This window comes from Lolium perenne, chromosome 5 (genome assembly GCF_019359855.2).
Source record: "Lolium perenne isolate Kyuss_39 chromosome 5, Kyuss_2.0, whole genome shotgun sequence".
In the NCBI taxonomy this organism is placed as follows: domain Eukaryota; kingdom Viridiplantae; phylum Streptophyta; class Magnoliopsida; order Poales; family Poaceae; genus Lolium; species Lolium perenne.
In genome coordinates, this window is record NC_067248.2 from 128,286,784 (window position 1) to 128,347,731 (window position 60,948).

A 60,948-nucleotide genomic window follows, 5' to 3' on the forward strand; every position below is an offset into this window, starting at 1 on the left:
CTTTTGCTGTTTTCTTTTCTGTTTCTTTTTCTTTTCTTTTCTGTTTCTTTTTCTTTTCTGTTTCTTTTTCTTTTCTGTTTATTTTTCTTTTCTGTTTCTTTTTATTTTCTATCTCTTATTTTCTATTTCTCCTTTTTTTCTTTTGTTTTCTATTTCTTATTTTCTATTTCTTTTTATATTTCTTATTTTCTATTTCTTTTTCTATTTCTTATTTGCTGTTTCTTTTTCTTTTCTTTTTCTTTTTTCCTTTATGTTCATTTTTTTTCTATTTCTTATTTTTTTGTTTTCTATTTCTTTTTCTTTTTCCGTTTGTTTTCTTTTCTATTTCTTTTCTATAACCTTTTTTATATTTCTTTTCTACTTCTTTTCTATATATTTTCTAATTATTTTTATATTTCTTTTCTATATATTTTCTTTTTATATTCTTTACTCCCGCCACGACGCCGTCCGCGCGGGAAAGTTTCCCGCCACGTACGATGTCGCGCGGGAAACTTTCCCGCCACGACGCCGCGCGTGGGAGGAAAAAGGCGGGAAAGAAAGGGCGGGAATAAAATTTTATTACGATTGAACTCGAATTAAAAGTACATAGCTTAACTGAAAATTAAAGATACATGGCCAAATTCTACTGTTGGAGTCATTCAGTCATACTCGTGCCTAGCCCTGTAGTAGTCGCCACTGTAGTCGTCGTAGTCGCCGTCATCATCGTCGCTGGCATCGGGGTCGCGGTACTCGAACGTCGGCGGGTGAGCACGCGTGGGCTGGGACTGAGGGTAGCGCAGGCGGGGGCCACGGTAGGCCATGACGCCCTGGAGAGTCCGGCCGCGCCACCACAGCCGACGGCCGGCCTCGTTGAAGTTCGAAGGAGGCGGGCCGCCCTCCTCGTGCCTGGAAAGCGCCCTCTCACGCCGATTGATGAAGAAGCTTTCCCAAGTCGGGTTGTAGTCGGGATGCCACTGGGGATTCCTCCGCTGCTCTGGCGTGAGCTCGAAGTAGTAGTGGTTCGTGATGGCCATCTCGCGCGCCACACCTAGAGGGACTGGAGGGACCGGTACGCCTCCGACGCTTAGCAACCAGCCGGTCGGGACGCGGTAGCCCGGCGGGCAGGGGTAGTTCGAGGCGCAAAGCGCCTCCGCCTCCCGGGGGGTTAGAGATGCGATGGAAGCCATGGGAGAGAATGATGAGGTTTGCAGATATGAGTCTAGATGTGATATGTAAATGGTGGCCAAGCCTACATATATATATAGTGAAAAAATGGCGGGAAGACAAAGGCGGGAACCAGTGGATAGCGTGGGAAGAAAATAGGCGGGAAGACAGAGGCAAACCTTTAGTACCGGTTGGTGGGTGCAACCGGTACTAAAGCTGTCGGCAGGATAAGGACGCCCTGCTCGATGAGATAAAGTATGTAGCGCACGACGCCCTGTCGGTGGGATAAGGACGCGTGAGTAACCTTTAGTACCGGTTGGTGGGTGCAACCGGTACTAAAGCTGTCGGCAGGATAAGGACGCCCTGCTCGATGAGATAAAGTATGTAGTGCACGACGCTCTGTCGGTGGGATAAGGACGCGTGGGTAACCTTTAGTACCGGTTCGTGTCTACAACCGGTACTAAAGCTGTCGGCAGGATAAGGACGCTCTGCCTATAAAAGGAGCATCGATACACCATGGGAAGCAGCTCAACAAGCCAACATGGATGGAGAGTTTCATCACCATGGATGGAGGAAAGGGTTGGGAAATCTCCCGTGGCGGAACTTGTCGAAGATGCCCTTGGTGCACACGCCCTATGGCATCTTCGGAAGTTCCGCCTCGGAAAAATTTCCCTGCAAGCCCGTGGAAGACTCCATCTCCTCTAACAATGTTGGGGAAAGGGTTGGGAAATCTCCCGTGGCGGAACTTGTCGAAGATGCCCTTGGTGCACACGCCATATGGCATCTTCGGAAGTTCCGCCTCGGAATTTTTTTCCTGCAAGCCCGTGGAAGACTCCATCTCCTCTAACAATGTTGCGGAAAGGGTTGGGAAATCTCCCGTGGCGGAACTTCTCGAATATGCCCTTGGTGCACATGCCCTATATATGGCATATTCGGAAGTTCCGCCTCGGAAAAATTTCCCTGCAAGCCCGTGACTTAACTAGTAAAACAAGCCAACCATCTCCATTGTTAATATCTTACATACAGTAACATCATTACACAAAAGTGATTTCCATATTGAGATACACAAGTTATGATCCCTATATGTAGCTAGCTAGTCTTCTGAGTTTTCTTCGCCCGTTTCCCTTTCTTCTTACTACGACGCAACCATGGACAATCTTCATTGTTTAAGATGATGCTTGGGTCAATTTTTACCTTGAAGGGTGGAATATCGTCAAACTTATTATAATCTTCTGACATGTCTGTCTTGTCCTCTACTCCCACGATGTTTCTTTTTCCTGAAAGAACTATGTGCCGCTTTGGCTCATCGTATGATGTGTCCTTGATGACCCACAAGTATAGGGGGTGTATCGTAGTATCTTCGATAAGTAAGAATGTCGATCCCAACGAGGAGCAGAAGGTGTTGACAAGCAGTTTCGATGAAGGATTCACTGTAAATGCTCACAGACAAGTATTCAGGGGGGTTTGATGTAACAGTTGAATAAAGTACGAGTATGTAAAGTGCAAGAGTAATAATTGCAGCGAGTGGCCCAATCCTTTTTAGCACAAAGGACAAGCCGGTTTGTTTACTTATAATGACCAAACGTTCTCGAGGACACACGGGATTTTAGTCTAGTGCTTTCGCTACATACGGCTAAATAATCTTCATTGTTGTGATAAGTGTTGTGTGGGTGAACCTATGCTAATGTACCGCCCTTCCTAGGACTAATACATACTTGTGATTATACCCCTTGCAAGCATCCGCAACTACAAGAAAGTAATTAAGAAATAAATCTAACCACAGCCTTAAACTCTGAGATCCTGCGATCCCTCCTGCATCGATATACCAATGGGGGTTTAGGTTTCTGTCACTCCGGCAACCCCGCAATTGGCAAACGAATACAAGATGCATTCCCCTAGGCCCATAAATGGTGAAGTGTCATGTAGTCGACGTTCACATGACACCACTAGAAGAATAACACCACAACTTAAATATCACACCATTGAATATTACTCATCCATAGTTCACTACTAACATTTAGACTTCACCCATGTCCTCAAGAACTAAACGAACTACTCACGAGACATCATACGGAACATGATCAGAGGTGATATGATGATGAATAACAATCTGAACATAAACTTGGTTCAATGGTTTCACTCAATAGCATCAACAACAAGTAGAAATCGATACCGGGAGAGTTTCCCCTATCAAACAATCAAGATCAAACCCAAATTGCTATGGCGGTGACGGTGTCCAGCGGTGATGACGGCGGTGATGATGGTGGAGATGATGATGATGGTGATGGCGATGATGTCCAGCTCGATGACGGTGACGATGGCGTCGATTTCCCCTCCCGGAGGAATTTCCTGGCGGATTCCTGCCCGCCGGAGAGCTCTTTCTCTCTGGTGTTCTCCGCCCCGCAGAGGCGGCTGTAACTCTTCGCGAGGTACCCTACGTGGCTTAGGTCTTCGGACGAAGGGTTTGGCGAAGAAAAAGAGGCGAAAGGGGCCGTGGGCCCTCCACACCACATGGCGGCGCGGCCAGCGCACGCGCCGCGCCGCCCTAGGGTGTGGGCCCACCCTGGCTCCTCCTGGCTCCTCCTTCTGGCTTCCTCCGTCATCTTGAAAAATAGGATTTTTGGTATAATTTCCTTCCAGAGTTGATCTTCCGAAATATTGCGTTCTGACGGTGCTTTTTCCAGCAGAATCCTGGCTCCGGTGTTCGATCCTCCAATAATGATGAAACATGCAAAATAGATGAAATAACATAAGTAATGTGTCCCAATATGAAATATATCAATGAATAACAGCAAATTATGATATAAAATAGTGATGCAAATTGGACGTATCAACTCCCCCCAAGCTTAGACTTCGCTTGTCCCCAAGCGAAACTGAGCTCGATAGACATGACCACATGTTTATGGAGTGAAGAGTCGATAAATAAAATACGGACAAGAAGCATCATATTCATTCACACAGGACATTATAGTAGACAACCTCTTATAACTCATATTGAAACAAGTATAGGGTAATCACAAGTAAAGGTGCATGAGAAATCATGATTGGTGATGGCAAACTTCGTTCTTGGTCAGAGAACAACTAACAGATTATATTTATCTTATTGAGCAGCGCTCTCATGTTAGAGTTTATAAGGCACAACTTGCATACTCAATCATAATGGTCTTCTCATGATCATTGATAACTTGCAAAGCTATATTCATTCAGATAAAACTTGTACTAAACAAGGAAGAATAAAAGACATGATGTAGCAAATCACAATATAATGGTTTGATCACAACTACTCAAATGCTTGCTTGAGATGGAGGGAAATAGGTTTACTGACTCAACATAAAGTAAAAGACAGGCCCTTCGCAGAGGGAAGCAGGGATTAAATCATGTGCTAGAGCTTTTTTCAGTTTTTGCAATCATATAAAGAGAATAAAAGTAACATTTTGAGAGGTGTTTGTTGTTGTCAACGACTGGTAGCGGGTACTCTAACCCCCTTGCCAGACAACCTCCTAAGAGCGGCTCCCATATTATTTTCATTTTGTGTGGCACTCCTTCCAACCTTTCTTTCACAAACCATGGCTAACCGAATCCTCGGGTGCCTCGCCAACAATCTCATACCATGAAGGAGTGCCTTTTTATTTTAGTTTTATTATGATGATGACACTCCCCCCAACCTTTGCTTACACAAGCCATGGCTAACCGAATCCTTCGGGTGCCGTCCATCAATCACATACCATGGAGGAGTGTCTATTTAGTTTAATTAATTTGGGACTGGGAATCCCATTGCCAGCTCTTTTTGCAGAATTATTGGATAAGCGGATGAAGCCACTAGTCCATTGGTGAAAGTTGCCCAACAAGATTGAAAGATAAAACACCACATACTTCCTCATGAGCTATGAAACATTAACACAAATAAGAGATACTAAGTTTTGAATTGTTTAAAGGTAGCACATGAAGTATTTACTTGGAATGGCAGAAAATACCATGTAGTAGGTAGGTATAGTGGACACAAATGACATAGGTTTGGGTTAAGGTTTGGATGCACGAGAAGTATTCCCTCTCAGTACAGGTCTTTGGCTAGCAAGGTTAATTAGCAAGCATAAGAGTCGAGGGAAACAAACAAATATACATGTGATAGAAACAATCATGCATCTTCCTTGTAAGCACAAACAATTTTAACTTCAGAATAATAAGCTATGAGCTAACAAGAAAGACAATGAAACATCTACATGTATTTCTCTTTTCTATTTAAACCTTAAAGTGTTGTTGCTATTGACCAATGCTAAGTTTGCCAAAACCAAATAGATTTATTCAATGCTCCCAAAGTGATACCAATACTAACAACAAGGTGAATCATATAGTAAAGATTGCAAACTAAAATAAGATGTGCAATATGTAAATGATAAGTCTTCTCATTAATATTCCATAACGATAACTCACACCAAGGGATACATAGACAACCAACTAAAGGAGAGATACTTCCAAACGCAACCCATCTTATATGATAACTTCCCTACTCATGATATGACACTACTTGACAATAAAAGTAAAAGGTAGTGATAATGTGATACCGCGGCACTCCCCCAAGCTTGGAACAAAACCAAGGGGATGCCAATACCGATGATGAATTACTCTGCGGAGATGGTGGTGATGAATTCCTCCCGAGCTTCTTAATAAGCTCCTTCGTCTTCAGTTTCTCAGCTTGATAATTCTGCACTAAGATTCGAAGAGATTCATTGTTATCCGAAGTTGGCGATGACGACCTTGTAACGCGAATCGAGTGGTATTCAATCAATCTTCGGAGACGGCAGTTCTCCTCCTGGAGTATCTCCACTTCTCTTTTCAGAGCCCGATATTGATCACAAAACTCATCGGTAACCCGTAGAACTTCTTCCATCATGGGGAAAGAGTCGAGGCTGAGAGCGGGTGGTAGAGGTCCCTGCAAGTTATGAGAAAAAGAACGTCGAGTGTCAACAGATCCCACCAAGATTTGCTTGCTCCCTCCGGCTTGCTGATCTTGTCTTGATGGCACCTCCTTCTCTTCCTCCGAAAGCCCCTTGCCCTTGTTGTTGGAGGCCATGGTGCTTCTAAACCGAAAACAGATCCTGGCAGAAACAGCTCGAAACAAAACACGTCGAAAACACGATATACGGACCTCCAGGGGTCCGGGAGATTATATAGCAAATATTTTCGCGAAATAAGGAAAATACCAGATCGAACCAGAGTCGGAAAGGAGCGACGGGGCGGCCAAACCATAGGCCGGCGCGGGCCCCAGTGTCAGGCCACGCCGCCCTATGGTGGCACCCTCGTGCGTCCTTTCCACTCCGTTTCGAACTCGTAATTTCTCATATTTTCCTAAAACAGCAAAAATATAGTTCGGAAGGTAAATTGCGTACTTTTCATTACCGATCGTTACCTATTCAAAGTCGAGTTCGCGGATCGTCAATTTGCCCTTTGATGAAATCTTCCGGTGTCTCCACTTGAATAATATCAACATCAACATTATAGGAATCACCTGAGATATAATGCTTGAGTCTTTGTCCATTCACCACTTGCGTAGCATTGCCTTGGAGAGAGCTAATTTTGATTGCTCCTGAACGATACACCTCCTCGATAACATATGGTCCTTCCCATTTCGAGAGTAATTTCCCTGCAAAGACTCTGAGACGAGACCGATACAATAGGACTTTATCCCCAATATTAAATTCTCTTTTGATAATCCTCCTATCATGCCATTTTTTAACTTTCTCTTTAAAGAGCTTAGCATTTTCATAAGCTTCACTTCTCCATTCATCTAGAGAACTCAATTGCAACAACCTCTTATCACCGGCAAGTTTAGGATCTTTATTTAATTCTCTAACAGCCCAATAAGCTTTGTGCTCTAGTTCTAAAGGTAAATGATAAGCTTTCCCATAAACCATTTTATAAGGTGACATTCCCATGGGATTTTTATAAGCAGTTCTATAAGCCCAAAGTGCATCCTTCAATTTACTAGCCCAATTCTTTCTAGTTTTATTAACAGTCTTTTGCAAGATAGATTTAATCTCTCTATTTGATAATTCTACTTGACCACTAGTTTGAGGATGATAAGCAGAAGCAATTCTATGATTAATACCATACCTAGCAAGAGTTTTTCTAAAACCTCCATGAATAAAATGAGAACCTCCATCAGTCATAATATATCTAGGTACTCCAAATCTAGGAAAAATAATATCTAAGAGCATTCTTAAAGAGGTCTCACCATCAGCGCTTTTTGTAGGTATAGCTTCCACCCATTTAGTAACATAATCAACGACAACAAGTATATGAGTGTTACCTTCAAGACGGAAAAGGTCCCATGAAGTCAAATCCCCAACAATCAAACGGTTCAATAACAAGAGTATAATTCATAGGCATTTCATTGCGTCTGGAGATATTACCAACCCTTTGGCATTCATCACAAGATAAAATAAACTTTCTCGCATCCTTGAAGAGAGTCGGCCAATAAAAACCTGATTGTAGAACCTTTTGCGCGGTTCTTTCTCCGGCGTGATGTCCTCCATAAGCACTACCATGACATTTACTCAATATCTCCTGTTGTTCATATTCGGGGACACATCTTCGCATAATACCATCCACTCCTTCTTTATATAAGTGTGGGTCATCCCAGAAATAATGCCTCAAATCATAAAAGAATTTCCTCCTTTGCTGAGCTGAAAAGGTTGGAGGCAAGTACTTGGAAACAATAAAGTTAGCATAATCAGCATACCAAGGACTGTCTCGCGAGCTCACCTTTATTACAGCCAATTGTTCATTTGGAAAACTATCATTACTTGAGAACAGGATCATAAGCAATATTTTCCAATCTAGACAAATTATCAACAACAGGATTATCAAGCACCTTTCCTATCTACAATATGTAAATCAAATTCTTGCAAAAGAAGTACCCATCTAATAAGCCTTGGCTTAGCATCTTTCTTTGTCATTAGGTATCTAATTGCAGCATGATCAGTATGAATAGTAACTTTTGAATCAACAATATAAGATCTAAATTTATCACAAGCAAAAACTACAGCTAATAATTCCTTTTCAGCTTGTAGCATAATTTCTTTGAGCAGCATCAAGAGTTTTACTAGCATAATGAATAACATTCAGTTTTTTATCTACTCGCTGTCCAAGAACAGCGCCTACAAAGCAAAATCACTAGCATCACACATAATTTCAAAGGGTAAATTCCAATCGGGGGTTCAACTATAGGAGCAGCTTGTTAAGGCTTTCTTAAGAGTTTCAAACGCTTCCTTACAATCATCATCAAAAACAAATGGTACATCTTTTTGAAGAAGATTAGTAAGAGGCTTTGAAATCTTAGAGAAATCTTTAATAAATCTCCTATAAAACCCAACATGACCAAGAACACTACGAATACCTTTAACATCCCTCGGATAAGGCATCTTCTCGATTGCTTCAACTTTAGCTCTATCAACTTCAATACCTCTCTCAGAAATTTTATGTCCCAATACAATTCCTTCATTAACCATAAAGTGGCATTTCTCCCAATTAAGAACAAGGTTAGTTTCTTCACATCTCTGCAAAACTTTATCAAGGTTTCGCAAGCAGCTATCAAAAGAATTCCCATAGACGGAAAAATCATCCATGAATACCTCTACAATACTTTCACAAAAACCATGAAAAATAGCAGACATGCATCTTTGAAAAGTAGCAGGAGCATTACATAAACCAAAAGGCATGCGTCTATAAGCATAAGTTCCATAGGGACAGGTAAAAGTGGTTTTCTCTTGATCTTTAGCTTTAACAAAGAATTTGTGAAAACCCGTAATAACCATCAAGAAAGCAAAAATGAGTATTTTTAGATAATCTTTCTAGCATTTGATCAATAAAGGGTAAAGGGTAATGATCTTTTTTAGTAACTTTATTAACTTTTTCGAAAATCAATGCACATTCTATACCCTACAACTACTCTTTGAGGAATGAGCTCATCATTATCATTAGGCACAACAGTCATACCTCCTTTCTTGGGAACACAGTGCACAGGACTAACCCATCTACTATCAGCAATAGGATATATAATACCAGCTTCAAGGAGTCGTAGTACCTCATTCCTTACCACTTCCTTCATCTTTGGAATTAGACGACGCTGAGGTTCAACAATAGGCTTTGCATCATCTTCCATATTAATAGCATGTTGGCAAATAGAAGGAGAAATCCCCTTCAAATCATCAAGAGTGTAGCCAATAGCGCCTTGATGCTTCTTCAATATTTCCAATAACCTTTCTTCCTCAATCTCTGAAAGCTTAGAACTAATAATAACAGGATATATTTTCTTATCATCAATATGAGCATATTTAAGATTATCAGGTAAAGGCTTTAAATCAAAAACAGGATCTTCCTTTGGTGGCGGTGTTGTACCCAAATCTTCCACCGGTAAATCATGCTTGAGAATAGGTTGACGAAGAAAAATTTCCTCAAGCTCATCTCTTTCTTTCCTAAAAATTTCGCTCTCGCTATCCTCCAAATGTTGCTGCAAAGGATTATTAGGAACAAGAACAATAGATGCACATTGCTCCATTTTAATATCATTACTAGGCAAATCAGCTTTATAAGGAGTTTTAGTAAATTTAGAGAAGTTAAACTCATAAGATTCACCAGCAAATTTAGTCAAAATTTTCTCTTTCTTGCAATCTATAATAGCTCCACAAGTATTTAGAAAAGGTCTACCAAAGATAATAGGACAATAATCACTAGCAGCAGAACCAAGTACCAAAAAGTCAGCAGGATATTTAATCTTACCGCATAAAACTTCCACATCTCGAACAATACCAATTGGAGAAATAGTTTCTCTATTAGCCAGCTGAATAACCACATCAATATCTTCAAGTTCACAAGAATCAATTTCGTGCATAATCTCCGTGTAAAGCTCATACGGAATAGCACTAACACTTGCACCAATATCACATAATCCATAATAGCAATGATCACCAATTCTAACAGATAGCATAGGAACACTAGCTTGTTTGGGTTTATTAGGATGTGAAACAATATGTGAAGCATCTTCACAGAAAATAATATGACCATCCTCCACATTTTCAGTCACAAGATCTTTAACTATTGCAACAAAGAGGTTCAACTTTTATTTGTTCTTCAGGTTCTACAGGTTTCTTTTCACTTTTATGAACCGCACTATTTATAACAGAGTACTCCTTCATTTTAGCAGGGAAAGGAGTTTTTTCAATATAAGCTTCAGGAATAACATGATGAGCAGTTTCAACTACAACACATTTATTAATAGATGAATCAATTTTATCTTTATACGGTTCATGATACTTATCAAAATTCTTCTTTGGCAATTCATAATGAGAGGCAAAAGCTTTAAAAAGATTTACAGCAACTTGAGAATCAAGACCATATGTAGCACTCATATTACGAAATTTATCAGTATCCATAAAAGCTTCAATGCATTTATAATCATAAATTATACCTGATTCTCGATCTTTGTCGTTCTCCCATCCTTCAGTATTTTCTTGGATTCGATCAAGAAGGTCCCTTTTAAACTCTTCTTTGTTGCGTGTAAATGATCCAGAACAAGAAGTATCCAGCAAGGTCTTGTCTTGAAAAGAAAGTCTTGCATAGAAATTATCAATAATAACATTACCAGGAAGCTCATGAATGGGGCATTTGAGCATTAAAGACTTCAATCTCCCCAAGCTTGGGCAATACTCTCTCCATCATGAGGCCAAAAATTATATATGCGATTCCGATCCTTATGAATTTCACTTGGAGGATAGAACTTAGAATAAAACCGGCACAATATCATTCCATTCAAGAGAATCCCCATTATCCAATAATTTATACCAATGCGCCGCTTTACCAGACAGCGATAAAGAGAATAGTTTCTTCCTCACTTCATCCATAGCAATACCTGCACATTTGAATAACCCGCATAATTCATGCAAAAACAGTAAATGATCACCGGGATGGACAGTTCCATCCCCTTCATAGCGGTTATCCATAACACGTTCAATAATTTTCATAGGTATTTTATATGGTATTACTTCCTCACCTGGCGCTTCATCCACTACCGTTGCAGTAGTAGTAGATTTCCCAAATAGAAATTGAAGAGAAGATCTCTCCATAATGACTTATAGCAGCAGGCAGAAATAAAATCAGCACAACAGTAAAGGTTTTCCTTACCAATTCCACTTACCAATAGCGCTTCACTCCCCGGCAACGGCGCCAGAAAATAGTCTTGATGACCCACAAGTATAGGGGGTGTATCGTAGTATCTTCGATAAGTAAGAATGTCGATCCCAACGAGGAGCAGAAGGTGTTGACAAGCAGTTTCGATGAAGGATTCACTGTAAATGCTCACAGACAAGTAATCAGGGGGGTTTGATGTAACAGTTGAATAAAGTACGAGTATGTAAAGTGCGAGAGTAATAATTGCAGCGAGTGGCCCAATCCTTTTTAGCACAAAGGACAAGCCGGTTTGTTTACTTATAATGACCAAACGTTCTCGAGGACACACGGGATTTTAGTCTAGTGCTTTCGCTACATACGGCTAAATAATCTTCATTGTTGTGATAAGTGTTGTGTGGGTGAACCTATGCTAATGTACCGCCCTTCCTAGGACTAATACATACTTGTGATTATACCCCTTGCAAGCATCCGCAACTACAAGAAAGTAATTAAGAAATAAATCTAACCACAGCCTTAAACTCTGAGATCCTGCGATCCCTCCTGCATCGATATACCAACGGGGGTTTAGGTTTCTGTCACTCCGGCAACCCCGCAATTGGCAAACGAATACAAGATGCATTCCCCTAGGCCCATAAATGGTGAAGTGTCATGTAGTCGACGTTCACATGACACCACTAGAAGAATAACACCACAACTTAAATATCACACCATTGAATATTACTCATCCATAGTTCACTACTAACATTTAGACTTCACCCATGTCCTCAAGAACTAAACGAACTACTCACGAGACATCATACGGAACATGATCAGAGGTGATATGATGATGAATAACAATCTGAACATAAACTTGGTTCAATGGTTTCACTCAATAGCATCAACAACAAGTAGAAATCGATACCGGGAGAGTTTCCCCTATCAAACAATCAAGATCAAACCCAAATTGCTATGGCGGTGACGGTGTCCAGCGGTGATGACGGCGGTGATGATGGTGGAGATGATGATGATGGTGATGGCGATGATGTCCAGCTCGATGACGGTGACGATGGCGTCGATTTCCCCCTCCCGGAGGGAATTTCCCCGGCGGATTCCTGCCCGCCGGAGAGCTCTTTTCTCTCTGGTGTTCTCCGCCCCGCAGAGGCGGCTGTAACTCTTCGCGAGGTACCCTCTGTGGCTTAGGTCTTCGGGACGAAGGGTTTGGCGAAGAAAAAGAGGCGAAAGGGGCCGTGGGCCCTCCACACCACATGGCGGCGCGGCCAGGGCCTGGGCCGCGCCGCCCTAGGGTGTGGGCCCACCCTGGCTCCTCCTGGCTCCTCCTTCTGGCTTCCTCCGTCATCTTGAAAAATAGGATTTTTGGTATAATTTCCTTCCAGAGTTGATCTTCCGAAATATTGCGTTCTGACGGTGCTTTTTCCAGCAGAATCCTGGCTCCGGTGTTCGATCCTCCAATAATGATGAAACATGCAAAATAGATGAAATAACATAAGTAATGTGTCCCAATATGAAATATATCAATGAATAACAGCAAATTATGATATAAAATAGTGATGCAAATTGGACGTATCAGTCCTCTTACCTTTCTTTTCTTTTTTTCGGTTTGCTAGACATATCCTTCACATAAAAAACCTGAGCCACTTCACTGGCTAGGATGAATGGTTCGGTGTCGTACCCAAGATTCTTGAAATCCACTGTAGTCATTCCGCATCTTGGTCTACCTGTACCCCGTCTTTCAGGTTGAACCATTTACACCGGAACAAAGGGACCTTGAAATTAGGTCCATAGTCAAGTTCCCATATCTCCTCTATGTACCCATAATATGTGACCTTGTTCCCATTGCCATCTTCTGCATCAAAGCGGACACCACTGTTTTGGTTGGTGCTCTTTTTGTCTTGGGCGAAAGTGTAAAATGTGTTCCCATTAATCTCGTACCCTTGAAAAGTCGATATAGTAGAAGATGGTTGCTTGGCCAACAAGTACAACTGCTCGTCATCGGTGACATTCATGAGACGTGTTTGCAACCAACCGCCGAAAGTCTTCATGTGTTCTCCATCAATCCAATCTTCACGTTGCTCCGGGTATTTAGAGCGTAAGATCTCCTTGTGTTCCTCTTTGTACGGAGCCACCAAGATGGAATTAAGTAGAACTGTGTAGTGTGCTTGAGTGAAAGAATGTCCGTCCATACACGTTGCTGATTTCTTTCCTAGCGTGCCTTTTCCACGCAGTCTCCCCTCATAGCGCGATTCAGGAACACCGATCGGCTTAAGGTCAGGAATAAAGTCAACACAAAACTCAATGACCTCCTCTGCTCCATAGCCCTTGGAGATGCTTCCTTCGGCCTAGCACGGTTATGAACGTACTTCTTTAAGACTCCCATGAATCTCTCAAAGGGGAACATGTTGTGTAGAAATACAGACCGAGAACGCCAATCTCTTCGACCAGGTGAACTAGGAGATGTGTCATAATATTGAAGAAGGATGGTGGGAACACCAACTCGAAGCTGACTAGACATTGGACCACATCCTTCGTAAATTTTGTAGAGTAAGTGGATTGATCACCTTCGAGAAATTGCATTGAGGAACGCACATAGCTTCACAATGGGTACTCGAACATTTTCCGGCGAAGCCCCTCAATGCAACCGGAAGTAATTGTGTCATAATCACGTGGCAGTCATGAGACTTTAGGTTTTGAAACTTTTTCTCCGACATGTTTATTATTCCCTTTATATTCGACGAGAAGCCGACGGGACCTTGATGCTACTCGGGACTTCAAAAAAGATCTCCTTCTCCTCTTTGGTAAGAGCATAGCTGGCAGGACCTTGATACTTCTCTGGATTCAGGTTGTTTCCTTCGTGGATACTTTGCTGGTCTGCCGTGCATCCGGTGTATCTTTTGTCTTCCCATACACGCCAAGAAGTTTAGCAGGTTCACGCAAAGATTTTTCGTCACGTGCATCACGTCGATTGCAGAGTGAACCTCTAAGAATTTCCGTAGGGTAGCTCCCAAAATATCGACTTCTTCTTCCACATGGGTACGTGTCCGTCAACATCATGCGAACAGATTGTCCGCCGGGACCCTTTCCAAAGATCACTTTTAAATCCTTGACCATATCATATATAACTTCCCCATTAGGGCGGGTAGGCTTCGTTCGGTTATCCGCCTCACCTCCGAAATGCTTTCCTCTCTTTCTTACGTGATGTTGTTTTGGAAGAAATCGACGATGCCCTGTACACATTCTTGTTTCCCAAATAATTACTATCAGTCTCACCTAAACAGTGTGTGCATGCATTGTATCCCTTGTTTGACTGCCCTGAAATGTTACCAAGAGCAGGCCAATCATTGATGGTTACAATAACAACGCTCGTAGGTTAAATTCCTTTTGTTCGTGCTCATCCCACACAGGTACACCTTCGTCACGCCACAACTCTAAAAGTTCTTCAACCAATGGCCTCAGGTACACATCAATGTCGTTGCCGGGTTGCTTCGGGCCCTGGATGAGCACCGGCATCATAATGAACTTCCGCTTCATGCACAACCAAGGAGGAAGGTTATAGATACATAGAGTCACCGGCCAGGTGCTATGGACTGAGCTCTGCTCCCGAAAGGATTAAAGCCATCTGTACTTAGACCAAATCTTAAGTTCCTTGCGTCATCTGAAAATGACTTGAACTCTCTGTCGATTTTTCTCCACCGCGACCCGTCCGGGGTGTCTCAAAGATCACATCTTTCTTACGGTCCTCTTTGTGCCATCGCAACAACTTGGCATGCTCTTTGTTCCGGAACAAACATTTCAACCGTGGTATTATAGGAGCATACCACATCACCTTCGCAGAACCCTCTTCTGGGGGTGGACTCACCCTCAACATCGCTGTGGTCATCTCGCCCGATCTTATACCTCAATGCACTACATACCGGGCATGCATTCAAATTCTCGTACTCCCGCGGTAGAGGATGCAGTCATTGATGCATGCATGTATCTTACGCACCTCTAATCCTAGAGGGCAGACAACCTTCTTTGCTTCGTACGTGCTAGAGGGCAGCACGTTCTCCCCGAAGCATCTTCTTTATTATTTTCAGCAACTTTTCAAATCCCTTGTCGGAAGTACCATTCTCTCGCCTTCCATCGCAGCAATTCCAGCGTGGTACCCAGCTTTTTCTCGACCATTTTCGCAATTTGGGTACAACAGTTTGTTGTGATCCTCTAACATTTTCTCCAACTTCAACCTCTCCTTTTCATTTCCGCAGTTCATCTTCGCATCAAGAATGGCCCGACCCAAATCGTCATCCGGGTCATCAAAAATCGGCTCATCGAAAATGAGCTCTTCTTCAGCTTCGTCTTCCCCCATTCTACCACCGTCTTCAGTGAATAAGGGATAGTTGTCACTATCCTCTTCTTCTTCGTTGTCTTCCAATATAACCCCTCTTTCTCCGTGCTTGGTCCAACAATTATAGCTGGGCATGAAACCATTCTCCACAGGTGGACGTGAAGGGTCTTCGAGGTAGAGTAATCCTTCATATTCTTACAGGAACTACATGGACAATATATGAAACCATTCGACCGCTGTTTGCCTCACCCACGTTGAGAAAATAAAGCAAGCCATTAAAGAACTCGGCATGGCACCGGTCACCGTACATCCATTGTCGACTCATCTGCATTTTATATGTATATCAAAAATCATTAAGTACACAACATCATGGATATATGAGTGACCAACTTAATTAATATTCAAGTTCATCACATAAAACTAATTGTTTTTTATAAAAGAAGAGGGGCTCACCGAGGTGGTACCGTGCCGGCTAGGGGACGACGCTTGGCGATCGACAATGCAGTAAGGACGGGGATGATACTAATTAAAACCTACAAAACATACCATAATTTCAGCTCAAATTGCATATAAAAAAATAAAATCACTAACTTAGGCATTTAATCGAACACCTTGCTTGCACTACAAAAATAGTACGAGTTAAAACTACCAAAGAACTGAGCTAAATTAGGAACGCCGGAAGGAAGGATGATATTGCTAACCCTTGGATAGATGTATGCCGTTAATATTGTTAAAATGGTGGAGAAAAATAAAGATTATTGGAGTGTGAGAGGTGGAGAATATTTGGAAATGTGAGAGGAGAAGTGAGAATGAGATATGCAGGGAGCTGGGCGCTGCCGCGCGATGATATAGGCACAGACCCTTTAGTACCGGTTCCTTACACGAACCGGTACTAAAGGTGCAACCCTGGCCCCACCACCGCCTGGAAATCGGGCCCAAACCCTTTAATACCGGTTCCTGTTACGAACCGGTATTAAAGGTCCATAACGAACCGGTATTGATGTCCCACGCACGGAACCGGTATTAATGCCCCCTTTAGTACCGGTTCGTAAGGGAACCGGTACTAAAGGCTTAGATGGATGAGAGGTTTTCTACTAGTGTGATTAGGTCGTTCTCTATTGATCTGATTGAAAAATTATTGTATTCCCAATGAAGCTTAATAAAGCCAAGGGCCCAGATAATATTCCTATTGAACTTTTTAAACATTGTTGGGATATTGTCGTACATGATATTATTAGAATGTTTGAGCATTTTCATATAGGTATGTTAGGTGTGCACTGTGCAGGGATTAAACTATAGAGTGATAACCTTATAAGCTGATCACCAAAACCATTTGTTTGAGACTTGATCCTTATGCTGAGAAACTTTTCAGTATTCAATAGAATTCTTTAATTAAAAAAATTACTCATGGGATTATTTTCTTGCATGAGTTTATTCATCATATGCACATGTTAGTTGAATTTGGACTTTGAAAAAACTTAAGATAAAGTAAAATGATTTTTTTTTTCAAATATTTTCATAAAGTTGGTTTCTCATATTTTTTTTGCTTTTGGATCCATCAGATTTTGCTCAATTTTACCGTGTCCGTGAAAATAAATAATGAACTGGGTCCTTACTTTCATAGTGTAAAATGGGTAAGAGAGGAGACCCCCTTTCCCGTTTCTTGTCAACATGGCCAGGGAAGTGTTAATTAAAGTGGTTTTGGAAGCTCGGAAAAATGGGTTAGTGCTGGGGCTTGTTCCCAATCTTATTGAAACTATTATAGCGATCCTACAGTAAACCGATGATACGGTCCTTTGTATCACACATGACCTTCAGAGAGGAATTAACCTGAAGCTTCTTTTATACATGTTCGAGTTGATGTATTGACTCAAGATAAGTTTCATGAAAAGTGAGGTTATCTCTATTGGAGGAGACCATGATATAACCACCACGGAGACAATGATATAACCACCACGTGGGAAACTTACCTATGAAATACTTGGTTGTGCTTGTCTCTTTTGCTGCCATACTAATTATCAGTGTATTTCTTTCATCCCTTTGGATTGAAATAACAAAACATGAGATCAAAATAATATGATTCAACCTCAGACCCTTTTTGATGTAGCCGATAACAGTGGAGCTCGAAAATTGATGTGTATTCGAGTCATAGGAGCCGCTGGTAATCAGCGATATGCTCATATTGGTAATGTTATTGCTTTTTTTTAGATAAAGGGAGCCCCGGCCTCTGCATCAAATGATGCACACAGTCATTTTATTGAAATATTCAGCATTCAAAGTACGATCGAAATAAAGATTACAATCATGGGTCAGCCATGGTTGCAACATGAATCAACCAACGGAACAAATGACACGAAACAAGGCTAGCCATACTCTATCCCATTACCGTGTCATCATCCAGTAGCCCGGAAAATGAAGTCCTGAGTGACCTCCAACAGCCGATTGCACCCAGTAACCAAAACCTTGCGCTGGTCCTCCGAAAGAAGGAAAGCCCAAAGTTGAATCCAGTGCACAACTCGAAGAATAACCTGGAAAAAGTTAGTACCCTTTTGATTATTAAACACAATATCATTTCTGGTTCGCCAAATTGTCCAGCATATAGCAGAGATCCCAATCCTAATTTTATTCTTATCCTTCGTTGTAACTCCATTTAACCAGTTCCCAAACATATTATTAATATTCAACGGAGGCGGTATGTTATATGCAAAATAAATCATTCTCCAAACAATTTTAACAAAAGAACATGCAAAGAACAAATGATGAAATGTTTCATTAGCATCACAAAAACAACACTTTTGAGATCCAGTCCACCTACGATTTGCCAAATTATCCTTTGTAAGAAGAACCTTGTTATTGAGAAACCACATGAATATTTTGATTTTTAAGGGGATTTTTAGTTTCCATAAATACTTACGCAAAAATCTTGTATGACCATTCATATAGTCAAGATACATAGATTTAACTGTAAACAACCCGGAATCTGTAAGCCTCCATACAAATTTATCAGGTTCCAAATTAATGTTAATAGCCATGAGCCTCTGGCACAAATGTAACCACTCAATATATTTTGGTTCATTTAGACTCCTCCGAAAGGTAATGTTTAACGGTGTTTGAGCTAACACAGTGGACACCAAAACATTCTTGTGTTGAACTATATTGTAAAGAGAAGGGTATTGTTGCGATAGAGGAACATTCCATAGCCAAACATCCTCCCAGAAACGAACAGAAGTACCATCCAGAACTTTAAAATAACCCCTATTAAAGAAATCAACTTTTACTTTCATAAGTCCTTTCCAAAAAGGCGAATCGGTAGGCTTTGCTTCCACTTGAGCTAAGGTTTTCGATCGCAGATATTTGTTATGCAAAATTTGTTGGAGATATGCCCAAGAGGCAATAATAAAATGGCTATTATAATATATCTTTGTGTTTATGATAATGTTTACATACCATGCTATAATTGTATTAACCGAAACATTGATACATGTGTGTTATGTGAACAACAAGGAGTCCCTAGTAAGCCTCTTGTATAACTAGCTTGTTGATTAATAGATGATCACAGTTTCATGATCATGAACATTGGATGTTATTAATAACAAGGTTATGTCATTATGTGAATGATGTAATGGACACACCCAATTAAGCGTAGCATAAGATCACGTCATTAAGTTATTTGCTATAAGCTTTCGATACATAGTTACCTAGTCCTTTTGACCATGAGATCATGTAAATCACTTATACCGGAAAGGTACTTTGATTACATCAAACGCCACTGCGTAAATGGGTGGTTATAAAGGTGGGATTAAGTATCCGGAAAGTATGAGTTGAGGCATATGGATCAACAGTGGGATTTGTCCATCCCGATGACGGATAGATATACTCTGGGCCCTCTCGGTGGAATGTCGTCTAAATAGCTTGCAAGCATATGAATGGTTCATAAGAGACCACATACCACGGTACGAGTAAAGAGTACTTGTCAGGAGACGAGGTTGAACAAGGTATAGAGATACTGATGATCAAACCTCGGACAAGTAAAATATCATGTGACAAAGGGAATCGGTATCGTATGTGAATGGTTCATTCGATCACTAAGTCATCGTTGAATATGGGGGAGCCATTATGGATCTCCAGATCCCGCTATTGGTTATTGGTCAGAGAGAGGTCTCAACCATGTCTACATAGTTCACGAACCGTAGGGTGACACACTTAAGGTTTGATGTCGTTTAAGTAGATATGGAATAAGGAATGGAGTTCGAAGTTTTGTTCGGAGTCTCAGATGGGATCCAGGACATCACGAGGAGGTCCGGAATGGTCCGGAGAATAAGATTCATATATAGGAAGTCATATTCCAAGTTTGGAAATGATCCGGTGCATTTATGGCAGGTTCTAGAAGGTTCTAGAAAAGTCCGGAAGAAATCACCATGGAAAGTGGAGTCCCGGAGGGACTCCACCTTGTATGGCCAGCCAACCCTAAAGGGGAGGAGTCCAAGGTGGACTCCCCAAGGGTGGCCGGCCAACCCCTCAAGGAAGGGGTGGGAGTCCCACCTTGAGTGGGATTTCCCCCCTTGGGTAGGTTTTGTCCCTATGGTAGGTTTTGGTTTCGGGTCTTATTCGAAGACTTGGATACCAACACTTGGGGATTTCCACCTATATAATGAGGAGGAGAGGGAGGGGGCTGCCCACTCTTGGCCGCACCACCTAGGGCTACCCATGGCCGGCGCCCTAGCCACCCCCTCTCCCAAACCCTAGCCTCTTCTCCTCCACCACTTCTCCCGCATACGCTTAGGCGAAGCCCTGCTGGAGTTCTCCACCACCACCGCCACCACGCCGTCGTGCTGTCGGGATTCCGAGGAGGATCTACTACTTCTGCTGCCCGCTGGAACGGGGAGAAGGACGTCGTCTTCATCAACACCGAACGTGTGACCGAGTACGGAGGTGCTGCCCGATTGTGGCACCGTCAAGATCTTCTACGCGCTTTTGAAAGCGGCAAGTGATCGTCTACCGCAGCAACGAGAGCCTCCTCTTGTAGGCTTTGGAAATCTTCAAGGGTTAGTCTCGTTCATCCCCTCGTTGCTCCCATCTTCTAGATTGCATCTTGGTTTGGATTGCGTTCTCGCGGTAGGAAATTTTTTGTTTTCTATGCTATAAATCCCTACAGTGGTATCAGAGCCGTGTCTATGCATAGATAGTTGCACGAGTAGAACACAATTGTTTGTGGGCGTTGATGCTTTGTTGTCTTTAGTTCGAGTACTTTGCATCTTTGTGGCATGGTGGGATGAAGCGGCTCGGGCTAACTTTACATGACCGCGTTCATGAGACTTGCTGCACGTTTGACATGCAACTTGTATTGCATAAGTGGCTTTGCGGGTGTCTGTCTCTCCCACCATAGTGAAGATTCAATTTACTCTTTCTATTGACAACACTAGTATCACCGTTGTTGTTCATGTTCGTAGGTAGATTAGATCTTACTCGAAAACCCTAAACCACGTAAAATATGCAAACCAATTAGAGGCGTCTAACTTGTTTTTGCAGGGTTTGGTGATGTGATATGGCCATGATGTGATGATGAATATGTATGAGATGATCATTATTGTATTGTGGCAACCGGCAGGAGCCTTATGGTTGTCTTTATATTTCATGTTGAGTATTATTTCAAAGTAGTTGTAATAGTTGCTACATGCGGTGAACAACCATGAAGACGGCGCCATGGACCTTGACGCTATGCCGACGATGATGGAGATCATGCCCATTGATGATGGAGATCATGTCCGTGCTTTGGAGATGAAGATCAAAGGCGCAAAGACTAATAAAGTGTTCTTCCCTCGTATGCACCGTTGATATAGTTCATCGTTTCGAAGTATCTCGTGATGATCGGATGTGATAGACTCAACGTTCACATACAACGGGTGTAAGCCATGTTGCACACGCAGAATATTTGGGTTTGCTTGACGAGCCTAGCATGTACAGACATGGCCTCGGGACAACGAAAACCGAAAGGTTGAACACGAGTCATATGGATGATATGATCAACATGTTGATGTTCACCATTGAAGCTACATCATCTCACGTGATGATCGGTTTTGATGTAGTGGATTTGGATCGTGTACCACTTAACAACTATGAGGGATGTTGTATTAAGTGGGAGTTCATTAGTAATTAGATTAAAACATGAACTAATTATCATAAACATAGTCTGAGTAGTATTTTGAATTAATTTGTAGTATTGGCATCCGTTTTTCTACCAAGCGCTAGTCTTGTAATTGAGATAGAAATACTATTAAAATCTGACAAGAAACTTTACGGACTTGTACCGTATTGTTAAAGAATCAAGAAATGATTAAGTCCTATTGCAAACTTTTAGTAAACCTCACGTTGTTGATTCAAAGAGCTATGATTTCAATTAGTACCTAAAGTTATCTTGTCTCCATGAAACTTGAAGTTCAAATCTGTTTGAAAAAGTAAGGAGCTGAAAATTTAGTTTTCAGAAATAAGCAAGGTATGAGATATATGTGATATCTAAGACCTTATTGCAAGATGATAGAATATAATCTAGTGAGACTACATAAACTCATAAGTTTTATGGGAATGTACGAAGGTTGAAGACGCAAGGCGTCCCAATCCTCCAACTATTGGGGCACTAACGATATTCGCATATCCATGAAGTGATCGTCCTTAGTATGCACCGTTGCTAAAGACTCGTCGTTTCGAATACTAAGGTATAGATTCTACGTGTGCATACAACGGGTGCAAGCCAGATTTGCACATGCGAATACTGAGGTTAAACTTTACGAGCCTAGCATGTACAGACATGGTCTCGGAAAAGTCGTCATGATATGATGGATAAAATTATGAGTGAAATTGTTCATCATATTACAAAGTTACTAATAGTGAAATCTGAAACACTTGTCATATGATGATCAACTTCAAAGTAAGAACCTCAAGGTTATTGGTATTTGACCAACAAACCTAGAAGTTAATGATGTTAAAGTGTTTTTATGAATAATGAGGAAAGCTAAAAGAGAAACTACAAAAGATATTTTGGCAGAAAGAAAAGAAAAGACTAGAAAGTCTAGCTCAGGTGTATATAAATGATATACATGTTATGGATGTATTCCTTGTTTGGTCACACAATGAAATTCTTGGGTATTTGTACCATATTGGTTGGTATGAAGTGTCATACAACGCAATACAAGAATACAATGGCCTAAGTGACTGACAAGAAATATGATAGGAATGCACGTCTGGAACAAAAATAAAGTGTTATTATGTTCGTCGTTGGCATTCTATCTAGCCCTTTAGAATTTATAATAAAGAACTTAATAATTGTTATTATGCTCTGGTCAAATAAAAACAATGAGTTGTTCAAATTATGACATTACTCCATGTACGATGGATAAGTTATTATAAATCTTAATGGTGAAACACACATACATAACACTGACGCTAAAATTCCATAAGGCAAATGATTTGAATTCCACTTATTTGTGGAACCGCCATTTAGGTCATGTTAGAAAGGAACGCATGAAGGAACTCCATGCAAATGGAATTTTGGAGTCATTCGATTTTTGAATCGTTTGGCGCTTGCAAATCTTTTCTAAAGAGAATGACTGAAATACCGTTCATAGGCCAAGAGTTGAACGGGAAACTAACTTAGTGGAAACATACATAATGATATATGTGGTTCACTGGGCATAGTTGTGTGCGGGAGATTCTTCTACTTCATGAAAACTTCCAACAATGAATTGAGGATATATATGTGGATATATACGATAAGGAAGAAGTTTGAAACATTTGAATAGATTCAAATAAATTTCAGCATGAAGTGGAAATCATCGTAATAGAAAAGTCAAATATCTATGATTAGATCATAGTGGAAATATTTGAATTACGAGTTTTAGCGAACATCTAAGAGAGTTATGAAGTTGTTCTACAACTCACATTTCTTGGAGTATCATAGTGATGATGAAGTATCCGAGAGACGTATCCAAACCTTGTTGGATTAATGATGAGATAAAATAAAATGAAGCCATTATATTTTTGTGGATTATGCTTTAGAGACTACCACTTTTACACTGAATAGAGCATCATCATGAACCGTTGAAATGACACCATACGAGTTATGGCATGGGTATGAACCCTAATAGTCCTTTCATAAATTTTGGTATGCATAGCATAAGATAAATAAGTTTACAACCAAAATCGGATGAATGTCTTTGTTGGTTATCCCAAAGAATTGATTGGGAATTCTTTTCACTATAAAGTAAAAGACAAAAGTGTTTGTTAATGTTACTTGCTTATTTCCAAGAAATTGTTTTCTAGCGAAGTATTTGAGTGGGAGGACAATAGAACTTGATAAGGTTTATGAACCTGAGCATAATGATCAGAGTAGCACAACATTGGAATTGGTTCCGGAAGCGGTCACGAAGATCATAGCTCTCATGACTACAAAGTGTTTTAGTCATGGAGATCGAAGTACATATTGAACCTTGTAGGTATGGTTTACTTTGTGATCAAATAAATGATTTGTGAACAAAGGATTGATTTTGAACAATGATAAATCGACTACAAACAAAAAAGTTATGATGGGCCCTGACTCCGTTAAAATGGCTATACGCCATGAAATCCAAGATAGATGAATACTTTTTGAAAGTAAATGGATCTATAAAATTGATGAACTTGGATGGAATATCCTTGAAGAAGCTCGACTTGTCGAAAAGTAGTTTACGACAAAGTTCAAAGAATTGACTACGATAAGATTAGATCTTCCGTAGCGATGCTTATAGTCTATGTGGATTATTCTAGTAATCGCTACATATTTCTATCATGAGATATGATAGTAGGATGGCAAAATACATTACTTATCAGAAGTGTGTATTAAAGGTGTATACAAGATACAACCAAGAGTTTTGCTAGTCCGTAGAATACTAGATATGAATACAAACTTCAATTGGATGAAGTGAGTATTGCGGAGTTGGAATCTTCACCGGATGAAATGATCAAAGAGTTATGATTTCATCAGAGACGACGAAGAGGCTTGCATTTGCAAGAAATTAAGTGGGAGCGCTGAGACATATTTGTAATACTTTATGTAGGTGACATATCGTTGATTATAAATAATGTAATTATATAATTGATTAAAAAGGTTTCATTGAGAATTAAACTTCAATGAAAGGATATGAACTGAAACATATTTAGTGTCAAGATCTATGAAGATGGATTGAAGCACATAAAAGTTTAAGTTAAAAAGTACATAGAATGAATATTGAAGTAGTTCAATATAAAGAAGGTGTTCTTTTCATGTGAAGGTTTTACAAGACTTGAGTGTATTTGACACTCAATGAGTAAAAACACATGAGTGATTTTAGATCACGAATAATATGTACAATATCAGATGTCCTATGCTCTAAATGGTTAGGAGCATATACCAGAATGATTCATGTGATGATCATTGGATAAACAGTAAGAATATCCCTGAGTACTTTAGAAGAACCAAGGATATATAGTTTTGTATTAGTAATGACAAACAAATCGCTGTAAGGTGTTGCACCGATATTAGTTTGGTCACATATAAAAATAAAATTTCAATCTCAAATTAGGCTAAGTGTTGTTTAAAAGGTAGCACAATGAGCTAGAATTTGTCTATGCTAGATTTAGATGAGTTCTAAATGTTGTGACGGATTCTACAAACGAAGGCAGAATATGTCATTGTTTTGACAATGACTGAGGATGTTAAGTCAAGAGGTTCTTTGAGAACTTGGTGTAGTTCCGATAGTGTCAGAACTTTGAAACTATATTGTGTATGATAATATTAGTGACATATTTCAGACCGCGGAATTAAGGTTCCACCAGAAGACCAAACATATTTAATGCCGACTCATTTAGAAAATGAGTGATGCGTTGAGACGCAAATGAATTGCAAAATACATACGTTTCTGAGCATGTCAGATCCGTTGACTAAAACTTCTCCCGTGAGCAAAACATGATAAAGCACCGGAAGGCCAGGGTGTTATATCTTTACATATGTAAACTAGATTATTGACTCTAGTGCAAGTGGGAGACTGTTGGAGATATGCCCAAGAGGCAATAATAAAATGGTTATTATAATATATCTTTGTGTTTATGATAATGTTTACATACCATGCTATAATTGTATTAACCGAAACATTGATACATGTGTGTTATGTGAACAACAAGGAGTCCCTAGTAAGCCTCTTGTATAACTAGCTTGTTGATTAATAGATGACCATAGTTTCATGATCATGAACATTGGATGTTATTAATAACAAGGTTATGTCATTATGTGAATGATGTAATGGACACACCCAATTAAGCGTAGCATAAGATCACGTCATTAAGTTATTTGCTATAAGCTTTCGATACATAGTTACCTAGTCCTTTTGACCATGAGATCATGTAAATCACTTATACCGGAAAGGTACTTTGATTACATCAAACGCCACTGCGTAAATGGGTGGTTATAAAGGTGGGATTAAGTATCCGGAAAGTATGAGTTGAGGCATATGGATCAACAGTGGGATTTGTCCATCCCGATGACGGATAGATATACTCTGGGCCCTCTCGGTGGAATGTCGTCTAAATAGCTTGCAAGCATATGAATGGTTCATAAGAGACCACATACCACGGTACGAGTAAAGAGTACTTGTCAGGAGACGAGGTTGAACAAGGTATAGAGATACTGATGATCAAACCTCGGACAAGTAAAATATCGTGTGACAAAGGGAATCGGTATCGTATGTGAATGGTTCATTCGATCACTAAGTCATCGTTGAATATGTGGGAGCCATTATGAATCTCCAGATCCCGCTATTGGTTATTGGTCGGAGAGAGGTCTCAACCATGTCTACATAGTTCATGAACCGTAGGGTGACACACTTAAGGTTTGATGTCGTTTAAGTAGATATGGAATAAGGAATGGAGTTCGAAGTTTTGTTCGGAGTCTCGGATGGGATCCAGGACATCACGAGGAGGTCCGGAATGGTCCGGAGAATAAGATTCATATATAGGAAGTCATATTCCAAGTTTGGAAATGATCCGGTGCATTTATGGCAGGTTCTAGAAGGTTCTAGAAAAGTCCGGAAGAAATCACCATGGAAAGTGGAGTCCCGGAGGGACTCCACCTTGTATGGCCAGCCAACCCTAAAGGGGAGGAGTCCAAGGTGGACTCCCCAAGGGTGGCCGGCCAACCCCCCAAGGAAGGGGTGGGAGTCCCACCTTGAGTGGGATTTCCCCCCTTGGGTAGGTTTTGTCCCTATGAAAGGTTTTGGTTTCGGGTCTTATTCGAAGACTTGGATACCAACACTTGGGGATTTCCACCTATATAATGAGGAGGAGAGGGAGGGGCTGCCCACTCTTGGCCGCACCACCTAGGGCTGCCCATGGCCGGCGCCCTAGCCACCCCCTCTCCCAAACCCTAGCCTCTTCTCCTCCACCACTTCTCCCGCATACGCTTAGGCGAAGCCCTGCTAGAGTTCTCCACCACCACCGCCACCACGCCGTCGTGCTGTCGGGATTCCGAGGAGGATCTACTACTTCCGCTGCCCGCTGGAACGGGGAGAAGGACGTCGTCTTCATCAACACCGAACGTGTGACCGAGTACGGAGGTGCTGCCCGATTGTGGCACCGTCAAGATCTTCTACGCGCTTTTGAAAGCGGCAAGTGATCGTCTACCGCAGCAACGAGAGCCTCCTCTTGTAGGCTTTGGAAATCTTCAAGGGTTAGTCTCGTTCATCCCCTCGTTGCTCCCATCTTCTAGATTGCATCCTGGCTTGGATTACGTTCTCGCGGTAGGAAATTTTTTGTTTTCTATGCTACGAATCCAAACAAAATTTGCTGCCACATACCCTCCTCAGTAAGAAGTTTGAACAGCCATTTACTAAGCAAACATTTGTTTTTAACCTCTAATACCTCAATACCGAGGCCCCCTTGCTCTTTCGGTTTACAGATTATTTTCCATTTAGAGAGCCTATATTTTCGTTTGTTTTCATCAGACTGCCAGAAAAATAGATCTATAAAAATCTAGTCTCTTCCGAAGTAATTCGACTGCCAGGTAATGTTATTGCTGCTGTAATTAAAGATGCATTGCAGCAAATGCCTCTAGAAAGATCTGAAGTAATTCGAGATGTAATTGTAGGTACATGTAAAGAGTTCAAATGTTTGTTAAGAAATTTTATTCATGAATTTGTGATAATGCATCCTCTTGGTTTAGATTAACTTTATTACACTCCTGCTTATCTGGAATTCTAGCTTCCTACAGGTCGATGTTTATGTTCAACAAGACTTCTATTGAAAGGCTTAAGAAACATCAAAGGAAATTCCTTTAGCAGAATAAGTGTAAGAAAATTAAATATCACATGGTGAAATGAAAAAGGATTTGTAAATCAAAAAATAAAGGAGGCCTTGGGGTTAGAAATTTAAGAAAACAAAACCTGGCTCTCCTAGTTGAGTGGTGGTGGAGATTGGATACTCAAGATGGGTTGTGGCAAAAAAAAGTGAAATCAAAAAATTAAGAAATAAAATGGTTGGCTTGATTAAATCAAGGTTTAGTGATTCTCCTTGTTCGAAAGCAATTATGCACGTAAATATGGAAGGAAGAGGTGTCGTGCTAAAAATGGCAATATTCTTCGGTTCTGAAAAGATGTATGGTCGCTAATGGAGAAGTACCCGGGGTTGTATGATATATGTTAGGAGGTTGATATTACCTTCAAGCATTGTTCCTTGAAGAAGTCTAATGTGCAGCTTAGAAGAAGATTGCATAATATCATACTTGATCAATGGAATAACTACTATATTAAAAGGGAACTGACATCTTTTTTGTAAGAGTTTTGAGAGAGGCCGAAAGTTTACCTGCTGTTGACACGTAAGTGTTGAATGCTCTCTATTGTTTTGGTGTACACAGCTTTGGTGTTCAGTAATTGTTTTTGAAAGCTTTCTTGGTGCATTGTTGGGCTGTTATGGTGCTAAGACCGTGTGACTCTAGCTGGGAGGCCTTGTGGGACACCATTTATTTCCTGTTGTTTATGATGGGCCCGCAACATTGATCTCCGTCGGTGTGTTGACGCGTGGGTTGATGTTCAGCGTCTAGAATTGTCTTTCTTCTCTGTCGCGTGTACCTATCCAGCTCTATCCTGTCCCGTGTCGAAAGGCTTCGTTGCGCATGTTTCTCTCCTCCTTTTCTTCGTCGTCAAATGTACCCCTGGACAACCCACCGCCTCGGCTCCTCCCCCACCGGCAGGACGCCGCCGTGCTTCCCTGCTCCTCTCCACTTGCGCAAGGTTGCAGCGCCGTCCGTGCAGCTCCTCATCGATGTGATACCACCGAGAAGGTTCATGCGCCCCATCTCCTCTTCCATTGGCCCGTCTCGACGGCCTCCCCGGGCTTCCTCTAGTTACATTACTAGGGAGGCAAGAGATTCATATCTAAAGGGATGATTCCTTCATTTGGAAGTTGAATTAGAACATGAAATTCACAACTAAGTACGTATATGAGTTTCTGGAGAGAAATTCTTTCGGTACAAATTATAAGTGGATCAGGAAAGCAAAGCGCCCTCTTAAGATTTAGATTCTCCTATGGCAAAATGCAATTCTAACTAGGGACAATATGAGAAAGAGGATTGGGCCGGGTAACCCAAAATGTTCTTGTTGTGATCAATTGGAAACTAGGGACAATTTTTTTTATCATTGTGCTTCAGTCAAAGTGGTATGGGGAACAATTTGAGCTGTTCTTAAGACTTCTACTCTGCTCATAGAAGCATTGTGCTGGTCTATTTGGACTACAAGAAACAGAGTGACTTTCTAAAAGTACAAGTAGAAATATCTTGTGTTGGTTATCTTTACAATTGTAGCTTTTCTTAAATATTGGGCAGGGTTGTACAAGAAGGATGACAACGAGGCTATCCTTGCTAGAGCTGATTAGCTGTTGCAGGCGACGAGAGATCTGGTGAGAAGTGACGATGTTGGAGCTTCACTCCCTCGATCTGGTGTCCTCATGATCACTGGTTAATGATTCAAGATCGTTTGAAGGTTACCTTTTGCTAGCTTTAGTTGTTATGTTTGTATTGTTGATGTCAGTTCCTGGTGTTGATGAACTTTGAACTAAGTTGGGTTGTCAGGTGGTATCAGGTTTTTGCCCCGTAGGTGTGCTCGAGAGCGAGCACTCTCAACAATTTCCTGCTACCACACCAACTCGCTCTTCCCATTTCCTTCTTCCTAAAATTTCTTGAGAAATTAATGGAACGGGGCGTGAGCCCGGTTGGAAAAAAGGTTCTGGCGTACCGTAAAAACCTGAAGAGAGTGGACAGTCGAATGGAGCTCGTCAAGCCGATGCTCACACTAGCGTTGTCATTTACTTCACCACCGTGCTTGAAGTGTCAATGGAGGTTCTTTTGAAGGACATTTATTTAGATGGCTTGCGAGAAAGGCGTCGACGGAAAATGCTACATAAACAGGAAACACTTTTGCAAGTATAATGATCACGAATGTCTTGGAATCCTCAACCTTACAAAGTTTACCTCGGCCCTATGGTTGAAATAGTTACGGAACAAATGGATGAACGGTTCCAAACCTTGGATCAGGCTTGGGAACTGTTGCACTCCAAATGGCCTCGATCTTTTTGTGGCGGCAACAATGGTCACAGTGAGAAATGGCGAGGCCCTCATTTGGAATGTGTTGGCTAGACGGAATGCCCAAAGGAGATGGCTCCCATATATATTTTTTGATATTGCAAAGAAGAGAAAGTGTTCGGTGCGAAGAGATTTGAAGAATGATTTTTTATTGTCCCAACTAAACATCCAAGTTGGCCCATCGGTTGAGCATATGGTTAAATTCTCCAAGCTTTAGGAGGTGCTTGGAATTCACGTCGAGCATGACACCCTGGATATGATTGTTTGGAAACATGGCAATGATTGGTGACACTTGGCTTCTTCGGCTTACAACATGCAATTCTTGGCCCTCACTTCCTCTCTGATGCCTTCTATGGCATCGAAGTTTTGAGCGCCTCCCTAATGAAAAGTCTTCACATGGTTGATCGTCCAAACCGGGTTTGAACAACATATGGGCTTGATCAAAAAGGATGAAAAAATTGTGCCATTGGTAAGCTTTCTAATCAAGTGCAAGAATGAGCAGCCAATCCCCTCTTCAAATGCCCCTTCACTATACGTGTTTGGTCATCCTTGGAATCATGGCTTGCGTTTATTGACATACAACGCACGATTGCATTACAATGCATTCCTTGTAATATTGGTGGAGTGGGGTCATCCATAAATGGGGACATAGTTAAGAAAAGCTTTGGCTTCACTGCTCGATGCTAGTCTCGTGGAAAATTTGGAAGGAAAGAAATACTCAGATATTTAGAAACAGATCTTCAACCACCAGCATGCTCATTACGAAGATCAAAGACAATGTGACAGTCTCGAGCCATGCTAGGGCAAAGGCATTTAGCAATATTGCATCACGAGAGTAGGAATTTTAAATTTTTCATTGGCCTCGAGCAAAGTCTACCTTGTAAAACTTCAGATACTTCTTCTTAATCAATGAAAATGGTAAATATTTTGTCTTGTACCAATACAGTCGGAGGCAAGAGTAGTGTTTTCTTCCACTTGATCGGCGGCCCAAAATATGGTGAAATCGTGTCCATCCTTGATTGGGTTGTGCAACATTTTTTTAAATAAGGCAATATCTTTGCCTTATCGGTTAATTAGGAGGTGTGTAGTTAATTATAAATAAACCATGTGAAGTGCCAACAATATGTCGGAACCACCAAAGGACACCAACCATATGAACACAAACTGCGTTGACCCGCTCCACCAAACCAGCTGATCTTCCACCACTACCGAAGAGAACAAGACGTGAGCTGCTAAGAGATGAGCAAACCCGCAACATTCCGATAGAGGTGAAGAAGTTCACATCCACAAGACTATGCGCCAGAAGTGGTGCCTAACGTGCTGAAGAACAACACCGATAGCTACTACATAGTCCACCCTACCAAGATCAACACCCTCAAAGTTGTCAAGGACTTTGAAGTTCTACTCTGATTTTCTGTTGTTTGGCCATGCCCTACGCCGTCAAGCAAGACCACCACCTTCTTGGGTCACCGCCTGACATACTGCTGCTCCCTCTCTAGTTGCAATGCCGCACGAACCGCTAATATGTAGCCCAAACTATAGAGGGCAACCGACCACAAACCACGTCTATCACATCAACTCATCTGAATATGTCGGCCCGACATAAAGCCAACGCCTAGGTACACAAGCACAACCTCTCGGGGACGTCGCATGACATCCACCACCTCGTCGACAAGAAAACCAAGCAAGTAACCACATGCATACCCACCACAGACTCCTCACCGGTGAGACCACCGACAACATACTCGAGGCTGCCATCCCGATGTCGTATGTGCTCTTGTGCTCGAGGGAGAGTCGTGCGACAGGCCTAGTTGCGCTTATTTGGCCAATGCGCCCGGATAGTGCGCCACAAATCCCGGTCCCGTTGGTAGCAAGACCTCGCTCGGCCTCCTATTGGAGGCAAGGACACCATCTGCCGAAGTAGATCTTTACTTCTGATCCGAGTCCCATCTGATGCATTTCATCCTCCCGCCGCGCTAGGCCTCCCACGTCGTCACTATCACCACACTAGTTGTATTGCGCGGGCGCCATCCACACGACCGCATCATCGATTGCTTCCACCACTACCAGGGGGCCTCCTCCCCGGCGTCTAGTCTCCGACGCTCGATGCGGCGGATGTTCACCTATCATTGGAAAATGGCTACCCCGCTACCACGACAAGGGCTGGCGGCAGAAGCGACATGGAGAAGCCGATGAGGGCCGACGGTGGGGGGACGGGGTGGGTAGGGTTTCTCAAGTCGCTAGAGGAGGTGTCTCCGCTGGGTCGAATGGGCTGAGCGCTCTTACGGTGCAAATCAATATACACTAATGATCTCCAGAGTATGGTTAACGGGAGCTAAAAACAGTCTCTCGACACTAATCTTAGTTTTTGTTTTTGTTTTCTAGCTAACTGTTTAAATTCAAGTTGATTAATTAGATGAGGCATTTGGATTAGAGTTCAATTATACAACTTGGAATTTCACCTAATAAGCTTACTTGCAGTTCTTGATTCTCCGCCCTTAAATACTTGTCCTGTGTTCAATAAACCTTGACATATTTTAGCCTAGGTATTACTTTAATCTGCTACTCCGTACAAGTATTTGTAGCCGGAGGGGTGCCAACTTTGCACTCTCCGAAAGCCAAAGCCAAGACGCCATATAGAATAACTACTATACTATTTGGGAACAAACATCATTTTTCTCATAATTTTGAATTTTTTTTTGGATTAACAACATGTTGACACGTAGGTTCTATGGTGGTTAATTTCTGCAGCGTTCCTTCTGTGTGTAGTTTAGGTGCTGTCTTAGAATTTTCAAAGTTCGTTCTTACTGCTTCTCTCTTACCTGGGTGATGATCTGAGTGGATGTAGCTGTTTTTGGACCGCTATGAGGCATGCAGTCAAAGCGGTGCTACCATGCCCACGAACTGGTTTTCATGTCCCTCCTGTCGGCATCTGTGCTGCCTTATTTTTTTTGTCTCACTCCACGTACCTTTTTCAGGAATCTTCTTCTCCTATCTCGATCTATGCCCGAGCCCAACCGATCCCCTGTCTTCTCCACCGGCCTCCCCGTGCCCTCAACCTTCCGGGGGCGCGCTCAACTTTGCCTGGCCGAGAAGTTTGAGTTCCGCCAAGCCCCAGCCCCTCGCCTCTCCTCGCCACCGCCGGAAACTGCCATGGTGGTTGCGCCCCGCCCCCCTCCCCATCCATAGCAAAGGAGGCAGGGGAAGGTCTGGTTTGCGCCACCTATGGAGAGGCGGTGGTGCGAGGCATGGAGCACAACGAAGAAGTCGAGGATCCTATGCGCGATGGACGGAACCGGAATCGGGGTTCCGGCCTGCAGCGGGCGGTCCTTGCCGGTGCTGCGTGGACTGCATCCTACCGGCGCGTACTTGCATCATCACGCCGCTCAGATCGGGCGGCGGCAGCTTTTGGGATCAGCTCCGGCGGACGCTAGCTGCTCTTCGTCTGGCCGCTAGGAGGTGCAAGGAGGTTGGGGCGGAGGCCCCGGAGTTGATCTATTTGTTTGTGATGGTAAGGGGACCTGCACATTGATCTACTTGTGGACCCGTGTGGCGGCATGGTCGGTTAGGTGGTCGTCTTCGTGGTGGTGGACGGATCTCCTCCCTGCCAAATCTCTCTGTCGAACTATTCTGAGCTCTCCCCTAACCGAGCTCTCCGTGGTTGCCGGCCGCCGGCCTAGCTCCGGCGCCGTCGCCGGTTGGTCGTCTCCGCGTGCTCGGCCTGCCTATCGTGCGTGCTGCCCCAGCCGACGCCCTGCGCGGGTAGGTGGAGATGAGCCGTAGTTGTGGGTTGTTCCACCGGTCATCAAGCCCAGCACCGTCGTGCAGCCGACCGCCGGCTTGGTTTGTGTTCTTTCAGTACGTTTTAACCTTTTCCCGATCTTTGATTCGGCTTTACTTGCTTACGCCCATGGTCAGTGGTCTTGCCTATGTTGCAACTGGATGTGCTCTTTTTCAGTTGACGAGATCCAAGGAAGGCCGCTGGTTTGGAGTGAAGGACTGAAGGCTGATGCGCCATGTCCGTCCGGCCGAGTACCTCCTCCTTGCAGATGCAGCTGGAGGGCACGCCCAGAGCATGTACCACCCCAGCTGCACCCAATCGTGTGTCTCATCATTGGAGCAGCAGTGTGAGTTTATTTTGCCAAAATCATCTTTCTGGATTTGTCTTTTTGTGCATCCGTTAGTTGTTTCCTTTCTACATTTTGCTCCCTCAACTTAACCTTAAACTCTATTTTTGTTACTGTTTTAATCACTTATTTGATGGTTCAGTAAGCTGGTCCAATCTCGTGAAAGCAACTAGCAGAAAATTAATATGTGAAGACATCATGAAATGAAGGAAGAGCCAGCCTAGGGAAATTGCAATGTTCATATATCATGTAAGTATATAATTGTTGAACCTCCAGATATTTTTAGTTGTTCATTTATGTTTCATGAGCATTGGTTTTTGTGCATTCAGTGTGTTGGTACCTCTGATTTTTTTTATATATTTAGTTGTTTAATGATAAAAATTAGATGGCATCCAAAAGTTCCTTTAAGATCAAGATCATTGCACGAAAAGAGCTGCTACAATATTTTACTTTGGTGGTGGATTCACTGCATTTGAATTGTGAATAACATCCAATTAGTAATTATATTGGAACATTAGTGTTCTACTGTTCTCTCTATCCTTGCTTCCATTATTCCTGTTTTAGCATCTCAGCTAAATGTTCAATGGGCAAACATATACTTCTAACTGCATTTATTTGACAGCTTGATTTTGCAATCAGATCAAAATATAGATTTGACCGTATAATATCTAGAAATAAAGTAGTTTGCCCATAGGTATTCCATTTTTGTCTGTAGCACCAATAATGTGTTGCTTTTCTCATGGTATTATAGTCAATACAACTGAATTTCATGTTTTGTCTTTTGCTTGGAGAAATCCTCTTACTTTCAATTTTCGTGAGACACTGATGCAATTAATTATTTTGTGGTACCAAAGGATAATCTGAAGATTCTTGAATTGTTACGCATTTCTCTCTCTTGCAGTTCCATTTATACAAGTAACATCACAGAAGAGTAATCATACACTTTTTTGCAGGGCGGCAAAGATGAATGCTTTGTATGTGTCATTCATATGTAATTAGTAGGTTTCTTTCGGAATATTAGTGGTTCTCCATATCCTTGCTTGCGTTATACCTGTTTTAGCATCTCAGCTAAATGTTCAATGGGCAAACATATGCTTCAAATTCCTTTTTATTTGACAGCTTGGTTTTACACTGAGGTAAAAAAACTCAAAATATAGATTTGACCATATAATATCTAGAAATAAATAGGTATTCCAGTTTTTGTCCAAGGTGCAGCGTTGTTCGTAGCACCATTAATGTGTTGATTCTCTCATGGTATTTTAGTTAATATAAATGAATGCCATGTTTTGTCTTTTCTTTTGAGAAATCCTCTTACTTTCAATTCCCCTGAGACACTGATGCAATATATTATTTCGTGACAGCATGGCTATGTGCCATAGATTCCTTGAAATAGAACACACTAAGAACTATATTTGTGTCCTTTGGTTCCGATTAGTTTTATCTTTGCTCTACAAGTAGTTCCTCTCAGAAGTTGTCTGGTTCTTTTTTGGTACAGACCTTTACATTTCAGCCCAATTACTTATAAATTTACCATGAGTTGGTCGCACTAGAAGTACACATCAGCCAGCACCAGCCATTACTTGCTTCACGAAAACAATTGCACATATTTCAGTATATCTTTTCATTGTTATTTTATCACTGGAACTTAACATTGCAGCCTGACTTCTGGAATTTTGCTTAGAATAAACCTTGAAACGGAAAAAAGTGATACTAATTCAACTATGCGAAAGGATACTACTTTTTTTTATAGTTATAATGTTTCATTAGATGTGTTAATGTAAGCATCCCTTTGAATATACGGTATGTGATTCTTAAGTTTATTTTTAATTAGTACGGCGGACTTTGCAATGCATTGTTTGATTGTTGATAGTTTTTAGTGTCCACTGAACACAAATGAAGCATGAACCATTCCTTACATATATATACCTCCTGCTGTGGCATTGCTACCAAACTCTGATCACTTGTCTACTGTAGTTGATGCAGTTTATGATTTATTTTCAGAAAATTATTTGGAATCTTCCTATTTAGCACAAGGTGCTATGGTTTGACCTAATAATAATGCACCAGACGCAATGAATGACTATGGTTTTTTCTAGGGTCCTTGGGTTGCAAGGGAATTTGATAGTTGTGACACTATCTTGTGGTGGCGTAGGTTTATTGTACCCTCTGAAATTCATGTACTGCTGAACTTGGTAATTTCCCACACCAGAAGATCTCTTTGAAGGTTGGTGTCCCTATAATGTTATTGAATAAAACAATCAGTGTACAGGGTTGTGCAACGGAACCTCTCTCATATTTACAGGGTTAAGGTTAGACACTGGACACGGTAGGTGTTTATTTATCCAAACCTGTATTTTCCCATGAAGAGTCTTGAGAGTCACAGTGGAGAAAAAGATTGTAAATACTTGCACTAGACGACAGTGGTGTTGCAACTACTGAAACTACAATTATCTTAGACCGGGGGTACTGGAGCATCTGTAAGAGTATGCACCTCAGATCATATCATGGTTGCGTGCGAAAGTAAGTAGTACTACCTAGGTCCACACACCTTTTAATTATCATACTTGACTATTGTTTGATTGAATTATATTCTTGTAAAGAAATGCCCGCAACAACCTCCGGGGACCGATCTCTGTGGATTCTTCGTTTGCGAGTACATCCGCAGAATTGTCAACGAGAGAACGAATAATGAAAGAAATAAAGAGGTACAAAAACAATCTTCACAAAATTGTTTTGTTATCATAAGTTGTGCTGAGTTTCAGTAATAGTTGTTTCATGTATTCATTTGTATCTTATTCTTTTATAGTTGGCAAGAAAGCGGAACAAGCTCTCAATCGATGACCGCTTCATAGCAATAGGCGAGGAATTGGCGGGATTTTTCCTTCGGGACGTCATACCACAACTCGCAGAGCACCACTATGAATGAAGATGTACATGTTACATATATAGTTGACTCGAAGAGTACCACTATGCTACATGTAATAGACATATATAGAGTACGCCTCGGAGAGCACCACTATGCATGAAGATCGATCTTCATGCATAGTGCTACTTAATTTGCGATCTCATGCAATAACATGTGTGTTATATTATATGCACCAACTTGCTATGCATCATCTTGATCTTCATGTACTACCTAAACCCAAACGCGTTTCTGGTGCATCGACGCGATATGAAACAAACCGATATCCCTAAACCTCTCCCAAACCCTAAAAAGCCAATTCTCTGCCGCGGCAGAGATTTGGGCAAATTCCCTGCCGCGGGGGGAACCTTTGGTACCGGTTCGTATTACCAACCGGTACCAAAGATCCTTAGCCCTGAGCTCTCCTGGTGGCCCACGTGGAGGCCCCTTTTATACCGGTTCGTAAGCAACCGGTACGAAAAGGGGGGGGGGGGGGGGGGCTTTAGTGCCGGAAGTTTTATACCGGTTGCAAAACCGGTACGAATGCCCCTCTGGAACCGGTACGCATGGACGTTTTTCTACTAGTGGCAGGTACATCTATGAACTTAGACATAGCTTCATGCATTCAGATAATTAAAATGTTTCATCTCTCTTTATTTACACTGTTGATTTCATGTGGAACTAATTAGGTTCCGTTCTATTCTGTGCTTCATCTATTCAATATGATCATTTATTTTGTCTGCCACTTCTATACCATGGCACATTTGTTAGACTGTGCAATTAATTTTGGAATAAACCTCCCGTGAGTAAAAAAAGGTTTCTGTACAACAAAGACACTAATTATGAACTTTTTTCCTTGAAGAAAACACCGGAATCTCAGCTCCAGATTATAAGTTGTTCTGAAAGAGAGAAGTAACGGAGTATCCAAACCGATCAAACAGACATTCTGCATCGAGGTATCCATTTTGTCAGCACCTGCACCGAGAATACCATGTCAAGTGTTATTCGTCTATTTACCGCTGTAGTATGGAACATCGCCAACACGCCACAGTGTCAAGCATTTAAGTATCCATGCAATTCTACCAAAAATATTATCCACCTGCGTGACATCAAGTATCTAAGTATCCATGTACAATTACTGTAACGACCCTTTTAGCTAAATTTATGTGTAGTCAACTAATCCCTTGGGCTTAATTGTCATATTTGGTAGATCAAATCAATTTTTACTTCCATGTTACTTACAGCTGGTGCCCTAAATTTCTCAATATTATCGTATACTCATGAATGGAGAGTACACCGGCAAATTGCCCAATATCCTCCATGAAGACAACAAGTCCACAACTCTTGCAGTAAGAGAAAAAAAAAGGAGTAGGACACTTGCGTCCTTGTGGAGGAAGAGGAAAACGTACAATTGAGGTCTCCAAGACCCAGAACAGCAACACACCAGTCCTAGAGAGCTTTAGTCAGTAAAATTGCACCGTATTTTTATATAAAATAGAACCTGCTAGCTTCAGTGTGCTGCTTAGGTAACATGTATTTTTATATTAAATAGAACCTGCTATCTTCAATGTGCTTCTTAGGTAACATAGACCAGTAAATAAACTATGTAATACCGATTATTTAGTAGTGCATGCACTGTTTATGTCACATAATTTCATGGGCTATGTAATTACTTATTGCAAATTTGCAGTACTACATAGCCTTTGTTCTTCTGTATGGATGCACCTACCAGGTCAAATCATTTAACAGTGGCTTCACAAAGTATTTTTGAACATATGTATCATTCATGGGTGCACGCCACATAGGCAAAAAAAAAAAAACACAACCAACACGAAACGCTGCAAAGCTCTATCACTATGCCTCTAGAATATGTCCATGTCGCCAAACACATCATCCAAAACCACACACGCAGCATACAATATCCCACAGCCCATTGACAAATATAACTACCATATAAAAATAAAACGACACACAAGTAGATCCTTACACACAATTCTAAATAGACAAAACAAATTAACTATAACCCACAAATGTTTACCACTGCCAAAAAATATCGTCAACCATCCACCATATGGCGCGGCGTGCCGCCGCGCCTTCCATTGCTAGTAGTTCGAAAAATCCAACCTTCCCTAGCTATCCGACCCAACCAGGATGTGGTTGTCCGTTTTGATCGGCGCGCGGAAGTGGCATGGACCACTCAGCTCCCGAAAGTTAGCGACACAAAACAAACAAACATAGGTAGATTTGAGTTTCGTTAAACTTAGATAGTGTTCATCACATGGAATTTAAACATAAACTACGATGGCCGTATGTACTTGCCGTCTTGCGCCCTAGACACCACGGCTACTCCTCGTCGTCATCCGCCTCGGTGGGGCCGGAGGGGACGACCATATTGATGTGTGCCTCCACTGCTTGGAGCGTTGCAGCCAAATCGGCATGACGATGCTTTATCCTGGCTATCCCGCTGCTCGGTCTCTCTCATCACATTTCTCCTTTCAGCGCAATAGCGCTGCTATCATTTTAGCGTCACGACATGCTCTATTCCTCTTTATTACCATAGCCTTCTCGACGTCGAACTGGGATTTCTCCCCCCCCCCCCCCCCTCTCTCTCCCCTCTATCTCCCTCTGTCTATGCCGCCTCCAAAGCCACCACCGCATCCTCCATCTCTCGGTTCTTCGCGTCAACCTTTTGTGTCGGCTCCGCCTCGCCTCCACCACCACCTCGCGCTTTTGACGGGTCATCGCATCTAGGGATCAGTGCACCACATTGCGTCTGGCTGTCGTGGTCGCCGAATTTGCACCCTAATGTCTGATAGGTATGGCCGCACGGGAGCCATGAGCTGGTGGGCAGACACATCACGGTGGTGGTCTCGAACGATACGAGTAGGTCCCGCTGCTCATCCCCGGACGTCAACCTCGTCGTCGAAGTCCTGTAGGTTATCGATGTCGTTCGCGGGCTCCTGCGTCATTGCCATCATCAGTGCATCGGCCTCCGCTTGAGTCGCCGCCATGGCCTCCTCACGAGCACCACCATATTGCATGTTGTGGTCTCCGCCAAAGCCCCAATCCCTTTGTGGTACAACCCAAATGTAGCCTCGTGGCCCTCATCCTCCTTGTACGTGGCGATCTCCGTCATATCCTCCGCATTGAATGCCTCCCCTATGGCGATCGTTGTCATGTGTGTAATGCTCGCATGCCATCCGGGTGATCTTGGCTTAGGTGTGTTCTTAGAGCGAGGGATTGTTGATAGCTATCTAGGGTTTGTCGGTCGATACCGCGGCAACGTCGTTCTTATGCCCCCACGGCCAGGGCAGAAACTAGTGGCCACGTGAGAAGCCGCAGTAGCAGTTGGCGACGGGTCGTGTCGGCATTAAATTCGTCACGGTTGACAAGGCAAGATATAAAAATCGTGTTGGAGATCTTATTTTCTATCTGTGGCCGATGCAAACGGACACATCCTCAGGTTGTCGGCACAATACACTGTACGTTGTACCACGTTACTTTTATAACTAGATGACACCCCGCGCGTTGCAGCGAGAAATTATAGAAACTATACAATTACCTATTCGTTTTAGAACCGATACGATACATAAGCTGGTGTCATGTGAAGCAAACTATAGTGTGGCGTTGAACTCGATTGATAAATAGTTACTTCTTCCGCCACAGACCTGCCTGCCTTTAGAAACTTCAATCTGCGTAGGCGCTTCCCTCCAGAACATCAGCATAAACTATTAAACTCGTTAGCCAAATTGTAGGGAAGGGCCGTAGGGACACCCAACGCAATTGGCAAATAAAAGGGAGTGACGTGGAGGCACCACAGCTCAAAAAAATCAAGTAGTGGAGGCTTCCTATTTAGAGATAAAAGATAAGAGCATCTCCATCGGCGGCCCCCAAATAGGCGTCGGCAGGGGCGCCGGTACTGCCGTATGGGGGCGCCGGTAGAGCATCCTCTATTTGGGGATGCTGCTCCCACACCAGCGCCCCCAAACCGGCGGCCCCGATATATTTAGAAAGTCAAATTCAAATTTTGAAAACGATATTCATATGAAGTTCGAACGAAATTTGTACAAATTTAACGCGAATTCAAACTAATAAACTAAAAAAACATCTAGCGACGCTGGGAGTCGAAGGCGCTGAAGTCTAGGTCGTCGTCGGCGGCGCTAGATGACCTGAAGGACCAACTGTCGGCCTCCTCCTCGTCGGCCTTCTCCGCCTTTGGCGCCGGTAGCTCGAATGTTCCGGCGAGGTCGACGTAGTTGGCACCGTGGTCCCTAGCGGACCACACCGCCGCCTGCCGCGGGTCGATCGGGATATGCCGGTAGTCTTCGTCGATGGAGCAGCCGAGGATGAAGTTCTGGCCGGGGAACTCCTCGTCGTCGTCGCCACGGAGGGCCGCCTGCGCCTCGACCTCCTTCTCCCACCATTGCTTATTCGCCGGCGGAAGTGGTGGCGAGGAGCCCTCCTCCTTGACGAGGTAGCGGCGGCCTGATCCCTTCGTCCGACGGGCCGGGGCAGAGGACGCGCGCCTCGCCTCGTCGTGGATGACGACGCCTCTGGAAGTAGGCGCAGACGTGGCCGAGCGCGTGCACGCGACGGTAGACGACGATCCGGTGCGCGAGCTTACAGACGCCGCAGTCCTTTCCGGCGCCCTCTGTAGGGTCGGCGTCGGCGCCATGCTCACCGCCTGCGGGAAGTACACCGGCTCCCGTTGCCCGCGGACGCACGAATGGAAGCTGTACTGGCGGAGCATGTCGTCGATGTCGCGGCCGTACCACCAGGCACGGTGGCTGACGTTGTTGAACCAACCGCCCAAGCGGTTATTCGTCCGCGCGAGCTCGACAGCGCGCTCGTCTTCGAAACGCCGTGCCCAGGCCAGGCTGTCGAGGGCATTGCCCGGCAGGCTCCTCTGCTCCGGCGTCATCTGGCCCCGCCGTTCCCTGGCGAGGGCCCGCGTCTGTGCTCCTGGCGGTGGTGGCGGTGGCACGGTGAAGCCGCTTGGAGACGTGCCAGCCGTGCGACAACTTGTACTGTACTGGCACGGGGCGGTGCCAGTACAGTACGTCGGCCTCATCGAAGCTAAGCTGCGTCGAGCGGAGCACGCCGCTGCCGCCGACCTGGTCGTTGTGCGCCATCGTTGGCGGGTTGTGTGGGAGATTCGCGCGGAGGTTGGACGGCGGCGGCTAGGGTTGGACGGTGGGGAAAAGCGAGAAGTGCGCGCCGGTGGGGTTTTAAGGGAGGCGGCGGACGCGCATGGAAGGCGCGTAGGTAAGGTAGGTGAACACCGTGTGGCCAGTCGCCGCCCTCGCCGTTTGGATTCTCGCGCGGGAGGCCATTAACACCGATGACCAACCTCCCCGAGTCGTGTTCGATGCGAACCGCCGCGTCCTCTCGGTGACAAGGCGCCCTCACTCGCAAAAACCGTCATTCCGCAAGGCGCCGGCGCGCCCTTGACGGAGGGGCCGGCACGGGGTTGCCGGTGATTCTATTAGGGCATCTCCAGCGGCGCGACGCAAACGGACGTTGAGCGACCGTTTGTGTCCGCCGTGATCGAAAATGCGTCTGGCACCACCTCCAGCGGGGCGACGCAAAGTGACCGGGCCGTCCGCGGAGACGCAAACCTGGCCCAAATATGCACCAGGTTTGCGTCTCTGCCGACGCTGCACGGACGCGCAAAGTGTCCGCTCGGTCCTCGCACGGGCCCGCCTGGCAGCGGCACAACTGCTTCGTCTTCCGCGCATTACTTCCGGGCGGCGCGCTGCAGCCTTTGTAGGGCCGCGTTAATGGCGTGCCTCGGCTTCCGCGAGCGTGCTCAGCTAGTAGACGTTGCACTGGCAGGCCATTTAAGGCGAGATGGCGTCGGAGCCTCTTAAAGGGCCACAGCCTCATGCCCATGCGGCGGTACCTCCTCCACCGCCGGCGTACGAGCTTCCATGGTCGACGCCGGAGTTGATTGACCTCGTCAGCGACGACGACTAGTAGACAGCACATACTTTTAGCACGTCTTTCTGGCTTTTTTATGTTTTTTTATTCATGTAAGTTATGGCTTCATGAATGAAAAAAAAAATTTATGCGTCGTGCCGCTGGAGCCACCCCGACGCAACCGGACGCCCGAAAGATTTCAACCATTTAGCTCGACGCAAACGGACACGACGCGTCCGTTTGAACGTCCGAAATGCGTCGCGCCGCTGAAGCTGCCCTTAGGCTCGAAAAATAGCCGGCGTCGTTTGAAACGCACCGGTGCGAACCTATTTTATTTTTGCTCCGGGCCGGATGCTCTAAGAAGCCGGTAGGACGCGCTTGGCCGGGAGCGGTCGAGCAGTAAACGGCCGTACGCGAGGGGCGTCAGCTCCGGTGGAGGCGCATCGGAATGCTGGCCTTCACAGTACAGGCAACGCCTGGCCCAGCACATGGCGGTTTTATTGGGATGTACTATGTGGACAGCCTCCTGAATTTACCGCAGCCGCAGCCGGCGTGCATGTGAGTCGCTGGAGAAGACTCCGGCGCCCGTGCCCGTGCGTACGAGCCACCGGGTCGCATCACGCGGCACCTCGCGTAGACAACGCAGCAAAAAACACGGCTTGATGGAGTTTGATTGATGGACCAACGGAATGGATGGTCTATAGAGAACTGGAGAGGATCGACCGTCGATTATCGACCCTGGCTGTTGCTGTTGTTGCGCGATCCATGACGCAGCTTTCTTCCACTCTGGAGTGCTCCCCCAATTCGAACTCAAAACCTGCGCGACCCATCATGCCCACACGCGCACTCGCATCAGTACGTTGCGTGCAACTCAACCATGGAGCTGATGATGCAGTGACGCGGCAGCAGCCATAGCAGAGCAGGAGACTAGCTAGAGGCCGAACAATGTCCAACATGCTTGATGCTTCGTTCGGTCGCTAGCTTTCGTGTGATTGTTTGAGTTTGAACTTTTTCTGCTGCACCTGCGGGTGCTCCTTGGTTCCCGCGCGGTTGGCTACTCCCTCCGCCCCCCTCCAACGACGCATCTAAGAGCATCTCCACCGACGCGTCTCAAATAGGCGCTGGCAGGGGCGTTGACACCTTCGTTTGGGGATGCTGGCACAACATCCTTCATTTGAGGCAAGTGCTTCCACACCGGCGCCCCTAGACAGACGGTTCCGATAGATTTTAAAATTTAAATACAAATTTGCAACACGATATTTATACGTATTTCGAACGAAATTTGTACAAATTTAACACGAATTCAAACTAAAATACTAAAAATAAACATCTAGCGGCGCGGGGAGTCGAAGGCGCTGAAGTCCAATTCGTCGCCGCTGGATGACCCGAAGGACCAGCTGTCGGCGTCGTCGCCCTCCTCCTCCTTTGGCGCCGACAGCTCGGATGGTCCGGCGAGGTCGACGAAGTTGGCGCCGTGGTCCCTGGCGGACCACACCGCCGCCTGCCGCGGGTCGATCGCGATGTGACGGTAGTCCTCGTCGACGGAGCGGCCGATGATGAAGCTCTGGGCGGGGAACTCCTCCTCGTCGTCGTCTCCACGGAGGGCCGCCTGCGCCTCGGCCTCCTTCTCCCACCATTTCTTCTTCGCCGGCGGAAGTGGTGGTGACGCGTCCTCCTCCTTGACGCGTGAGCGGCGGCCCGACCCCGTCGTCCGACGAACCGGAGCAGAGGAGGCGCGTCGCGTCGCGTCGTCGCGGATGACGACGCCTCCGGAAGGAGGCGCGGGCGCGGCCGAGCGCGTGCGCCCGACGGCAGACGATCCGGTGCGGAAGGTTCCGGAAGACGTGGTCCATTCCGACGCCCTCTGCGTGGTAGGCGGAGGCACCATGGTCGCTGCCTGCGGGAAGTAGACAGGCTCCCGTTACCCGCAGACGCGTGGATGATACCGTACTCGCGGAGCGTGGTGTCGACGTCGCGGCCGTACCACCAGGCACGGCGGCCGACGTTGTTGAAGCGGCCGCCCGAGGGATTAATATTGTCCGTCCGCGCGAGCTCGACGGCGTGCTCGTCAACGAAGCATTGTTCCCAGGACGGGCTGTCGAGGGCATTCTCCGGGAGGCTCCTCTCCTCCGGCGTCATCTCGGACCGTCGTTGCCAGGCGAGGGCCCGCGTCTGTGCTCCTCGCGGTGGCGGCACGGCGAAGCCGCCGTTGGAGACGTGCCAGTCGTGCGACAACTTGTACTGCACTAGCACGGGGACACGGTGCCAGTACAGCACGTCGGTCTCGTCGTACGACAGCTGCGTCAAGCGGAGGATGTCGTCGTCGTTGCCGCCGGCCTGATCGTTGTGCGCCATCGCGTTCGCTTGCGGGTGGAGGTTTCGCGCGGAGGTTGAGGACGGCGGCGGCTAGGGATGGACGGCGGGGGAAAAGAGAGGAGTGCGTGCTGGTGTGGTTTTAAGGAAGGTGGCAGACGCGCACTGAAGGCGTGTGGGCAAGGTAGGTGGACGCCGCGTGGCCAGTCGCAGCTCTCGCCGTTTTGGTTTCCGTGCGGGAGGCCATTAACGCCGATAACCAACCTCTCCGCGTCGTTTCCGATGCGAACCGCCGCGTCCCTCGCTGACAAGGCGCCCCCACCCGCGAAAATCGTCGTTCCGCAAGGCGCCAGCGCGCCCGATTCACGCTCTTGGCGAAGGGGCCGGCACGGGGTTGCCGGCGATTCTATTGGGATTCAAAATTGGCCGGCGCCATTTAAAGTGCGCCGGTGCAAGCCTATTTTCGTCCCCGGCCCTCAAATTGCTATCTAAACCACTATCGGAGGCATCGGTGGAGATGCTCTAAGCATGCACCAGAGCTCGCTGCCGGCTAGACGGCCCACGGTATAAGTGCGTGCTCATGCAAAAGGAAAAAAAATTGGGCCTGAAACCAATACCTTTAAGTTATAGACAGGTCGGAAGTTTGGAGTTTGCTTCAGACTCTTCGTTCTGAACTTATCATTTTTCATTAATCTACTCGCTCCAATTCATATTATTTATCACTAAATATAGATGTATCTATACATATTTTAATTCTAAATACATTTATTCTAGTGACATGTAATATGAATCAGAAAAAGTACATTATTTTGAATTTGGTCTGAAAAAGAGACACATGTACATATACGTCCACCCACGTAGCTTCGTGCTCATGCTCATGCTCACGTCATCGTGTTCTGACTCTACTCTTCCTTTGTGTTCCGGTGAGCGCGGGAATCATGTTTAGGAAATGGTAAATACTATACTACGGAGTCCGATGACAGTGGTTTGGTCGGACCTCTCCAACAACGTCGATGTAGCTTCCAATCGGACGGTTCCCATTTAACCTTTTGCAAGCTAACGAAGCATGCTTTTTCCAGAACCAAATCGCGAAATTTTTGGCAGTTACTCACCGGACTCCCGTAACGCCTCCCAATCCATGTGAGCGAAATCAGCCCCGCCGCCGTGTGACCCTCCAAGCCCCATCGCCCTGCTTTCCGTCGACCAATTCTCTCCTCCCATCGCCCCGATTCTCCCACCGCGCTTCCTAATCCAGGTCGAGCACCGGTGGCCGCGGATGGTTTTCTTGCTCGCCGGCGGCACGCATGGGCTCTGACTGCATTACTGATTGGCGGCCGACGAAGTAGGGTTCGAGGCAGCTCTATCCCGACGAAGCTCAGCGCTGGAGGCTACTTCCACCTCTCAAGGTCACAGTTTCGCCCTCTGTTTCGCCCCCTTCAACGGCTACGCGGCCTGGGGAGAAGGTAATGGGCAAAAGATACACCTAAGGTATCCATGTATTATTTCTGAATCTTATGAACATAAAGGTATTGCAGTTCACTAACATATGGAATTCTGGATTCAATTTTTCCAGAGGAATAGTTGAGTACCGTGAGCAATTCCATATCGTGGCCATGTAGTGTATATCCTAGTTTATAGATCTTTACATGGTAACAATTGATTTTTTTTTTTATGTTTCCACATACTGCTTATTCAAGCTTTTCGCGTGTAAGGAGTATGCTCTGATGAAGTTGAAGTTGGTACAATCTTTTAACAATCGGCGGAACCATTGTTACATTATATATTATAAACTTGACTGCTTCTATGTTGATTACAACATGCTTCTTACAAACAAAATGATGTTTTATATTTCGATGCTTCCAAATTTTCATCCTGATTCATATACCTAGCGGATTTTCTATGTTTGTCATATATTCGAGTCACATAATTTCCTACATATTGTGGTGTAATATAATCTTACTAGTAGCTAGTTTGGGGAATCAAATTGATGCTTGCTATAGTGCGAGAACTATTTTTTACATGTTTCCATGTTCTACTTGTTTATGTCGTGTCGGATTTATATCCATGCTTCATGTTTACAATGCCTTTCCAGTACACCGATGGTGATGGTGAAGTTGGGTAACACTTCCACATAAAATTGACAGCAACCATTGTATTTTTACAATGTTCAAATATGCATGCTACTACATAGATTTTAATATGTTTCATACAAAAAAAATTGATGCTTCTGGTTTCCATCATTCCATATTAATGTTTATAAATTTTCATAACTTCTGAATGTTTGCTTCCACATAGTTTTCTGCAGTCTCACACATCAACATGCTTCTTATTTTTTTTGCAGCAAACATCTACAAAATGACCAAGGATGCCAAACCAGATAGTATGCTGAAGAGTCGTTTCTCATTGGCTCGGTTGATGGACATAGTGCTTGGCCTTAAGGATCCTTGGAGAGAACTCATAATTATTGCTCGAGGGTCTTATGTTTGCCCATCATACTCATACAATGTGCAAAAGCTGGGAAGGCAAACAAGTAATTTCGGATGAAATTGATATGTACATCAAAGGAGGATGCACCCACATGCTGGAGGCAAGTATAGCTCATTCAAATTTCAAAATTATATATGCTTCCAGCACAGATGAATTATACTGAGACAACACTTGTTATGTGCTTCGAAATATCTATGCTTCCAATACAAATTGGTTACATTGAGATAGAACTATAATTCCTTGCTTAGATATATCAGTGCTTCCACTTCCATATTTATATACTTCCAGTAAAGATGATTTGTGTCGAAATAGAACTAAATTCATGCTTCTAAATACATATGCTTCCTATTAGGGTCTAAGGTTTAGGTATTAGGTAATTTTGAGAGAAATCGTTATTCATTTTAGGTTTTATAGTTTTCTGCTTTGACACACTATTTGGTATGATGCGTGGTCTTGATTTTTATGATTCGAATCAACCTGCTTTCAAAGCATATATTTTTCTTACTTCCAGTAGTTGTTACTCATGCCTCATTTGTTCCCCACATGTGCTTCTAATGTACACTTTTCTGCCACAAGGAAATAAATTTTGCCAATTCAAATAAGTATGCTTTCACTGCTTATGAAGCATGCTTCCTTGATTTTTGAGTTATGCTTCCAATATACATATGCTCTGCGACATCACTCAAATCACAAATTTCAGTACCCAAAATTTGTCCAGAAGCATGCCAATTTGCAAAAAGGAAATTTCTCTAGGAAATTATATATGCTCTGATGGCATCGAACCGTTGCTTTACGCCGACCAAGTTTTCCTAATTGATTGTTTTCTTCAACTACTGCCATTGTGTGATGCTCTCATCGTACAATAATTTTGCTTCAAATGCTAGTAGTATGTGCTTCAACCATGTGTGTTTGCTTGACACACAGTTTCTAACTGATACTTCAACCTTTCTTATTGCTTGGACGTGCTTCGTGTTACTAATTGATGCTTCTATTATATAAACATAATTATGCCTAACCTGCTTCTAGTTGTATGTCTAGTGATGTTGCTATACTGCCGAGTACGCCACCGTTGGACACCAATGCCTTGTTGAGGAGGAGCTTGCAGCGCATGGGAGATCGTCCATGATCAGCCCATACAATGGTCAATGAGGCAGCTGGTTAAGGAGAAGTGAAAACATTGTTGTGTAATAGTGTTTAATTTTTTCACTACAAGAGTTGTAATTTTTGTTTCAATCAAATTAATTTTTTCATTGCTTCATGCTTCATGTTGTGCTTCCACAAAATTCTTTTGTGAAGCATATATTTTCATCGGACTGAAATTTGTTTTGGTTGCATCAAAAGTTGTGTTCATAGATCGAATATACTAACATGGATAAATAAATATTTCTATTGGTTGTAGAAAGAGTTGTCGATGATGCAGCCAATATGTTCCTAGCGCCACAAAAATGATGCTTCCATTTACCAAGATGAGTCCTTTCTTGGTCCAAAAACATGTCGCCATTGCAAATGAATGGAATCTGAAAAAAATGATGCTTCCATTAATCAAGGCGAACGTTTCTATCATCAAAAAAGATGCGTATTGCAAATACAAATCGTGACTTTTTTTTCTACATTTATTTTTTAGGAAGCAAATTACTAAATCACGCTCCTGTTATTATTGAAGCAAAATTATATTTATTACTTTAAAACATCAAATTGTATTGAAAATAAATTGATCTGGAAGGAACAAAATAAGGAAAGAGATTAAGCTGCTTGGAAACACGGTTTATCAGATCCCAGATTTATTAGTCGCCTAAAATCTGGTATCATTTGTGGAAACATTTAGGAGGAAACAAATTATAATTCACAATTAGCTGAGATCCGCATGATCTGTTTCGGAAGCATGCAATCTGGCCTACCATTTACGGAGGCAGTCACACGCGGGATTGGTGTAAGGGTATATTGCCCCTATGTGTGGTTTTGGTAATTAATGACAACCCCTATGGACTAATGTTTTCATTGAGTTTATATGAAGGAATATTCCATAGGTACTACTTGTACTCCATGTGTTGGATTCAAGTATGGATGCCATGAAGATAAAGGTATACCTTGTGTATTGGCATCAAGATCATCGGTATGAAGATATATATGTGATATGATCAAGAAGAAGAAATGAAGATGGAGTTCTTATGTGGAACTCAATACTAGCCATGCTCTATCTTAAGTGAGTATGAGAAGATACAAGGTTGAGTTGGGCAAGTTCAAGATGAGCATCTTGAGTGGATCACATGCTTGAAGCTTACCGTCCATTTGGTGATAATGGACATGTGAAGATGTGCATCAATGGAGCTTTCCCATCATAGTGTATGGGGGAGCATTTGTGAGTCTTCACGAAGCAACATTGATCAAGTGAGGCATTCCGGCTTGTGTAGAGCTTGAAGTGTTATCATCAAGATCAAGCGGGATGCGCAAGGAAAAGGTATGACCTTGATAGGTTTTCCTTTTACCGGTCTCAAGGTGGTTGTTGGGAGACCGGATTATAGGATAAATAGCCGCACTATTAAGAGGGGCTTTCGGTTGAGTAACTTGATCACATCGTCTTAGGGAGCTTAATCCTTTGCATACTTTGCATATCCTTATTGCTTCTTGGTATTTCTCTGTGTGAGGTTCTTGAGCTTGTTGCTAGCTTTACAACAAGCCCAAGTTCATCGAAAACGGAATCCGCATGCATCTTCTATTGCGTTTTCGAGTTTGACGTCTTCACCGTTTCTTGACGGTGGGAGACTCCCTCCCTAAAAACATTTAAAAATATCCTGTGAGGGTTCTATTCGTCGTTATCTTTCCAACAAAATTGGTTTCATATCAATCGGGATCCGGACATAAAAGTTATCACAGTTTTAGTAAAACATGTTTTTCCCTGCTGGCCCGGTTTCTTGCCCGGTTTGACCGGCCTACCAACCGGCCAGTCCGGCGCGCAGTCCGGTCGACCGGTCGCCAACCGGTCGCCAACCGGGCGCCAACCGGATGACCTCCTGGACGACACAAAGTGACCCCGGTCGGGGTCCGGCCTGCCGACCGGTTTGGACCGGCTGGTCCGGACGGCCCGGCCTCAGGCCCGGTTGACCGGCCTCCCCGATGGTTGACTCAGCCCAACTTTTCCTCAACGGTTATATTTGCTCTTGGGCTATAAATAGCCCTTCTTCCACCTTGGGCTGAGTCAGTTCTTCCCCTTTCTTCACCTCCATTGTTGCTCTTGGAAGAACTTGCTCTCCCCTTTGATTCCTCCCATAGTTCTTGCTAATTCTTGAGGGATCTAAGAGAGGAGATCTAGATCTACACTTCCACCAATCCATTTCTTCTCTAAGTGAGGGAAACTCTTGGGATCTAGATCTTGGAGTCTTTTGTTGACTTTCCCCATTGTTCTTCCTCTCCAATCTCATCCTAGCATTTGTTGTTTGGGTGGGATTTGAGAGTGAAGGATTTGAACACCTCTAGTGTTCTTGCTTTGCATCATTGCGTAGTGTTGAGCTCTCCACCACGATTAGTTCGAGTGAGAGACCGTGAGCTTGTTACTCTTGGAGGGAAACCTCCTAGTTGGCTTGGCGGTTGGTGCTCCGGTGATCTCTTCAAGAAGATTGTGAAGAGGCCCGGGCTTCTCCTTCGTGGAGCTTGTGAAGTGGTTGTGGAGCTTGCCATCTCCGGAGCGGAGGAAAAGCTAACCATAAGGAAAGGGCAATTATCCTTCGTGGGTGTGGTTCGGAGAATAGGGTGAGCCTTCGTGGCGCGGGGAATCCTTCGTGGGACCTCCACTCCTCCAAACGTGACGTACCTTGTTGCAAAGCAAGGGAACACGGGAATACATCCTCGTCTCCGCGTACCTCGGTTATTTCTATACCCGAGCTCTCTTTCCTTGTGATAGCCATCGTGCTTGAAGTACATATATCTTGCTATCACTTGTGCTACATATATCTTGTGCCTATCTTGCTTAGCTCTAGTTGCCATTGTTACACTTAGTTGAGCTTAGCATATTTAGGGTTTGTGCTTGTAAACTAAACATTAGTTTAATTCCGCATTCTTACAAGACAAATCCGCAAGAGTTTGTAATTGCCTATTCACCCCCCCCTCTAGGCGACATCTCGATCTTTCAATTGGTTCATTGTGGGGACGGCTTCATCATCGTACGGCCATCATCTGTTCCATCGTGTGGCCACAGCTTGGTCCGATGGAAAGAGAACCATCGGGTTCCGATTCCTAGCGCTGCCCTTAGGAAATCTCTAGCGCCGCCAGATTAGCGACCCGACGATAATGAATTAAAGCTCTCCTTTTCGGATAGAACTAGCAGGGTGGCCCGCGAATTCGCGGGGCTAGACAATATTTGGGTGGTAGATGTTTTAGGGACAACATATTTTGTTGTTTTTATTCAATATTAAAGTATTAATATACACGTTTATTATTTTAATTAAAACTTTAATCCAATAATTATGATCACTAAATTTATTTTCTAATAGTTGTTTGAATGATAATTTTTTTCTCCCATCTGTTAGTTTATACAAAAGTCAGGCTTGCATTCTCGGTAAGTTTTTGAGGCCAGAAATACTAACTGCCCCATTTTGTTTTGCTCTGATTATTTGCTTTGCTAAAATAATGACGTCTCTTATTTGCGTAATAAGCATGTGGTATATAGTTCGTATACATTCATCACATTATCTGGATGCACAATGCATTCACCACATGCTTGACCCAGAACATAACCGAACCTGTTTGAGTCAAGTTGATGCATTGGCCAGCCCGTCTGAACATTTAGTTCATGGAACTTGACCCTAAAAAAGCTCAGCTGAGCACCAACTGATGCAAACCGCCAGTATGATCTACTTAATAGTTTGAACTGAACTATTTCTGATAAAGCGCCAATGCTCCGGATACACTGACAATAGTGGCATGAATGACCCGATTGCCTTTTCCAAAACATATAATTTCATTGACTATCTGAACTTGCTTCATTGCTGTCGAAAGAATGGCTATCCCCATTCTCGGGTTGGATATAATCATCGTGATAGCATACCTGAAACAAAATGAATAAAAACATATAATTAGCTCAAGTGATTAGCACCAAGGTTCTTCTATTGCTAGAAAACATGTGAGTGATCCAGCAGAAATCTGAACTTCCCATTCATCTCACGGACTGAGTTGCCAAGAGCCGGGAACAGCCAGACAAAACACTATAAGCACAAACAGATTTTCTCATTTGCATCAAACATCAGTCTAGATTCGTGTTAATCATCGGTGGTCAAAACACTGTACCAGCCTCGTCTCGGCACGCAGAGGCAAGCAGCGCCAGCTCCACCCGCCCGAGGTGCAGCTGCACCAGCTCGGTCTTGCCTCATTGGGACAGGCAACCACAGCAGCAGCAGAGCTCCACTCGACCAGGCCCTCGCTGGCCTTTTTCTTCAGGGCATGGTGGGTCAGCGCTGTGTCGGCCAGCAGCGACAGCAAAACTATGCTGACCTTTATTATAAGCAGCATTTTTGAAATTGCGGTTGGTAATCCTGTTTTTTTCGTACTCTATACAAATCTGTGACATTACCATGAGCATGCTCTGTGAGTACCAAATAGAGAATTAATGTGAGTTTATAAATACATTACCTCAAATGACCAAGCCCCTACTGGTAGGATAGAAAATTTGTGTAACTCTGAAACTTCCCATGTTCCTGCGCCTTTTTGATCTATATGATGGCCTAGAAAATGGGTACCGTACTGGGACCTGGTTCAGAATATTCAGTAAATACATCCCCTTCACAAATACAAGTTCACGATAACAAATAACATGAATATACTTGCCTGCTAAGAATAAATCTCATATTGCTTTATATAATTGTATTTTAATTGTATTTCAGATCGTGGTTTAGTAGTAATACAGAGTCGCAATAATTTAGAATTAACATGCACAATTTTTTCTGTCTCTGAGATTTCAAACCGATGATAAAAAAAACCCAGGGTAATGTACATATTATGTACCTATTATGTAGCAGTATGTTCCACCACGAATCACTGAAGATCTATTAAGACGATACAACAATACGTAAAGTCCAACAGCGCCATGGTATGAAGAAAGAAATTCATATCAAGAAACCTGCAACAAATTAAATATGTTAACAAACTTATTCATTGTTGTTCGACTGTTCTCCCCTCACCATATCAACATTGAACTTTTTATTTTAAAATAGGGAAATAGATTTTGAGCCCATACCAATTTCACCAGGCGGTTGACCTGGCTTTTTTCTCATGATCTAGCTTTGCTTATTTCTCGCGCACATCGATGACATATCTTGGATCAATAAGTGGACTGTTCTTCAGAGAGCCCATCTGGATAAGCAACTCGTTCTTCAACTGTTCCTGATTTATATTTTTCTTCATCCTCCATAGCTCCAAGGCCGGCTATAGCAGCTTGCAGCCTCGGATAGGTCTTCTTCCAATTCACATATTGATGGATGTTTCTTCATGTAATCTCCTTCCTGGAGCTCACGATTTAACACGTGACGATGACCTTCTTAGATTGTAGACCACCAAGATTAGGTGAACTCGATCGATCTACTTTCACGGTGCTCAAATTGAAGACGTGACCATGAATATACCTGCCTAGGCAAGATGAGAACGAACTCAATGAATCATCGTACCAAAGTATCGTGTCCTAATAATTAAAACTACCTCAAGATGCTGGAGCTTGCGGCAGGGTCGGATCCTTGGTGCGGCGCATGGTTTGTCGCAGCATCTATCGGCGTTATCACATCGGATCAGCCAAGAAATATGCTAGATGGAAGGGCACGCGCGGTCGACTGGAAGACATGTCAAGATGTAACAGTGGCGTACGTTGTTGGAACTCTAATCCTTGAAAATCTCCATCTTAATAGATACAAGCTCATGTACCAGGAAGCGTTCAACCTCAGGAAAGGGATATCTATGTGCACACGAATTCCTATGTGCGATTGGATATTGTCTCCTAAACTGTTAGGATTACGTGATCTCGGAGCTGATCTTGATCGTCCGCTTATTGTTTCTTAATCTCAGCCGTTATTTGTCTTGTACTTTAATTATATAATAGATAGATAGATAGATAGATGATAAAGAAACTCTTCTCAGCGGTCTCAAATGGCGTGAGAAGAGTCTGCTGCTCGTCGTTGACGTCTGAGGCGTCATGGTAGTCGTCGAGGTAAGCATGCATCCTCCCATGCTCACGCGCCGGCGGCGACATGACCACCATAGCTGCATGCACCGCCCCAAGTTCCGGCTGGGCCCCTCCAGATGTACCAGTGTTGTCGCCTGCACCTACTTCACCTTAAGCGATTTTTTTAATTAATACGATTTTTTAATTAATTTCCGGGAATGTCACGTGTTTTGAATCTTTTTCGATTCTGTGACTCGGTTGGACAGCTGTGCAGCGACCGACCTACAGGAGACCGATTAGGCTGTCGGCCAGGCACTTCTCCTCTGCCACCAAACTGACCGGCCATCTAGTGACCGGTCGGCCAGCTAATAGCCGATGATTTGCATGCTTCCTTCAACCTTTAGTATAGGGTTCCCACCTACCTCTTCGGCAAATATTTTTCCGCACATATCTCCCGCCTACGCTCTCCCAGTAAACATTTTCCCGCCCTTATCTTCCGCCACCGCTCTTCCGCCATATTTTTGCCGCCACACTTCTCCCGCCATATTTTCCCGCCACGTTCTCGGATTTTTTTCTATAAAAGCAGGGTTCGAAACTCTTCGTTGCACAAGTGCTTCTACCTCTCTATTTTTTCTGTTGGCTCAGCCTTAGCTACCATGAGTGTGACGTGCTCTGACCACGAGTTTAGGCTGATGAAGGTGAAGGCTGCAAGTTTGCCCCCGGGTGTGACAGCGAAGCGGTGTTGGTGCGGCCGCCTTGCTAAGGTTTACCGGGTGGAGAATTTCTCTGATTGGTTTGGCATGAAAATTTTCATGTGTGCGAACTACGATCACGATCCACCCCCCAAGTTCAGCTTCATTGTCCACCAGGCCGCCGGTATGTTTTGACGGTGCCTGAAAGATTCGATGCATACACCATATGAGAAAAAACTCGATCCAGAACCCTGTAAATTGGGTGCTCCGGCAAGAACAAGTCCTAGATGTTTATATATGTGCATGGATTCCTCATCTGCAGCGTCTGCAGCAAATGAACAACAGAGCCATATGCATCTTGGAACGAACCAAATCTTATCTCCAGCGAGTCTTGCCATAAGAAATGGTGTATAGATGATGCTTCTTAACATTCTTATGTGTAATACTAACTCCCATGGCTTGACCTTTCACTATTTTGGTGTACAACAACCGAGCTATGAGAGTAGACGACAGATTGCAATGATCCTCGCGGATACTTGAAAGAACACAAGTGTGCAGCACGAAGTCGTTCACACGCCATGTTGCGTCAAACTTAGGAACATACCCATGCACCCTGCCGATACAATTGATGTCCAGTCATTCCATCGTCAGGTATTTTCCAGATGACACACTTGTTTTGAGATGCCTTTGAGTCGACATTTGCCCTGCATATGTCGCTTCGAGTGAAACATGGCCCCTACGGCGACATTGTTATGGTGATACTTCCAGTCAGAATCATGGCCATTGTTGGCTGTCATTGCAGACGTAAAATCCTGATTCCATCTACCATGAATAGGCACCGTCTCACCATTATCGGACTCATCGGAATCATCAGCATCACTTTCGTCGTCTGTATCTTCCTCTTCCATCCGGTTCTGCATGTGCCCATTTTCTTCGTCACTATCAGCCTCACTGTCTTCTCTTGTGTAACCATCATCCCGGCCACTATAACCATCTTCCGCATGGCTGCTCTGTCCAGGCTCGTAACCATCGCCACAACCGTGTGCCTGAATGCTCTAGCCTAATTCATGACCACCTCCTCCATTGTAGCCTCCTTTGGGAGGTGCTACCTCCTTCGCCACGGGAAGAACTAAGACCAGATGGTTAGTTCCTCTCCTCTCAGACCCTTTTAACCAGCTCACCTACTTAGAACTATCATCTACAAGCCTCAGATACCAGAAAATGTTTGATAACGACTTAGTCCACCATGCGTGCACACCCAGTGTGTGCACTTCAGGATTAAGCCCGAAACATTCTGTCAATCAGTCCTTCACCTGTTCAATTGTCCATGTTCTAGGGCAGTCAAATCCATCTCTACAGTTTTGAACTCACTCTGATCAACTCCCATCCCATTTGATCAGACACTATCCAAACCATAGTAAAATACTATCTTCACCATATCTGACATCTTTGCTGACCTAAAAAAATTCCGTCCGAGTGAACAAGTGTAACTACTCCACAACACAGAAATACTGAAAGGACGAGATGTCGCCTAGAGGGGGGTGAATATGTGTTTTAAAAACTCTTACGGATTGGCTTGTAATAATGCGGAATTAAACTAACGTTTAGTTTACAAGCACAAACCCTAAATATGCTAGGCTCAACTAAGTGCAACAATAACAACTAGAGCTAAGCAAGATAGGCACAAGATATATGTAGCACAAGTGATAGCAAGATATATGTACTTCAAGCACGATGGCTATCACAAGGAAAGTAAGCTCGGGTATAGAAATAACCGAGGCACGCGGAGACGAGGATGTATTGCCGAGTTCCCTTCCTTTGCAAGAAGGTACGTCACGTTTGGAGGGGTGGAGGTCCCACGAAGGATTTCCCAACGCCACGAAGGCACACCCTATTCTCCGAGCCAAACCCACGAAGGATAATGGCCCTTTCCTTATGGTTAACTTTTCCTCCACTCCGGAGATGGCAAGCTCCAAAACCACTTCACAAGCTCCACGAAGGAGAAGCCCGAGCCTCTTCACAATCTTCCTTGAAGAGATCATCGGAGCACCAACTGCCAAGCCAACTAGGAGGTCTCCCTCCAAGAGTAACAAGCTCACGGTCTCTCACTCGAACTAATCGTGGTGGAGAGCTCACACTATGCAATGATGCAAAGCAAGAACACTAGAGGTGTTCAAATCCTTCACACTCAAATTCCACCAAAGCAACAAATGCGAGGATGAGATTAGAGAGGAAGAACAAGGAGGAAATCAACAAATGACTCCAAAATCTAGATCCAAAGGGTTCCCCTCATTTAGAGGAGAAATGGATTGGCGGGGATTGTAGATCTAGATCTCCTCACTTAGATCTCTCAAGAATGAGCAAGAATCATGGGGGGAATCAAGAGATAGGGCAAGTTTTTCAAAGTCAACAATGGAGGAGAGAGAGAAAGAACTTATCCAGCCCAAGGTGGAAGAAGACCTATTTATATTCTAGGGAGAAATATAACCGTTGGGTGAGTTTCAGCTCAGCACAGTCGTGGAGCCCTGGGGCCGGGCCGTCCGGTCCATGCTAGTTTTATGACAATACTCACATGTTTTATATATACTTTACATCATTTTGATGCATTTTCCGGTACTAACCTATTAATAACAAGATGCTGAAGCGCTAGTTCCTGTTTTCTGTTGTTTTTGGTTTCAGAAATCCTACACAGGAAATATTCTCGGAATTGGACGAAACAAAAGCCCACGGTCTTATTTTCCACGGATCCTTCCAAAACACCGAAGAGGAGACGAAGAGGGGCCACGAGGCGGCCACACCATAGGGGGGCGCGGCCCCACCCCTGGCCGCGCCGCCATATGGGGTGGGCCCCTCGGGCGTCCCCCGACTCTACACCTTCGCCTATATAATCCTTCCATCGCGAAACCCTAGTACGGAGAGCCACGATACGAGAAAAGTTACTGAGACGCCACTGCCGTCAACCCCATCTCGGGGGGTTCTGAAGATCACCTCCGGCACCCTGCCGGAGAGGGGAATCATCACCGGAGGGCTCTACATCACCATGCCCGCCTCCGGACTGATGCGTGAGTAGTTCATCCTTGGACTATGGGTCCATAGCAGTAGCTAGATGGTTGTCTTCTCCTCTTGTGCTATCATGTTTAGATCTTGTGAGCTGCCTATCATGATCAAGATCATCTATTTGTAATGCTACATGTTGTGTTTGTTGGGATCTGATGAATATGGAATACTATGTCAAGTTGATTATCGATCTATCATATATGTGTTGTTTATGATCTTGCATGCTCTCCATTGCTAGTAGAGGCTCTGGCCAAGTTGATACTTATGACTCCAAAAGGGAGTATTTATGCTCGATAGTGGGTTCATGCCTCCATTGAATCTGGGACAGTGACAGAAAGTTCTAAGGTTGTGGATGTGTTGTTGCCACTGGGGATAAAACATCAATGCTTTGTCTAAGGATATTTGTATTGTTTACATTACGTACAGTACTTAATGCAATTGTCTGTTGTTTGCAACTTAATACTGGAAGGGGTGCGGATGCTAACCCGAAGGTGGACTTTTTAGGCATAGATGCATGCTGGATAGCGGTCTATGTTCTTTGTCGTAATGCCCTAAGTAAATCTCATAGTAGTCATCATGATATGTATGTGCATTGTTATGCCCTCTCTATTTGTCAATTGCCCAACTGTAATTTGTTCACCCATCATGTTATTTATCTTATTGGAGAGACACCACTAGTGAACTGTGGACCCCGGTTCATTCTTTTACATCTGAAATACAACCTACTGCAATCATTGTTCTCTGTTGTTCTTTGCAACCAAACATCATTCTCCACACCATACGTTTAATCATTTGTTTACAGCAAGCCGGTGAGATTGACAACCTCACTGTTAAGTTGGGGCAAAGTATTTTGATTGTGTTGTGCAGGTTCCACGTTGGCGCCGGAATCCCTGGTGTTGCGCCGCACTACACTCCTTCACCAACAACCTTCACGTGGCCTTCATCTCCTACTGGTTCGATAACCTTGGTTTCTTACTGAGGGAAAACTTGCTGCTGTACGCATCACACCTTCCTCTTGGGGTTCCCAACGGACGTGTGCTTCACGCGCCATCAAGCATTTTTCTGGCGCCGTTGCCGGGGAACTGAAGAAAAGTTACACCACAGAGATTTTCAACTCCCACGACAACAACTATTTTTCTGGCGCCGTTGCCGGGGAGATCAAGACACGCTGCAAGGGGAGTCTCTCACATCCAATCTCTTTACGTTGTTTATTTTCTTGCTTTATTTTATTTTCTGTTTTGTTTGCTTTCTTTATATCAAAAACACACAAAAATTAGTTACTTGCTTTACTTTATTTAATTCGGTTTGCTTTATTACTGTTAAAATGAATACTCCTGAGAACACTAAGTTGTGTGACTTCACTAGCACAAATAATAATGATTTCATATGCACTCCTATTGCTCCACCTGCCACTACAGCAGAATTTTATGAAATTAAACCTGCTTTACTAAATCTTGTTATGAGAGAGCAATTTTACGTGTTAATCTTGATGATGTTGCTGCCCATCTTAATAATTTTGTTGAACTTTGTGAAATGCAAAAGTACAAGGATGTAGATGGGGATATTATAAAACTGAAATTGTTTTCTTTCTCCTTAAGAGGAAGAGCTAAAGATTGGTTGCTATCTTTGCCTAAAAATAGTATTGATTCATGGACTAAATGTAAAGATGCTTTCATTGGAAGATATTATCCTCCTGCTAAAATTATATCTTTGCGAAGTAGCATTATGAATTTTAAGCAATTGGATAATGAACATGTTGCCCAAGCATGGGAAAGAATGAAATCTTTGGTAAAGAATTGCCCTACCCATGGACTAACTACTTTGATGATCATCCAAACCTTTTATGCAGGATTAAATTTTTCTTCAAGGAACCTATTGGATTCAGCTGCTGGAGGTACTTTTATGTCCATCACTTTGGGTGCTGCAACAAAGCTTCTTGATGATATGATGATCAACTACTCTGAATGGCACACTGAAAGGACTCCTCAAGGTAAGAAGGTAAATTTTGTTGAAGAAACCTCCTCCT

The 60,948-nt window shown here is 43.7% G+C and overlaps 2 long non-coding RNA genes across 2 annotated transcripts; one reads left to right on the top strand and one right to left on the bottom strand.

Moving 5' to 3' along the window:
* Nucleotides 1–33,265: 33,265 nt before the first annotated feature.
* LOC127299886 (uncharacterized) lies at nt 33,266–37,500 on the top strand. The gene is made up of 5 exons (XR_011744975.1): nt 33,266–34,142; nt 34,243–34,660; nt 36,508–36,931; nt 37,012–37,116; nt 37,218–37,500. It is a non-coding gene; the product is annotated as an uncharacterized lncRNA (long non-coding RNA).
* A 15,185-nt stretch (nt 37,501–52,685) lies between these two features.
* On the bottom strand, nt 52,686–54,149 carry LOC127304809 (uncharacterized). Its single transcript, XR_007853542.2, has 2 exons — nt 54,027–54,149; nt 52,686–53,772 (listed from the first exon to the last, which is right to left on the bottom strand). It is a non-coding gene; the product is annotated as an uncharacterized lncRNA (long non-coding RNA).
* Between the last annotated feature and the right edge of the window lie 6,799 nt (nt 54,150–60,948).